This window comes from Heptranchias perlo, unplaced genomic scaffold (genome assembly GCF_035084215.1).
Source record: "Heptranchias perlo isolate sHepPer1 unplaced genomic scaffold, sHepPer1.hap1 HAP1_SCAFFOLD_163, whole genome shotgun sequence".
Taxonomy (NCBI): Eukaryota; Metazoa; Chordata; class Chondrichthyes; order Hexanchiformes; family Hexanchidae; genus Heptranchias; species Heptranchias perlo.
Genome location: NW_027138892.1, coordinates 194,679 through 264,316, shown reverse-complemented (window position 1 = coordinate 264,316; position 69,638 = coordinate 194,679). Strand labels below are relative to the sequence as shown.

The 69,638-nt window shown below is 45.7% G+C and overlaps 5 protein-coding genes, 1 long non-coding RNA gene and 1 other non-coding gene across 7 annotated transcripts; 4 read left to right on the top strand and 3 right to left on the bottom strand.

Moving 5' to 3' along the window:
- The first annotated feature begins 18,907 nt into the window (after positions 1–18,907).
- trnad-guc (transfer RNA aspartic acid (anticodon GUC)) lies at positions 18,908–18,979 on the top strand. Its single transcript has one exon. It is a non-coding gene; the product is annotated as a tRNA-Asp (tRNA).
- Positions 18,980–29,669: 10,690 nt separating this feature from the next.
- On the bottom strand, positions 29,670–32,059 carry LOC137309365 (zona pellucida sperm-binding protein 3-like). The gene is made up of 6 exons (XM_067977615.1): positions 31,916–32,059; positions 30,902–31,017; positions 30,711–30,814; positions 30,442–30,619; positions 30,230–30,356; positions 29,670–30,149 (listed from the first exon to the last, which is right to left on the bottom strand). Exons 1-6 carry the CDS (start codon positions 32,057–32,059, stop codon positions 30,066–30,068), a joined length of 753 nt encoding a protein of 250 aa, XP_067833716.1. The 3' UTR covers positions 29,670–30,065.
- Positions 32,060–37,097: 5,038 nt separating this feature from the next.
- LOC137309354 (ferritin heavy chain B-like) lies at positions 37,098–39,846 on the bottom strand. The gene is made up of 4 exons (XM_067977605.1): positions 39,714–39,846; positions 38,301–38,447; positions 37,763–37,888; positions 37,098–37,409 (listed from the first exon to the last, which is right to left on the bottom strand). The coding sequence occupies exons 1-4, from the start codon at positions 39,813–39,815 to the stop codon at positions 37,254–37,256; spliced, it is 531 nt and encodes a 176-aa protein (XP_067833706.1). The 5' UTR covers positions 39,816–39,846; the 3' UTR covers positions 37,098–37,253.
- A 2,623-nt stretch (positions 39,847–42,469) lies between these two features.
- Positions 42,470–45,532, bottom strand: LOC137309364 (ferritin heavy chain B-like). Its single transcript, XM_067977614.1, has 6 exons — positions 45,382–45,532; positions 44,808–44,895; positions 44,468–44,576; positions 43,764–43,893; positions 43,204–43,355; positions 42,470–42,778 (listed from the first exon to the last, which is right to left on the bottom strand). Exons 1-6 carry the CDS (start codon positions 45,530–45,532, stop codon positions 42,626–42,628), a joined length of 783 nt encoding a protein of 260 aa, XP_067833715.1. The 3' UTR covers positions 42,470–42,625.
- Positions 45,533–46,557: 1,025 nt separating this feature from the next.
- On the top strand, positions 46,558–49,813 carry LOC137309388 (ferritin heavy chain, oocyte isoform-like). The gene is made up of 4 exons (XM_067977637.1): positions 46,558–46,708; positions 48,190–48,336; positions 48,949–49,074; positions 49,505–49,813. The coding sequence occupies exons 1-4, from the start codon at positions 46,607–46,609 to the stop codon at positions 49,655–49,657; spliced, it is 528 nt and encodes a 175-aa protein (XP_067833738.1). The 5' UTR covers positions 46,558–46,606; the 3' UTR covers positions 49,658–49,813.
- A 2,649-nt stretch (positions 49,814–52,462) lies between these two features.
- LOC137309387 (ferritin heavy chain, oocyte isoform-like) lies at positions 52,463–55,289 on the top strand. Its single transcript, XM_067977636.1, has 4 exons — positions 52,463–52,595; positions 53,863–54,009; positions 54,422–54,547; positions 54,901–55,289. The coding sequence occupies exons 1-4, from the start codon at positions 52,494–52,496 to the stop codon at positions 55,054–55,056; spliced, it is 531 nt and encodes a 176-aa protein (XP_067833737.1). The 5' UTR covers positions 52,463–52,493; the 3' UTR covers positions 55,057–55,289.
- Positions 55,290–61,977: 6,688 nt separating this feature from the next.
- LOC137309384 (uncharacterized) lies at positions 61,978–62,486 on the top strand. The gene is made up of 3 exons (XR_010959829.1): positions 61,978–62,035; positions 62,116–62,195; positions 62,278–62,486. It is a non-coding gene; the product is annotated as an uncharacterized lncRNA (long non-coding RNA).
- Positions 62,487–69,638: the final 7,152 nt, after the last annotated feature.

Genomic DNA, 69,638 nt, shown 5'->3' with positions numbered 1-69,638 from the left:
CTCCCCCTAACCTCTGTGGTGTTGCCGTGGATTTCTTCCAAACACACATTGGCCTCACCCCTTCCTGCTTTGTCAACATCTCTTCCTTTGAGCATTATTTCTGGACTCCACCTCTTCAATCACCTCCCTGTCGATCTCCATACCCCGCCCTCCCATTCCTCCATTTATCAGATCTCATAGGTAATATGTTGAGGGACAGGAAACAAATCAGTCCCTCCAAGGTTTGCCCTGTCCGACCTCTGCAAACGCCTCCATCTCCATGTCCCACACTCTTTGGCCCTCCAACACTGGCCTTCTGTGCATTCACTCGTTCCTCGGTTCCCCTTCTGCGGCAGTGCCTTCAGCTAACCCGGCTTTACTCTCTGTTAAACCCTTCCGCCTGGCGGCCTCTCTCCTCCCATTATAGAAAATAAATATACTGACTGATGGAAACTGCATCTCCTCCTGTGAAATTCCTCTATCGACTATTCTAACTGAGTCATCAGCCTGATAATTTTGTTTAAAAGACTTAACGGCCGTTTTAAAACAGCAACGGACCTTCTGCGACCTGGAGGAGTCTGTGTTTCATGTCTACAAGGAGTGTGAGAGGTTGCAGCCCCTGTTCCACTATTTAAAGGGGCTGCTCCACAACTTCTGGCTGCGCTTCAGTCCCACGCTCCTCGTCTTTGGCCACCGACTGAGGAGGAGGGCGGGTCAGTCGGAGGATCTCCTCCTGGGTCTGGCCAAGGTGGCCATCCACAGGTCCAGGTTAGACCTGGCCCGAGGGGGTGGTAGCTCCGACTGCCGGCCTCTCTTCCGTGGCGTTGTCCGCCCCAGGGGGCCCTGGAGAAGGAGCACTCGGTGTCCGCCGGTTGCTGGAGGCTTTCCGCGACCAGTGGGCACCGCAGGGGCTGGACCGTACAGTCGACATCAGCAACAACTTAATGATTCAATTAAATAAGTTTCTTTTGTCCTTCTTTGTACGATTTGGGTTTAATTAGTTGTGCCCCTTCAAAAAAACCGCGGCTGAATGTGGAAACATTCCTTCACTGTGATCAACACCAGTCATTCCCAGACTATTGAGGACCAACGGCTGTTAAAATATCAGACACGGAGTTACAGGAATGTTTTCAGGGGGCCCAGAAATAGTTAAAAGAGAGAATTAACCCCACAGATGCTGTAGGCGGGGCTCGATTATTAGTCCGGTCCGGTGGAAACTAATATCCAGTCGCTAATTCACAGCCCTTCCTCCGGACAATTACATTTCGGGTCAGACTCCCTGAGGACGTGTTTAAAAAATGATCTGAATACAGGAACATGTTTTGATAATGTTACTGTCTGTTGCTTTTGCTCATTTTATGTCGGGTGCTGTCAAATTTAACTTTGATCTAACTTTTGACAACAAATGTCTTTAAAGGAGATATCGATGGCCCTGATGCTGAGTCCCTTTGGTAAATTGAGGTGATAATTGTGATCTGGAATTGAGTTGTGATGTTGGGAGTCCATTCCTGCTTCATTCAACCGTTTTCCTCATTTGACCAATTTACCAATTAGAGTAAACGGATATTTAATCGCATTGAGCAGCTCCTCTCTGAACTTACTCTGGGTCACTGTGTAAATGGCCGTGTTCGTACAGGAACTCAGAAGCTGAAGCATAATTCCCGCTTGTTCGAAGTTTGCGAAAGGATTATGGAAAGATCTGCGATTAAAGATGCTTTTGATTCGATAATATAAAAAATATACGACCGTTGTCATCCAGAGCAGGATAAAACTGCCGGATATGGCAAAAAGTAAAACGATGGACCTTCTGCGGTTCTTCATCTCAGGGTCCTTGTCATTCTCACCATTGCTGAGGTCCCGGAGGCTCCTTCGGGCCCGACTGGCCACTAAAATGCGTCTGACGGTGAGAGCGTTAAACAATAAAATCAAACAGAATGGAAGCAACGGGGTTAACAGCTGTTCAATCCAAGAAAATGCGATCCATGTGGGTAGAATATAAAACTGTGATGATACACGACAACCCCACGGGAGATTGTGAATTGTTACATCCGGATACGTAACATACACGAAGGGCCGGGGAATATTCTTTAAACCGAACAGCGCGCTCAAAGTCACGATAATCACAAGTGAAGTTTTCTCGGTGCAATATTTTGTTTTCAGCTTCTGACAACTAATGGCTACAAAACGATCAAAGGTAAAAGCGACCGTTAACCAAACAGAACTGTCTGTGGCAGTAGGAGCCAAGAAGAGAATGAATCTGCAAACAGGAGTGTAGAGCAGGAAAGTGTCCCCCCAATAAAGATGAGCAATCCGATATAAGATCACATTACAGACAATCACCAGGAGATCCGCCGTCGCCATGGCCACCAGGTAGCGAGTGATACATTTGGAGAGACCGCACTTTCCACGGGACAGGATCACAATCGCCAGCAAGTTCACTGAGAGAAAGAGAGAAACAGAAACAGTGAAATCACCAACCGGGCTGATCAATGAGCTCTCAGTTTAACCGATGTACATGGGCTATGATTGTGTTTATTTATTGGTTTTGCCCCTTGGCTTCTGCCTTCTCTTCCGAAGGAGCAGCTCATTCTGGGAGGTTCCTTTCGGGTGACGGTGGCCCCGGGATCCCTCACCCGACAGCTGAGTCCTCACTTGTGATCCTTGAGATGAAGTTTATTCAGTCGATTCCGACACTGGGAGGTCCACGGGACAGGACGTCAACAAATTTGAAAGCAAATGCGACAAGATAATTTCCCGTAAATTAGGCAGACAGGCAGGTGGAATGGGCGGGACATGGCAGATGAAATTTAATGCAGAGAATTGCGAAGTGATACATTTTGGCAGGAAGCATAAGGAGAGGAAATATAAGCTCAATGGTACAATTCTAAAGGTGGTGCAGGAACGGAGAGATCTGGGGATATATGTGCACAATTCTTTCAAAAAGGAATTGGATAAATACTTGAAAGGAAAGAAAATTGCAGGGCTGCGGGGAAATGGGACTAACTGGATTGCTCTGACAAAGAGCCGGCACCGGCTCGATGGGCCGAATGGCCGCCTCTGTGCTGTAACAACTCTATGATTCTCAGAGATGGATCCCAGAAGCCGCGCTATATAAGAACAAATGACCGCCAACTCTCATTCATGTTCTCCAGCTAAACCCGTCTTGAATTAATGCCAAGTCTGGTTTCCCCCACTCTCCACAATAACATACATGGGCAGCAGCATGCAGTCATTAGTACATAAGTACATAAGAACATAAGCAATAGAAGCAGGAGTAGGCCATCCAGCCCCTCGATCCTGCTCCGACATTCAATAAGATCATGGCTGATCTTCGACCTCAACTCCACTTTCCCGCCCGGTTCATTCTCTTGGAATCTCAAAATCTATCGATCTCAGTTTTGAATATATTCAATGACTCAGCATCCACATCCGACTGGGGTGGAGAATTCCAAAGATTCACAACCCTTGGAGTGAAGAAATTCCTCCTCATCTCAGTCTTAAATATCTGACTCCTTATCCTGAGACAATGCTCTCTAGTTCTGGACTCTTCAGCCTGGGGAAACAGCCTCTCAGCCTCGACCCTGTCAAGCCCTCTCAGAATCTTACATATTTCAATGAGATCACTTCTCAATCTCCCAAACTCCAGAGAGTATAGGTCCATTCTACTCAATCGCTCCTCACAACCCTCTCATCCCAGGAATTAATCGAGCGAACCTTCTATTTATAAGCTATAGTTCAATTGGGAGCACTCTCGCCTCTGAGTCAAATGGTGGTGGGTTCAAAGCCCCACTCCACGAAAGTTGCACCAACAATCTCGGCCGATCTTCCAGTGTCGGACTGAGGGTGTTGCTCTGTCAGTAGATACTGTCTTTCAACCAACATCACTAAAAAATCAAATCATTTGGTGATTATCACATGGCTATTTGTGGGATTGTGCTATGAGCAAATTAGCTGCTGTGTTTCCTACATTACAACAGCAGCTACACTTCAAAAGTACTTTATTGGTTGTAAAGCGCTTTGGCAGGTCGGGAAAGGCGTTAGGTAAATGCAAGACTTTCTTTCTTTTCTTCATTGCATCCCCTCGAAGACAAGTATATCCTTCCTTCGGTAAGGAGACCAAAACTGTACACAGTATCCAGGTGTGGTCTCACCAAAGCCCTGCACAATTGCAGCAAGACTTCCTTACTCTTGAACTCCAACCCCTTGCAATAAAGACCAACATTCCATTTGCCTTCCCAATTGCTTGCTGTAACTGCATGTTAACTTTCTGTGTTTTGTGTACAAGGACACACAAATCCCTCCGAACATCTACATTTAATAGTTTTTTATCATTTAAAAAAAAATCTGTTTTTCTATTCTTCCTACCAAAGTGAATAACCTCACATTTCCCCACATTATACTCCATCTGCCACCTTCTTGCCCACTCACTTAACCTATCCATCTCCCTTTGCTCACTCTTTGTGTCCTCCTCACAGCTTACTTTCCCACCGAGCTTTGTATCGACAGCAAACTTGGATACATTACACTCGGTCCCTTATCTAAGTCATTCATATAGATTGAAAATAGCTGTGGCCCAAGCACTGATCCTTGTGACACCCTACAAGTTACAGCCTGCTAACCTGAGAATGATCCGTTTATTCCTACAGTCACCTTTTTTCAACTAGCCCTTACAATACTTTAAACATCAAATGCATAAAAATCCTGTAAAGTCATTGCAGGAATATAATTACGATCTGAGAGGAACATTTGATGGGAATACAAGATTGTACCTTCAACTCAGGAGGACAGTTTCTGTCACATGTTTTATTTATCTGATGCGTATTCCGTTTGTTCCCTGTCCTTCTATCCTGAAGACACTGACTCATGCCGGGATACACAGCCGCAATCTGCTCTCCGGAACCCCAGGCGATCGGTCCTCGGGAAACACGACAATCTCACCCGGTCCTTCCTCACCCGATCTCCACAACAGGCGCGCTTTCACCAGGAGGCAGTGGATTACACTCAGGACTGTGCGCCCTGCCTGTTTTACCCCTGCCTGGCCAGGGAGCACCAAGGACATATTTAGACCCCAGACTCGACAGTTCAGCACAGAGCGAGGGTGAGTTACTCGGTGCATTGACCAATGGGATAAGAATGAAAGTTTTCGCTGTATCACAAAACTTTGCAAAATAACATTCCATGTTTACCAGACTCAGCGTTGAAATAGTTCAATGTTCTGTAACTTACACCATACGTGCTGATAATGACCTACCAGGTAACCCAATTGCTGCGAGAATAGGGTAATAAACTGCTTCTGTCTCCGCAATTGCAGGCACATGCATTTCTCTGTGGAGACAATTAATTTCGATGCTGTAAAGAGGTATGCGGACTTCAATGTCAGGTAACGAAGTTAAAGCAGCGAGATACTTATAGTTTAAGTAAACCTCTCATGAGACAATTAAATCGCATATCTGCTGATATTACTTACAGACTCTTGAACAAACAGGTTTTGGTCCCATCTGACCTTTGACTATCACACTCATTAAGGTGACGGAACATTACACATCGACCAGCTGAGTAACCTTTTGGAACAGTGAATTGTACAAAGGCAGAGCCACAATTTCGAAGTTAAATATATTAAATGAAGATTGAAACCACAAGCACACCGTGCAAAAAATATCGAAACTCAGTTCACCAATGTGAAAGTTCTCCTTGAATTTTCTGTTCTCCCATTGCCAGCCTGGTCCGACTATTCCCTCTATCGCCACTGGTAGTTTGTGAATTGTAATTCAGTTTAAATGGAAAAAAACAAAATTAACCTGGAACAAAAAGTGACTACGAAGCTGTCAGGTTATCCTAAGTGGTTCACTATTGTCGTTTAGGGCAGGAAACCTGCCGTGCTTACCGGTCTGGCCTACACGTGATGATGAACTGCCCTCTGAAATGGCCAAGCAAGACACTCAGTTGAATCAAACCGCTACAAAAAAAGGCTGAGAAGAATAAAATCGGACGGACCACTTGGCTGCCTCCCAAGCATCGAATTCGGACATGACAAAGGCACACCCAGCGCAGTCGAGCATGAAAACTCTTCCAACATCTGGGGACTGGCGCCAAAGTTGGGACAGCAGTCCCACATTCTAGTCAATCTTACAGAATCAAAGCTATCAGCAAAAGTCCCATCATCATCCTTGGGTACATCCTCTCCCACCGGCAGGTCTGACCCACCAGAAGTGGATATACAGTGTGGTGCGAGTGACCCTGGAATTCTTCAACATTGAGTCTGGACCACATGAAGTCTCAAGGCCTCATGTCAAACATGGGCAAGAAAACCTCTTGCTGACTATCACCTATCACCTCGCCTCAACTGATGAATCAGTTCTCCTCCATGTTGAACACCACTTGGAGGAAGCACAGAATATACTTTGGGTGGGGATTTCAATGTCAGTCAACAAAAGTGGCTCAGGAAAACCACCATTGACAGAGCTGGCAGAATCCTGAAGGATATAGCTACTAGACTGGGCTTGTGACAGTTAGTGACAGAAACAACATAAGGTAACAATCTACTTGACACCGTCCTCACCAATCCACCTGTCACCAATGCATCTGTTCATGACAGTATTGGTGGGAGTGACCACCGCACAGTCCTTGTGGAGACCAGGTCCCAACGAGGAAGCCCTCCATCGTGTCATGTGACATTCTCAACTTGCTAAATAGGAAAGATTAAGAACAGATCTAGCAGCTCATAACTGGGCATTCACGAGGCACTGTTTTGCCATTGGCAGCAGCAGAATTTTAATCCACCACAATCCGTAACCTCATGTCCCGGCATATCTCTCACTCCTCCATCACCATCAAGCCAACCCTGGTTCAATGAGTAGTGTAGAAGTGCATCTCTGGATCAGCATCAGGTGTAGCTGAAAATGAGATGTCAACCTGGTGAAGCTTCAACACAGGACTACATGCTAAACAGCGGAATCAGTAGGCGATAGACAGAGCTAAATGATCCCATAACCAACGTATCTGGTCCAAATTCTGCAGTCCTGCCATATCCAGTCAAAAATGGTGGCGGAGAATTAAGAAATTAACGGGACGCAGAGGCTCCCTGAACATCCCCATCCTCAAAGGTGGTGGAGCGCAGTATGTGAGTGCAAAAGACAAGGCTGAAGTGTTCGCAGCCATCTTCAGCAAGAAGCACCAAAGGGATGATCCTTCTCAGCCTCCTCCTGAGGTCCCCACCATCACAAATGCCAGTCTTCAGCCAATTCGATTCACTCAACAAGATATCAAGTCACGGATGAACGCACTGGACACAGTAAAACTATGTGCCCCAACAACATCCCAGCTGAAAACGTGTTGCAGAACCAGCCAAGCTGTTCCACTACGTCGACAACACTGGCATCTACCAGTAGGAAGAATAAGGAGGCCTCACACTACTTGGATAATAAAAGTCCAAATTGGATGGAGGACCAAATGGTCTAGGGGTACAGATACACAAATGACTAAAAGTAGTGACGCAGATTAATAAGGCCATAAAAAGGCAAATCAAGCACTGGGGTTCATCTCTAGAGGGAAAGAATTCAAAAGCTGAGAAGTTATGTTAAACGCTTATAGAACACATGGAGTACTGGTCACAGTTCTGGTCTCCATATTATAGAAAGGATATAGAGGCATTGGAGAGGATGCAAAAAAGATTCACAAGTATGATACCAGAACTGAAAGAATATATGATGTGGAGATGCCGGTGATGGACTGGGGTGGATAAATGTCAGGAATCTTACAACACCAGGTTATAGTCCAACAGTTTTAATTGAAAATCACAAGCTTTCGGAGCTTTCCTCCTTCGTCAGGTGTGTGAAGGTTTCCATAAAAGCTCCGCATGTATAGTAACAGAACAATGCCTGGCGATTACAGATAATCTTTCCAACTGCCTGTTATCACACCTCTGCATGGATGGTGTTCAGACAGGGGAACATTACACCCAAGACCACTGAATACGCAAGCGGTCAGATTACAAAGACATAAGAACATAAGAACATAAGAAATAGGAGCAGGAGTAGGCCAATCGGCCCCTCGAGCCTGCTCCACCATTCAATAAGATCATGGCTGATCTGATCCTAACCTCAAATCTGAATTCATATCCAATTTCCTGTCCGCTCCCCATAACCCCTAATTCCCTTTACTTCTGGGAAACTCTCTATTTCTGTTTTAAATTTATTTAATGATGTAGCTTCCACAGCTTCCTGGGGCAGCAAATTCCACAGACCTACTACCCTCTGAGTGAAGAAGTTTCTCCTCATCTCAGTTTTGAAAGAGCAGCCCCTGATGCTAAGATTGTGCCCCCTCGTTCTAGTTTCACCCATCCTTGGGAACATCCCTACCGCATCCACCCGATCAAGCCCCTTCACAATCTTATATGTTTCAATAAGATCGCCTCTCATTCTTCTGAGCTCCAATGAGTAGAGTCCCAATCTACTCAACCTCTCCTCATATGTCCGCCCCCTCATCCCCGGGAAAAAAAGAGACAGAGAGAGAGACAAAGAATGGCCAGTTGTATTAAAAACAGATAAGTTTTTTTTTTCTCTCCCCCCCCCCCCGCCCGCGGTGGGGTTACATGTAGCGCGACATGAACCCAAGATCCCGGTTGAGGCCGTCCTCATGGGTGCGGAACTTGGCTATCAATTTCTGCTCGACGATTTTGCGTTGTCGTGTGTCTCGAAGGCCGCCTTGGAGAACGCTTACCCGAAGATCGGAGGCTGAATGTCCTTGACTGCTGAAGTGTTCCCCGACTGGGAGGGAACCCTCCTGTCTGGCGATTGTTGTGCGGTGTCCGTTCATCCGTTGTCGCAGTGTCTGCACGGTCTCGCCAATGTACCATGCTCCGGGGCATCCTTTCCTGCAACGTATGAGGTAGACAGGCACCTTAGCCAGTGCGTGCAGTTTCTCCTTATTTACTCTATCAAAACCCCTCTTAATTTTGAACACGTGGATTACTTCTACCCTTAACCTTCATTGCTCGAAGCAGAACAATCCCAGGTTCTCGATTCTCTCCACACAACTAAACCCCATCCCTGGTATAATTCTGAAAATCTCCTCTCCATCCTCTCCAAGACCTTGACCTCCTTAATAAATTATAGTGAGATGAACTAACATATCACAGGACGGGGATCCAACTTGCCCTGTGGGGCTCAGTACCACACGGGTGAATCCCGGTAACTTAGCTCAGGCCGAGGACTGAGCCTCGGCTTTTCTTGCTCCGGGGCTCAGTAGCACACCTCGTGAGATCAGTTAACTCAGTACAGGCTGGAGATTGAACATGTGCCCATCCTGCTCTGTGTGGGACTCAGTACCACACCAGTTGAGATCAGCTCACTCAGCACAGGCCGGGATGGTGGAGAGAGACAGAGACACGGGTTGTGATCTGTAACTTTTTATAAACACTTCAGTTTATTTCACTCCGTGTCCAACACCGTGCGATCTCCCCTGGTGTGTCAGCTTTCTGTGTTTATACAGAGTGTAATGTATTGAATTGTCTCTTGGATCACACGGGGTGGTAGACGGGGGTCTGTGTGCGGAGGGTTCGGGGGGTGAGCTCTGATTCCCGCCCTCTTCTGGATTGAAAGGAGAAAAGAATGAATGAGAGAGAGAAGCGATGTGGGAGAAGGGATGATGGAAGAATTTGTCCGTGAACCTGATTAAAGTGGCCCAAAAACAAGATAATATTAAGATATCATCAGCAGAACATTAATACAAGCTGTAAAACAAAAGCAAAATACTGCAGATGCTGGAAATCTGAAGTAAAAACAGAAAATGCTGGAAATACTCAGCAGGTCAGGCAGCATGTGTGGAGAGAGTTCTGATGAAAGGTCATCGGCCTGAAAGGATGTTTCTCTCTCCACAGATGCTGCCTGACCTGCTGAGTGTTTCCCGCATTTTCTGTTTTTATTATTAATATAACCTGAGCTCTCTCGAGCGTTTGTTGGTCGATTCACTGATAAAGCTGGGAATTGAGGGGAAGCTGGTTCATGGCGAACCCCAGCTCTGAATCCCCCCGGCAGACAGTTCAAGGAATGTTTAATATAAATGAGATTCAACGACAGGATCAGAAAATCTCTCCTTGATGGTCGGTCTCATTCTCCCGAAGTGAGGAATGAGCGGGAGGGGCAATTCCACCCGGGGTTATATTTTATTCCAAGAGAATGACCCAAAGTCTAGCTTTCTGGGGGGCCGAAATAGTTCAGTTGGGAGAGCGAATCTAAAGGTTCCTGGTTCGATCCCGGGTTTCAGTAGTTTTGGGTTATTTTGTTTCTTCTTCTTTGGGCCGATTCTCGAACATTTATTTGCACTGACATTTTTACCCGACACTGAACGGTTGGGGATGGAATAGAGAGACATCAAGGATGTCTGTATTTAGCTTTTATTTCTCTATTTCCTTCTGCCTTTCTCTCTGGTTTTTTCTCTCTCGGTGCTCGATGAGCATTTGATTTGATGCCTTTGTCCTAAACTGATGCCTTTTCCACATCTCAGGGCGGTCAGACACGCTCTGTCTGTCTGTTACTGCTTGTGACCATTAACGGGACCAGGCCGCGAGTTAAACATTTATCAGCAAACCGCCAGAGAGATAACACAGCGGGAATAAAACACATTGCCTCACATTGTTAGACACCGAGTGACACAGATTGTAATGTGTGTCAGTAAACAGACCCGGAAAACAGAGTCCGAGAAAGGAAAGAAATAGAGAGATAGAAAAGAGTCATAAAAAGAAAGAAAACCCTTTCTCCACCCCAACAACAACAACAACTTGCATTTATATCGCGCCTTTAACGGAGTAAAACGTCCCAAGGCGCTTCACAGGAGCGATTATCAAACAAAATGTGACAGGGAGCCACATAAGGAGATATTGGGACAGGTGAGGTAGGTTTTAAGTGTCTTAAGGGAGGAGAGAGAGGTAGAGAGGCGGGAGGTTTAGGGAGGGAAATCCAGAGCTTTGGGCCCAGTCGGTTGAAGTCACGGCCGCCAATGGTGGAGCGATGAAAATCGTGGATGCGCAAGAGGCCTGAATTGGAGGAGCTCAGAGATCTCGGAGGGTTGTAGGGGTGGAGGAGGTTACAGAGATAGGGAGGGGCGAGGTCATGGAGGGATTTGAACACGAGGATGAGAATTTAAAATTTGAGATGTTGGTGAACTGGGAGCCAATGTCGGTCAGCGAGCAGAGGGGTTCTCCTCCTGAACGGTGGTTTGAATGTTTGGGGGGCGGGGCTGTGATAAATATCTCGATTTAATATAATGATCCCACTTTTCATCTACCCCGAATTATTACAATGCTGACCTGGAACAATCTAGAACATACCGCAAAACAAGACATTAAGATCAATGGTCACTTTAGCAAGGAGTTTAGAAGATTCTTCGAAGAAGGAGAAGGCTCAAGAAATGGACTGTGACCATTTCATGACGGCCTATTTATTTGTGTCCAGGGACAGGGATGAGGCACATGAAATGTTTCACACATTTCAAATCTCCTCGGTCAGACTGCCGATTGTTTATTGATCAGGAAGATGGCTGGTAATAATCTGAGACCCAGTGAAGAGGTGAGAACAGAGCAGCAGGGAATGATCCCAGAATAATAGGAGCCAGCAGCTCACCGTCTGGTCCCTGTGTCAGGGACAATACACAACACCTCAGCTCCAGACCAGGAACAGAGAGCTGCTGTTAACGTGGCCCAGCCCTCGCTAACTGCTGGAACTGTGGGATGGAAATCAGACTTTGGGTCTCGGAGGCTGCTTTCGGGGCTCAGTGGCTCATCGAAAGAATGATTTCTATTAAAGAGCAGGGCTCTGCTCCATCACAGACTGATACTGTACAGTACATGGCAGAGTAAAGCTCCCTCTACACTGTGCCATCAAACACTCCGGGGGTAGGTGCATCAAGGGTTAGATCAAGATTAAATCTCCGTCCACACAGTCACAGAGGATGTCATTTGTGACTTTGACAAGGGCCGTTTCAGTACAGTGGCAGGAGTGGAAACCTGATTGGAGGGATTCAAACATGGTGTTGTGGGAAAGATGGACATGGATTTGGGAGGCGACAACACTTTGGAGAGGAAAGGGAGGTGGGAGATGGGGTGGTAGTTTGCAAGGACACAGGGGTCAAGGGTGGGTCTTTTATGAAAGGAGGGTGATAATGGATGATTTGATGGGGAGGGGGACAGTACCTGAGGAGAGGAGACCATTAACAATGTCAGCTAACATGCGGCCAGGAAGGGAGGTTGTGTGGTCAGCAGTTTGGTGGGAATAGGGTCGAGGGAGCAGGAGTTGGGTCTCATGGTCAAGAGAGCTCAGAGAGGGCATGAGGGGAGATAGGAGAGAAACTTGGTGGGCTAGGGGAATGGAGGGAGAGCGGCAGAGGCAGCTGAATGGATGGTCTCAATCTTAGTCACATCCCCCCATGTCTGTCTTTCAATTGATCTGAAATCTTTCTCTTCTGGTTATTAACCCTTCCATCACTGGAAACAATTTCTCCTTACATACTCTGTCAAAACCTTTCATAATTGTGAATACCTCCTTTGAATCGTCTGTTAACTTTCCGGTTGTCGTCTCAGTGCCCTTCCTGCTAGTTTGTTTTTCAGTTCCCATATGGTTTTGCGATGAGGATTCCTGGTTTTCACCCAGGTGGCCCGGGTTTGACTCCCGGTGTGGGAATAGTAAACTTCTCGTCCCAGCCTCCCAATTTGCTTGCAGTCCGGGCTGTGGCTGCTCCTTCTGAGTTTGCACCACAGCCACACTGAGAAACCACAGCACTTAAAGGGACAGTGCACCAAAAACCCAGTCCCACAAGCTGAAGGGAAACAAGCAAAAATGTCCCGACAGGTCACTCAGCAGCTCATGGCCAAGTGTTTGACTACAATCAATTTATCGTTTACTGCAAAACCCGAGTCTGAATGAAACACTCACAGAACATTCTGGAAATACTCAGCGGGTCGGGCCCCATCTGTGGAGAGAACGGACCAATTAACTGAGAGTCTCAATGAGACGAGGAAAGAGACACGGCCCACTGTTTTGCACCTTGCACATCCTCAGGACATCCCAACGCACTTCACTAGAAGTTCAGTCACGATCGTTTTATAAGAGAACGTAGCAGCCAAGTTGTGCACAGCAAGATCCCACAAACAGTGATGATATATTGAGCAGACCTCCTGTTTGTTGGGTGCTGATGGTTGTGGAAAGAATATTGGCCAGGACACCGGGAGAACTCCCTGCTCTTCACAAATTACCACGGGACATTAAAAACCTCGGAGCAGAAAGAAGGGACCCCCATTAAACACCTCATTCAAAGGACAGCACCTCTCACGATGCAGCTCCCTCTCAGAACGACACAGTCAGTCTGGATCATGTGTCCCAGTCCTGGAACGGGAGCTGGAACCCACACCCTTCTAAACACCAGCCTGACTCCCTGGGGTTACTCTCACCCTTGGCTAGTCATGAACCAGACTGTGCCACTCCCAGAGTAACTGATGACCACAGCCTCAGCCCTGGGTCCCGGTCTGCACCATAACCGCAGCCTGTTACCGCTCATAGAAAGTGGCGTGGGATTCCTGAGTTCATTCTGTGATGTGCATTGTGGGAGTGGGTCAACATGGATTGCTCTTGCATAGAGCTGGTATGGACTCGATGGGCCGAATGGCCTCCTTCCGTGCTGTACCTTTCTATGATTCCAGGATTCCATGTGGGTGGAGAGGGATACAAGGAAGTGATCAGAGATGGCCTTATCCATGATTGACACAATCGGGAGTAGAGAGGCCACGTGAGATGGCAAGGTCGAGGGGGTGGCCGTGAATATGGGTCGGGGAGTTTTTATGCAGGGAGAGATTAAGGGAGGATAAAGTATCACACAATAGACTTGTTGGCAAAATTGAAGCCCATTGGATTAAATGGACAATGGCAGCGTGGATCCAAATTTGGCTCAGGGGCAGAAAACAGAAGTGAACGATTGTTTTTCAGACTGGAGGCAAGTTTTTTTTAATTTGTTCACGGGATGTGGGCATCACTGGCAAGGCTGGCATTTATTGCCCATCCCTCAGAGGGCAATTAAGAATCAACCACATTGCTGTGGGTCTGGAGTCACATTTGAGCCAGACCGGGTGAGGACAGCAGGTTTCCTTCCTGAAAGGGCATTAGTGAACCAGATGGGTTTTTATAACAATCTGGTAGTTTCATGGTTATCATTACTGATACTGGTATTTTAATTCCAGATTTTTTATTTGATGAATTGAATTGTTAAATTCACCAGCTGCTGTGGTGGGATTTGAACTTGTGACTCTGGATTTTAGTCCAGGCCTCTGGATTATTAGCCGAGTAACATAACCACTACGCTACCGTACCCTGTATACAGGGGTGCCCCCCAGGGCTCGGTATTAGGACCACTGCTCTTTTTGATATATATTAATGATTGGGACTTCGGAGTACAGGGTATAATTTCAAAGTTTGCACATGACACGAAACTCGAAAATGTAATTAACAATGTGGAGGATAGTAACAGACTTCAGGAGGACATAGACAGACTGGTGAAATGGGCAGAAACATGGCAGATAAAATTTAATGCAGAGAATTGTGAAGTGATACATTTGGTAGGAAGATTGAGGAGAGACAATATAAACTAAATGGTGCAATTTTAAAGGGAGTGCAGGAATAGAGAGACCTGGGGGTGTAGTTACACAAATCTTTGAAGGTGCAGGATAAGTTGAGAAGGATGTTTAAAAAAGCAAATGGGGCCCTTGGCTTTATTAATTGAGGCACAGAATACAAAAGCAAGGAATTGATACGAAACCTTTATAAAACACTGGTTGGGCCTCAGCTGGAGTATTGTGTTCAATTCTGGACACCAAACATTGGGAAGGATGTCAAGGCCTTCGAGAGGGTGCAGAGGAGATTTATTAGAATGGTGCCAGGGATGAGGGACTTCAGTTATGTGGAGAGACTTATTAAAGTTCACTCTGAACTGCCCCATCAAACACTCCCAAGACAGGTACAGCACGGGTTATATGCAGAATGAAGCTCCCTCTTCACTGTCAAATCAAACATTCCCAGGGCAGGTACAACACGGGTTAGATACACAGTAATGCTTCCTCTACTCTGTTGTAAACAATTTTACAACACCAAGTTATAGTCCAGCAATTTTATTTTAAATTCACAAGCTTTCGGAGATTTTCTCCTTCCTCAGGCAAATGTTTCAAGATCTCCTTGAAGCCTACGCATTTATACATATTGAACAATAATACATGGTGTTTACAGACTGCCCCTGCAACTGCCCGTTGCCAAGGCAATCACCGTGTTCAGACAGAGAGGTGTTACCTGCAGAACCTCCGAATACACATTCAACAAAAAAACAAACAGGGAAAAAAAACAGAGAAAAAAAAACACAGAGAGAGGCAGAAACATCCGGAAGGCAGAGAGAGCCAGCAAATGACCCATTATATTAAAAACAGATAACATTTGTTCGCTGGTGGGGTAACGTGTAGCGTGACATGAACCCAAGATCCCGGTTGAGGCCGTCCTCATGGGTGCGGAACTTGGCTATCAATTTCTGCTCGACGATTTTGCGTTGTCGTGTGTCTCGAAGGCCGCCTTGGAGTACGCTTACCCGAAGGTCGGTGGATGAATGTCCATGACTGCTGAAGTGTTCCCCGACTGGGAGGGAACCCTCCTGTTTGGCGATTGTTGCGCGGTGTCCGTTCATCCGTTGTCGCAGCGTCTGCATGGTCTCGCCAATGTACCATGCTCTGGGGCATCCTTTCCTGCAACGTATGAGGTAGACAACGTTGGCTGAGTCACAGGAGTATGAACCATGCACCTGGTGGGTGGTGTCATCTCGTGTGATGGTGGTATCTGTGTCGATGATCTGGCATGTCTTGCAGAGGTTACCGTGGCAGGGTTGTGTGGCGTCGTGGACGCTGTTCTCTTGAAAGCTAGGTAGTTTGCTGCGAACGATGGTCTGTTTGAGGTTGGGTGGCTGTTTAAAGGCGAGTAGTGGAGGTGTGGGGATGGCCATAGCGAGGTGTTTGTCCTCATTGATGACATGTTGAAGGCTGCGGAGAACATGGCGTAGTTTCTCCGCTCCGGGGAAGTACTGGACGACAAAGGGGACTCTGTTGGTTGCGTCCCGTGTTAGTCTCCTGAGGAGGTCTATGCGATTTTTTGCTGTGGCCCGTCGGAACTGTCGATCGATGAGTCGAGCGTCATATCCCGTTCTTACTAGGGCGTCTTTCAGCGTCTGTAGGTGTCCATCGCGTTCCTCCTCGTCTGAGCAGACCCTGTGTATTCGCAGGGCCTGTCCATAGGGGATGGCCTCTTTGACGTGGTTAGGGTGGAAGCTGGAAAAGTGGAGCATCGTGAGGTTGTCCGTGGGCTTGCTCTGTGCAGTTTAGATCTCGCCTCAGATTTCAGATAAAAGGTTGCTTTGCTGCGCAGTCTGCTGGTGTCTCTCTCTTTGCACTCAGTTACACCGCTCTCTACCTCCCTCTGCTGGTGTCTCTCTGTTTCTCTGTACTCAGTTACACCGCTCTCTACCTCCCTCTGCTGGTGTCTCTCTGTATCTCTATACTAAGTTACACCACTCTCTACCTCCCTCTGCTGGTGTCTCTCTGTATCTCTGAATTCAGTTACATCGCTCTCTACCTCCCTCTGCTGGTGTCTCTCTGTATCTCTGTACTCAGTTACACCGCTCTCTACCTCCCTCTGCTGGTGTCTCTCTGTATCTCTGTACTCAGTTGCACCGTTCAGTCTGTCCCCGCAGCTCCTTCGGGAGTTTCATGATTTTGGAATGAAGACTTTTTCCTGTGTGACTTGTGAAGTTTTGATCAGTGAAATGTTTGTGAAAGAGAAGGATTGTGAGCTTGTAGTGTGGGACAGATGTTGTTTAACAGAGAAGCCACACGATGCCATAAATTGAGCAATGGTTTCTGTCGTGCAGCGATTGTCACATTTATCTCACACGCGAAAAGTCCCCGGTTCGATCCTGGGTGGGAACGTTATTTGGGAATTTGCTCCGCTTGAATCTCCAGGGTGAGCTTTTTCTCCTGTGGAAAGCGGGCGATAATTGGCTTTTCCTATTCAATTTGGCCACGGCTGCACCACATTCCTTCGGGGAAGAAGCGATTTGGGAGAAGGGATGAGGGAAGAAAGTGCCCATGAACCTGATTAAATGAGGCCAAACACAAGATAATATTAAGATGTCATCAGCAGAACATCAACATAACCTGAGCTCCGGGATCTGACCGGGTCCCATTCCCCCAGAGGGAGGAATGAGCGGGAGGGGAAATTCCACCCGGTTTATATTTTTGTCCAAGGTGATGTCACAAAATCCAATTTCCAGTGGAGCCGAAAAAGTTGAGTTTGGAGAGCGTGAGATTGAAGATCTAAAGGTCTCTGGGTTTGATTCTGTGTTCGGCAATTTTTGTTGCTTTGTTCTCGTTCTTTGAGTCGATTCTCGCATTTATTTACACTGAAATTTTAACCGGCACAGAAAGGTTAGGGAAGAAATAGACAGGCATCAAGAATGGGAAATATTGATAGTGTCTTTGTTGAGCTTTTATTTCTCTTTTTTCTTCTGCCTTTTTCTCTGGAATTTGTCTCTCTCGGTGCCGGGAGACCATTTGATTTGAGGCATTTGTCCTGAACTGATGTCTTTTCCACATCTCGGGGCGGTCAGACCCGCTCTGTCTGTTACTACTTGTGACCATTGACGGGAACAGGCCGCGAGTTAAACGTTTATTAGCAAACCGACAGAGAGAAAACACAACGGGAATCAAACTCATTGGGCATGATTCTATCGGAGGGTCATGGGAGGTCGTCAGGGGTCATGGGTGGGTCAATCATCGGAGGGAGGGCTCAGTCATCGGGGGTCGGGGGTCGGTGGTCATCGCGGGGGTCGGATATCATGGGGTTCGTAGCTCGTGCAGGGGTGTCGGAGATTTGGAGGGGGTCGGCCGATCACCTGTGTGGGATCACGGCAGGTTGGCTTGTTGGGCCTGCGGAAAGCACTCCTGCTCCTTCGGGCCCACAAGCTGTGCAATAAAGGCACTTAACTGCTGTTTCGGGCCTTCTCGCCTCCTCTCATGTGGTGTGAAGGAGAAGGCCCAGGAATCCTGACCCCAAGAGTTTAAAATAAAATAGCTGTAAAAATGGAGGCCCACATGCCAGCTACATAAACACTCACACACAGACATATACACACAAACATACACACACCAATAACATAAAGTACTTGACAAACAGTGGAAGCAGCATGCTGCAGATGGAGCTCAGCGATCCTACAAAAAACGGACCCGATCAAAGCTCTGCAGTCCTGCCGCACCCATTTGTGAATGATGGTGGATAATTAAGAGACAATTTGAGGACTGGATGCAGAGCAATTGTGATTTTTACTAACTGGTGGTTAAGGTGACAGATTAGAAATTCATTCATTTCTCCCGCGCAGGTTCAAATCTGACAGACTTCAGATCCCGTCATTCATCAACCTGTTTCATCACTGCGTTTCAAAATTCAAATTCAAATTCCCCAGCATTGAGTACCTCGAGTTTTATGCTTATTTTAATTGATCTGCAAGATTTCACGAAATCTACGACAGAAATGGAACAAAAATCAGCCAAATTATCCATATTCTGACTCTCAGTATTTCTGAGTCAATCCATGTGTATGTGTGTCTGTGTCTGTCCGTCTCTCTGTGTATGTGCCTCATATTTTCTATATTTTCCTGAGAAGATCTGTCTCTTTCTGTCTCACTCTCTCCCGCGTTACCCACATCATTATCCAACATGAGATGGAAAAGAGGTCGGTAATTTTTCGTTCAACAGTGGTCCATGGAAAGTCAAACAAACTGTCATCAAATGAACAGTTCAAACAGATTCACTGAAAAGTGAAGCATCTTTGGTGAATATACGGTAAATGTCTGTACCAATTCCTCGTTAGTATAGTGGTGAGTATCCCCGCCTGTCACGCGGGAGACCGGGGTTCAATTCCCCGACGAGGAGGTTATTGCTGCTTTCGAAGCTTCACTTTCATTTCTCTGCAATATTGGATGTTGAAAATACAATGAAAAACTGACTCGGCCTTTCCCACTTCTGCAAATTGATTTCACAGCGATTTTAAATATCTGCTCTCTGCCTCACGCTTCAGCTCGATGTGAGAACCACAATGATGGGCAAGAAATAAAACGCAGAATCGCGCTGTCACCAGCCTGAAACAGAGAGAGACAGGTCTCGGAACAGGCGCAGACATGAAAGATCTCACATACAGCAATGAAAAGGATGCACGTTTCAGTGAATCTATTTTAACTACTTCTTTGATGACAATTTGTTTAACTTTCCACATGCCACTGTTGAAAGAAGACTTACTTTCTATCTCTTTATTAGTCAAGATCCAGACAAAAATTATTTGGGGAGCAGGGAAAAAGTGACAGATAGAAAGAAAGAGAGAGACACTCAGAAACGCATATAACAAGTGAGACAGACATAGTCATATTCACACATACACAAACATTCCTAGCTACATAAAGACATACACACACCAATAACCTGAAAGTAACACAGGACTACTTGACAAACAGTGGAAGCAGCATGCTGTGGATAGAGCTTAGCGATCCCACAAACAACGGATCAGATCAAAGCTCTGCAGTCCTGCCACACCCATTTGTGAATGATGGTGGATAATTAAACAACTAACGGGAAGAGGCTCTATGAACATCCCCATCCTCAATGATGGTAAAGCCCAGCACGAGAGTGCAAAGTTTTAGAAACCATCTTCAGCCAGAAGTGCCGAGTGGATGATCCATCTCGGCCTCCTCCCGAAATCCCCACCATCACAGAAGCCAGTCGAACATCGAGGTGAAGAGTGACGCTGAGAGCAGATTTTAAAACCGCTGGAATATCAGTGAAATTAAATTGGGGAAAGTGGGAAACTCCGAGTCAGTTTTTTACTGTATATTCCGCATCCAATATTGGAGATAAAAGCTTTTGAAGGCGGCGAAAGTTTAATCTCCTCGTCGGGGAATTGAACCCCGGTCTCCCGCGTGACAGACGGGGATACTCACCACTATACTAACGAGGAACTGCTGCATTGACTGTGCACTCATCACAAATGGCGTTCGACATGCTTCATGTATCAGTGCATTTCTTTTAACTATTTATTTGATGACAGTTTGTTTCATTTTCCACGGGCCACTCTTGAAGGAACCTTTTACATTTCCTTCTCTTTGTTAGACAACCACAACTGACTCTGTCTTTCTTTCGTTCTTTCTGTCTCTCTTATCGTGGTGAGTTGCCCCGCCTTAGTCCGGGGTTTAATTCCCCGACGGGGAGGAAGCATTTATCAGACGCCAACTTTTAATTTTATGTCTTCGCCGAGCTTCTTCCTGAACAAAAACTGCAGAGCAAAAAAACAGGTGATTGTCACTTTCAGAATATTATTGTACGGAGACTATTTGAGGACTGGATGCAGAGCAATTGTGATTTTTGCTAACTGGTGATGAAGGTGACAGATTCGAAATTCATTCATTTCCCCCGCGCAGGTTCAAATCTGACAGACTTCAGACCCCGTCATTCATCAACCTGTTTCATCTCTGCGTTTGAAAATTCAACAAGTTTCTTGTAGAATTAATAATTCTTAAGTGAATTGAAATTCCACGATGTTGAACACCGCGAGTTTTATGCTCATTTTAATTGATCTGCAAGATTTCACGAAATCTACGACAGAAATCGAACAAAAATCAGCCAAATTATCCATGTTCTGTATCTCTGTATTTCTGAGTCACTCCATGTGTATGTGTGTCTGTTTCTGTGTGTCTGTGTCTGTTTGTCTGTGTATGTGCCTCATAGTTTCTATGTTTTCCTGCGTAGGTCTCAGTCTCTTTCTCTCTGAACAGAGTGAGACAGAAAACTGCTCACTATTCCAGGATCATCCTGGAATCCAAAGATATCCCCTGTATCTCTTCTCGACCACAAACCGTCTTCTTGCACCCCCTTCCCCCTCCACACTCACCAAAAAAATTGCGAGGAGCTCCTGGACTATTCTGTCACAAAGATTGAGACCATCCGTTCAGCTGCCGCTCCGGTGGAAAGCTCTCCACTGGATCGGCATACCGAGCGCAAAAGAAGATGGAGTGGTTGTTGGAGGCCAATCATCTCAGCCCCAGGACATTGCTGCTGGAGTTCCTCAGGGCAGTGTCTTTGGCCCAACCATCTTCAGCTGCTTCATCAATGACCTTTCCCCCATCATAAGGTCAGAAATGGGGATCTTTGCTGACGATTGCGCAGTGTTCAGTTCCATTCGCAACCCCACAGATAAGATGCAGTCCGTGCCCACATGCAGCAAGACCTGGACAACATCCAGGCTTGGGCTGATAAGTGGCAAGTAACATTCACGCCAGACAATTGCCAGGCAATGACCATCTCCAACAAGAGAGAGTCTGACCACCTCCCCTTGACATTCAACGGCATTACCATCGCCGAATCCCCCACCATCAACATCCTGGGGGTCACCATTGACCAGAAACTTAACTGGACCAGCCATATAAATACTGTGGCTACAAGAGTAGGCCAGAAGCTGGGTATTCTGTGGTGAGTGACCCACCTCTGGACTCCCCAAAGCCTTTCCACCATCTGCGAGGCACAAGTCAGGAGTGTGATGGAATACTCTCCACTTGCCTGGATGAGTGCAGCTCCAACAACATTCAAGAATCTCGACACCATCCAGGACAAAGTAGCCCACTTGATTGGCATCCGATCCACCACCCAAAACAGTCACTCCCTTCACCACCGGCGCATCGTGGCTGCAGTGTGTACCATCCACAGGATGAACTGCAGCCACTCGCCAAGGCTTCTTCGACAGCACCTCCCAAACCCACGACCTCTAACAGCTAGAAGGACAAAGGCAGCAGGCGCATGGGAACAACACCATCTGCACGTTCCCCTCCTCGTCACACACCATCCCGACTTGGAAATATATCACAGTTCCTTCAGCGTTGCTCAGACAAAAACCTGGAACTCCCTACCTAACAGCACATTGGGAGAACCTTCACCATACGGACTGCAACGGTTCAAGAAGGCCGCTCACCACCACCTTCTCAAGGGCAATTAGGGATGGGCAATAAATGGTGGCCTCGCCAGCGACGCCCACATCCCACGAACGATTAAAAAATACAATAATGGCGCGGGTGGGATACAAAACCATGGGTGCAGAGCACAGTGGATTAGCAGTCCGTTCCCGTAACCACTCGGCCACCTTGTCGCATGAACAGTGCAAAGAAAGCCCTTTTATTTTGTAAAAGCAAAAGTCTTGGACTGAAAGGTCAGTGTAAGAAAGCCGCTTTTCAATCACCAGTTCCCAGATTCTGAGGGCAGCAGAGGTGACATGGTAGTGTGGCTGAGCGGTCGAAGGTGCTGGATTGAGGTCCCAGTTTCTGTGGGCCGTGGGTTTAAATCCCACCGCTGCTCCAATTTGAGGTGCTGGTTGTTTTGGTCTCATCGCTCAGAATCCTTCTTTTCGAAGCAGCGCCATTGCTGTTGTTCGGGCACAACTGCCACACCTGATGTCCCTCGTCGTGATCGTTTTGTGGTTAATATTCTGCGTTGTGGTCGCAGTCACCTCCGTGCGAATCCGAGTCTCCACAGAGTGTCATTTACCGATTTTCTCCTTTGCCACATATGCTAAGAGAATGCAGCAAGAAATCAATCTTTCGCACAAGAAATAATATTATTTTGGTGAAACCTTTTAATTCCGTCAAATCCCAGCACTCTCACATGCCTGTACTTGATGTTCCACAGTTCAAACCCGCCTCTTCTCCCAGCTTTTTCTTCCTTCCACAGTCAATAGGCCGCCTTGACTTTCCTCCTTCTATTTCATGGACACTTTCCTGCTCCATTGCCGACTCTAACATTCACTTTCGCGATCGCACGCCTTTCAGTTTGTTCTGCTCCGACCGCTGTTTCTATTGGGCACATGTCCCATTCGCACCAATGTTCATTTGTGCCTTGAAACCAGTCGACACATTTCGATCTGCGTGATCGCTCGACAGACAAACACGACGAAAGCAGGGCTGGTCTCTGGAAAGACAGCCGCCCGAATGTTCACGAAATTTACTTGGGGAATCTTGTGATCCAGGGGATGGTAACTGAAGAACTGGTTTTTGTTTTGATGCTTGTTGGCTCTTTTCTCTCAGCAGTTGAGTTGCGTGAGTGACGGGCAGCGCAACAGAGCTGCGAATGGCGGTTGAAAGGTGCACATTTGGCAAGTTGGGGCGGTGCAGTAAGATCGGAAGTGTTCCGCCTTGATCTTAATAGTTCTGTTGAAATTTGTGATTGAATCGAGTAGAGGATAAATGTAAAGAGCGCCTGTGGGGAAAAAGGAGCGATTACAGGCCATGAGAGAAAGGTCTTTCAAATTCTCGTGCCGCAGGACGCTGTGTGCGGAAACGGCAGATTTTAAAGCGCGTGTGTCGGAAAGTAAAGTGCGATCTTGTGTGTGAGAAGAGCACAAGAAAGTTGTGCTTGAAGCTGCGCCCTTGAGGCAAGTTGCAGGTTGTCAGGAAAACTGCTATCGTGAAAGCTCAAAAATAAACCCAGAAACTGCTGGCAACACTCAGCAGGTCAGGTAGTATCTGTGGAGAGATACTCGCTTTACCGGGGGCGTCATTGTGCACTTTGATTAATACTAAAGACCTGTACACGATGGACGGGTTGCACCTCAACAAGGCTGGGACCAATGTCCTCGTAGGGATTTTACCCTTGACTTATCAGCGAGCGATACCGGCCTTTACTGGGCCTCAGCTATTTACAATGTATATGAGTGTAAAAAGATCTCTGACGCTAGCTACGTGGGAAAGTGAGCTGTGAGGAGGACACAAAGTGTCTGCAAAGGGATACAGTCAGGTTACGTGAGTGGACAAGGTGGCAGGTGGAGTATAATGTGGGGAAATGTGAGGTTATTCACTTTGATAGGAAGAATAGAAAAACAAAATGTTTTAAAATGGTCAGCAACTATTGAATATTCATGTTCAGAGAGACTTGGGTGTCCTGGTGCAAGAAACACAGAAAGTTAACATGTTGGTACAGCAAGCAATTAGGAAGGCAAATGGCATGTTGGCCTTTATTGCAAGGGGGTTGTAATACAAGAGTAAGGAAGTCTTGTTGCAATTGTACGGGGCTTTGGTGAGACCACACCTGGATACTGTGTACAGTTTTGGTCTCCTTATCTAAGCAAGGATAAACTTGCCTGAGAGGCGATGTAAGAAAGTTTCACTTGGAGATGAGGGTGATGATGCCTTTCCTCGTGGACTCTGCCATGCTGTCTGCCAGAAGCATATCCCCGTACACTTCCAGTCGGTCTGGGTCTATCCAGTCCCACAGAGCCAACGGCAGTTTCATGCCAGAGCGCCAGTACCGAATCTGCCCCGGTGACGAGGAGGTGTCGACATATGTCTTCACCGCCTGGAGGTCATTTGGTGGGCGGATCGCCCGCCGTTTATACAAACCGCGGGAATTTCCCTGCCGTTCATTTCAATGGGAATCAGAATGGTCTTGGGCTGTAGCACAAAGTGGGTGATAGCGGATAGGCCTCCCATCACACATCCCACCTGATATTCAGTTCCCTTGACTTCAGTGGGACTTGACTGAATATCAGGAGGAAGCTTCAGCGAGCGATACCGGCCGTCAGGCGGTACCGTCCAGGAAGAATTCCTGCCCCAGGTGGTTTTAATAACGAGCGGTCAATCTGCAAGGCCAGTTTTACACCAGATCACCAAGCGGAAAATGTACCCCAGAGAGTCTGTAATTATTCGTTCTGGGAACTGAAGTATATAGAAATTTAAGACAAGAAATTTTCTGAATTTGTACATTTCCTGTGACCAGAACCACGACCATCTCCTGTGGAACAAACGGATTTGTGTTAACATTGCAGAGAATCCATTGGAAATCCACATTGTGAATTGAAACATTCAGCATTGTACAAATTCCGGATTGGTGTCGGTCATTCAAACATTACCACAGACACTCGTTTTATTTCATCTTATTCATCTCTTTCCCACCGTGAGATAAATATCTAACCCTCTGACACCAAAATCAACGAGCGACTTATGTTTTCATCACGTTCATCGCGAAGAACTAATGGATCATCTTTAGTACAGCTGATTCAGACACTCTGAGAGGTCTCTTTGGGCCTCTGTGAATGATCAATGAATGGATTGAAAAGGGCAGGTCAGTTAAAATCTGATTTTTTATCGTATTAACAAACAGCCAAGTGATGAGGAGATTCTAATTGCCAGTTTAGTGCAGACACCATGTGATGAGTTCAGCACTCACTCGAAAGCAAACTGAGAGCTGGTCTGTTTCTGGCTCTGTGATATTGGAAGGAGTGACTGGTTGTGTTTCAGGGGTCTGTGTTGTGCTGATGACTGGAGCAGAAAAAACATCTTTGGGCTGAAATCTACACCTGATTCTTTGATGCCTCGTGTGTTTGGACCTTTTGAACATCTGCTTTGCTCAGACAGCCTGCCATTGTCCTTCTTACAGAAACAAATATATGGAAAATATACAATCCTAGAATCTCACAGCACAGGAGGCCATTCGACCCATCGTGCAGTGGCCAGCTCTTTGAAGGATGTAACCGATTACTCCCATTCTCGTGCTCTTTACCCATAAACTTTGTAATTTTTACCTTTTCAAGTATTTATCCAATTTTCCTTTTAAAGTTACGATTGAATCGAGCTCCACCATCCTTTGAGGCAGTGCGTTCCAGATCATAACAATTCGCTGTGTAAAAAATCTCCTTATCTCCCTTCTCGTTCTTTTGCCAATCATCTTAAATCTGCGTCCGTTGGTTGCCGACCCTCCCGCCAGTGGGTGAAGTTTCTCCTTATTCACTCGATCAAAACCCCTCTTAATTTTGAACACGTGGATTACTTCTACCCTTAACCTTCATTGCTCGAAGCAGAACAATCCCAGGTTCTCGAGTCTCTCCACACAACTAAACCCCATCCCTGGTATAATTCTGGGAAATCTCCTCTCCATCCTCTCCAAGACCTTGACCTCCTTAATAAATTATAGTGCCCAGAATTGGACACAATACTTCAGATGAGGCCTGAACAATGATTTTTAACGTTTCACATAACTTCCTTGCCTTTGTACTCTATTTCTCTATTATTAAGCCAAGGAACCGGATGCTGTTTTAACGGTTTCACCAACTTGTGCTGCCGCCCTCCGCTCTAATCCCATTGCCCGTCTCTCGGTCCTGTCCCCGGGCTCGGGGACTCTCGGCCGGTCCAGGGCCCTTTAAGAGGGACGCGCCACACTGCGCATGTGCGCCGTTTATTTAAATCAAACCGCGCGATTCAAAGGAAAAGTGACGTCAGTTTCCGTCACAATAAAAACCGCTCGTTCTCAACCGAAAAAACGGAAAGTTTGTCTCGCGACACAACAGGAAGCGGTCGCTGATCCGGCGGGTGATGTGCGCATGTGCGAACATTCTCCCAGAGTGCAGCGCGGCCTGTCTCACAGATGGGGCCTTTTCTCTGCCGCTCTGCATTGTGGGAGATTCGGCCGCCATGACGGGCCCGGGTCACCGAGTTCATCCAATCACAGGTGAAGCTTCCCGGATTGGTGGAACCGACAGAGTGCAGGTGGTCTGTGGAGCGAGAGAATCTCTGAGAAGAGGGGCAGCCAATTGGGGAAATCACAGGAGGTGGTGACCGGTCATAAACCCAATCGGTGAATGACGGATTGAACCAAGGAAAGGAATGAAGAAACTCGACTGGGACCTGTGGGAACAGGCGGACTAATAAATTTAACCCGTGTCCAGTTCAGGTCACCACATTACAGGAAAGATGGGATTGCACCAGAGAGGGTACAGAGGAGATTTACAAGGATGGTCCAGGAGTGGAGACTTTTAGCTATGAGGAAGGATTGGATCGGCTGGAGTTGTTTTCATTGAAACAGAGGATGCTGATGGGGGATTTAATTGAGGTGTATAAAATTATTGGGGGCCACGCGGACTGCGTCACTTCAAGGCGGCAACTCACCCCCACCTTCTCAAAGGCAAATGGGATGGGCAATAAATGCTGCCCTTGCCAGTAACACCCACATCCCATGAACAAATAAAAAAAGAATATGAAGGTCCTATATCCCTTAGCAGAGAGGACAATAACCAGGGGGCATATATTTCAAATAATTGGAAGAATTCGAGGGGATCTGGGGATATTTTTTTTCACCCAGAGGGTGGTGTGGGTTTGAACCTGACTCGCTGAAAGGGTGGTAGAGGCAGAAACCGACATCGCTTTTTATAAGTACTTGGATGCGCACTTGAAGTCCCGTCACCTGAAAAGGCTGCGGACCAAGACCAAGAGTGCGATTCGGCTGGATAGCTTTTTCAGCTGGCACAGACAATGGGCCGAATAGCCTCCTTCTGTGCTGTAAATTTCTATGATTCTATAACCCCTAGGTTCAAATGTAACATGGCAAAAGATACATGTCTACGGTTCAAAAAAATATCTTTATAGGGAGGGGACAATGTAGAGTTCTGCCCGAAAATGTTGTTCACACAGACTCCATGAATTATTTTAAATGGGAATAATAGTGGAGGCACCTTGGAACAGAGGAACATTAAATTGGATGAGGGGGCGAGAGGAAAGTCACCTGTTTCTGTCCTGTAAGATCCTAAGCTTCATTCAGAATGAATTCATGAAGCATTTCTACATGGTATTTTGTTGCAACATTTTAAAAATACCCCAAAGTAGTTCTCCTGGTGTCCTGGTCAGTATATCCAGTTTGTAAAGCCTCCCTGAAATGTTTACATGTAAATCAGACAAGAGTCAGAAGAGGGTAGGATGGCCCTACACTACACTACAATGTATTGTCATCTATTGGGTTTAATGTTTCCTAACATTATTTATCAATAGTGTGAGGAAGCTGAGAGTGAAAGTGAGGAGGGGCCGTCTGACTGCAGTTTCCACTGGAAGAAAAATCACCTTGTGTGTAGTGAGCAGAAATGAATTGCTATTGTTAAAAGTTCCCACTAACTTATTATGATTCTACTGCAACAGAACGAGCCTGGATCTCCTGCTATGTTTAAACACTAAACTTCAGTGATTATAGCTCAAGTAAAATATTACCATGATTTGATTTAAATGGAGGAGTGGTTTCCACCCGCCAAAGAATGTTGTCTGAAGCGAGGATGTTTACTGCTAACAGCTCCCATCCTGTTTAATAAACCCCCTGAATGTCTGATTTACCAAAAAGAAAAACCCAGCTCAGTAAAGATAAACAAATATGCTCTTATTAAATCTGAAGAACATTTTATGAACAAATTTCAGTATTTCAAAGGCAAGGTTGTCCCAGACATGGATTGTACCCAATTCACTGTAAAGTTATAAAGACACAGCCAGTTTAACGGCCAGGGGACATAACCTCGAAGTTCGAATTAGGACTTTCAGGAATGAAGTTAAGAGACACTTCTACACACAACGAGTGGGAGAAGTTAGGAACACTCTTCCACAAATGGCAGTTGATGCTAGCTCAATTGTTAAATCTATTATCTCAGGTTAAAATTTTGTTAATCAAAAAGGTAAGGGATATGACTAAGGCAGGTATATGGAGTTATGTCACAGATCAACCATGATCTCATTGAATGGTGGACCAGGCGAGAGGGGCTAAATGGCCAACTCCTGTTCCTATTGCCACCCCTCAAATATAGTGAATGATAAACAATAACGTAATCTGAAAAATAGCACTAACTACTTACAATACAATCCTGAGGGCCTGCCGTGAGGGGAAGCTGAGGATAACGAAACTTCAGTCTGTGCTCACGAGAAGACAGGTGAAATTCAAATCCAACAGAGGTAAATCACAACCGCTGGGCTCCCCGTCCCTCGCACTCTGCCTGTACCCAATGAGCACAACATTGCCCCCTGTGAACATTAATCTTTACACTGGGCATTGGAAATTTACTTGGAGCCCCAGCCCAACAAAACAAAGATCTTCACACCAGGGACAGAGATCTTCAATCTTGGAAGAGAGTTCAAGTCCACCCACTTTCAATCCTATTGGTATTTGGACAATGAGCTCCAAATGGGAAAGTTTAGGAGTTTGGAGCCCATGTGCGGATTCGAGTGATCAATGGCCACAGAGCACCAAGGGAATGATTGTGCAGTCAACCACCCGGCACCAGTACTTCAGGCCAGTCCCACTGTCCCTTCAGAGCTCATTGACCTGCACAATGAGGGCCTGGCAAGCCTTCACCCATTGCTGCAGCCATCCCTGGACTGGGCCTGGATACACTATTACCAGCCATTCTGCCACTAGTTACATGGACCCATTTCAACCCATTTCACTAACAGGAGGAACTGACGGAGGAGTGCAGTGTGTTACTAACACGGTATTGAGCACTCATTGTGTCGTTCACTGGAGACAGTGAGAAATGAGCAACCAGCCATGAGAAGATACAAGTGGTCACTGCTTTATTGGTCATTTGATAACTAGTTAAACTGGGTTTGCTTGTGTTTCCTGTTCAGGAACAAGGCAATCCAAGAAGCAGAGATCAGAGAGACAGCGCTCACAGTCAGGGCCAAGATCAGGACCACCTCAGACGCCACACGTATAAAGCAACAAGAAACCAATGGTTAGTGAAGGAAATACTGAGGGGAAAATGGAAACTAGCAGTCGGCCAACTCACCACCTGGAGACCTCTCCTGCATCCTTTGCTCAACATCATTAAGGGGCTCAGTTGCCAGGTCTGTCACATGAGGATCCAGAATGACCAAGGGTCCAAGTGAGGCCTCACCCTCCCACTTCAACTCAGCATCACTCTCTGCAATATCAAACATTCCAGTTAGAGGGTAAAGGGTGACCTCCAACAATCAAGAGGATCAATGTCCTACCAGGTCCAGATACAAGATCCCTCCTTCCTCTGGAATCAACGAGGAAATCCCTTGTGGCACTGCAGTTGCCCAGATGACAACAGGCACACACGTCATTGGTCGATTCTTCCAATGGGGTCCAGCTCAACCAGAGAATCAGTTCATCAACCAGGTTGTCAATCACCCTTTAATCAACACATCCCTGAACGAGAGGGAACTTACATATTCTGGAAAGTACAAGCCTTGTTCATGGAATCTCTCCGATCCACTGCAGCAACTTTCAGGTGACAGGTGATGAAAATCTGAGGGACACATTCAATACAAGTTGTTATTTAGTGACCTCCTCCCAACATGGGGAACCCAATGTTTGGCTTCCTCTTACCAAGGAACGGTCATCTCCAAAGAAGCGGAACGCATCCAGATCAAACTGGAGTTTGTCCAGCTCACGTTCACCTCTTGGCAACACAAAGGTTGAAAAGGAGTCCTCAGCTTTGCTGTCCAGGAGGCAACTGAAGAAAGATTTAAAAAGGGACAAAGTGAATTAAGTGAACCGATTGAGACAGAAACAGCTGGAGAAAGCAGAGAGCTCCTTACCCATGGGAGTCAATGATGTTGTATCTTGGGGTGGAATCCTTGTCTGGGCTCAATGTAGCTGCACAGCTGTCAATGTAGAGCTTAAAGGGCATGTGGTTGGTCATCGAAACAGAGGCCTCAATGTGAATGAGGTCACCCAGGTAGTAGACAGTCGAGGTGCGCTCTGTAAGCCAGTCATCTGAAGTACAAGAGGACAAGGGTTGGAGACAGTGGGTGTAACTCCCAGTGGGAAACGACAGAAAAGCACTCCCCATCCACCCATCACATACCGTTCATAAGACGCAGTGAGAATGACAGAAGCCCTTCTCCAGACTTGGTCGAGCTGAATGGGATCCAGGTGGGCTTGATAGGGTCACTGCTCACATTGCCCTTCCTGAAAGGACAGTGCAGTAATTTCAGGACAACTTCACAGAACTGCACCTGCTGTAGACCTTATTTGCAATAGAGTAAAGATTCTTACCTAAAATAGTGGCACTCAATGGGAATGACTGCTCTATTTGTTCTCACAATAACAGATCCACGAGCATTTGGGGTGTGGTTCAGGTGGGTGGTGTCGACCAGGAAATCGCCAGCCATCTGAAAGACATCAGGTTAAGGAATGAAAAGCTGGTCTCATTGAACAAAAGCTATTTCTGGTCATTTTCCTGCCCTGTTAAGCAGCAGTTTGAGGGGTTTCAGCTGCTCCTCAATGACACATGATTGAAGCAGCTCCACCATTGGCAGAAGTTGCCTGCAGCAGCCTCTGTTACTCTGCTCAGTCCACCTTCTATTACAGGGGACTTCAGGCCTGCAGTCAGAAACCCCTGAAATGATTGGCACTGCCAGATTTGATGAGCATTCTTTCCCATATAGATTAGAGTTTTCACCTTAAGGGGCTCAAGTTACCCCTGATATGGAGCACAAAACACAACATCACTTTTAAATCTCATCTGTGTCCGTGGAATCAATGGTATTGGCAGGTGTAACAACCAAAAGTGGAGTTCCCCTTTAATACATTGTATCCCAATTATTGTTCCACTTGTTTCATCTTTCAAGGCAAGTCTCAACAGGAACTTCCACACTGAACATTCATTGACCACAAGTTGAGGCAACAGGCCTGAATATCCACAGGAAGGAAAGGAAAAGATAAATCAATTGAGGCACAAAAGAACAGAGTGGTTTGGAGAAATGCAGGAGAAGGTTCAAGGTCAATAGAATTGAATCTCAGAGTTAGAGAGTCGCAATGACCCATTTAAGAAAGATGCAGTCCCTCAGTGACAAGTTGAAGTTCTTTTTAAATATAAAGCGAAGATTGACATGTCAACATAAAGAAGTAGTTTCACACAGGGTGATACTTCACAGTGGGCAAAAATTTATACACAGATTTCATTCAGGGATCTCCTCAGTGGCTGGAGTTTCACCCGATGTTAATGAGTTCAGAGTGGGCAGTAATCTTCACAGTGAAATTGGAACAAGAGTTGAGGAATCACATTACCTGCAATCTGCTGCCACATTCATGGAGCCCAGAGTCAAAGAGGACAGTGTGGTTCTGAGAGTAGATCCCAGTTGGCCGACAACCTGCTGTCCCCAGGGTCAGGTCAGTAGCTTTAATCAGTTGCCTGGTTCTAAATAAATCCATGTCTACCCTCACCAGCAGGTTCTGCTCTCCACACTGCACCATCACAGTCTGCAGTGGAGACAGACTTCTCCCCTCAGACACACTGAAATGGGAACCAAAGGGAGGGACAGGGAGAGGGACTCTCTGAGGTACAGGGGTGGGTTTTACTCTTCTCCATGGAAATCTCTGGCCTCCAAACTGTTGCCAAATATCAGAGCAACAAACGGCTCCAACTAACACCAGCACCGAGAACAAACCTCTCACAACAAAATCCCCCATGATACCAAATAACTCAACTATCACTTTACCCACCAACCAGCACCTTCTTTTTTTCTCTTTTTTTTTCCTTTTTTTCTTTTTCTTTTATCACTTTACCCACCAACCAGCACCTTTTTTTTTTCTCTTTTTTTTCCCTTTTTTTCTTTTTCTTTTATCACTTTACCCACCAACCAGCACACTTTTTTTTTCTTTTTTTTGTGTTTTTTAGGCCCCCCTTTTATAAGAAGGGGGGGGGGTGTAGGGTGTGCTTAAGTACTAAAAATCAAATAAAACAAAACCAGGCATCAAATTAAAATTTTATTTTCCTCGTCCAGGATGCACTCCAGCCCCTGCAGTGCCCACTGGTCGCGGAAAGCCTCAAGCGTACCGGCAGACACCGCGTGCTCCATCTCCAGGGCCACCCGGGCGCGGAGCAACCCGCGAAAGAGAGGCAGACAGGCCGAGCACCCGCCCCCACGGACCGCGAGCATCCTGGACCTGTGGATATCCAGGATGCACTCCAGTTTCGTCTAGTTTTCTGGTAAGTCAGTGGCGGGTGGACTCCCTGCCGGAGGAGCTCAGGCCTTTCGCCTGGAGTACCACGCACCTCCGGTACCTGGGATCTACCTCGGCCCTGCCGAGGAAGCCTGGCCGGCGAACTGGGAAGAGCTGGAGGCCAAGGTCGCCGCTCGCCTGGCGCGCTGGACAGGACTGCTCTGAGTGTTATCCTACAGGGGTCGAGTGCTGGTCATAAACCAGCTGGTGGCAGCCATGTTGTGGTACAGATTGGTCACTTTGACCCCACCCCCCGAGTTTGTCGCCAAGATTCAGAGGAAGTTCGTCGACTTCTTCTGGGCCAGAGGGATACACTGGGTCGCTGCCGTGGTCCTGAGTCTCCCGCTTAGGGAGGGCGGTCAGGGGCTGGTGTGCGTCCGCACCCAGGTGGCAACTTTTCACCTTCGGACGCTGCCGCGATACCTGTACGTTGAGCGTCCTCTTAGATGGCGTGCGCTGGCGACGTATTTTTTCCGCCAGCTGCACGGCCTGAACTACGACACGCAGCTCCTGTTCGTCTCGCTGGTGGGCGGCCGCATGTCTTTGCAGGAGCTGCCTGTCTTTTACCAGGATCTGCTCAGGGTCTGGAACATGGTCGCCTCCGGTCGGAGCTCTCGCCCGTCAGGGGTAGCGGCCGTCCTGCAGGAGCCGCTGCTCGGGAATCCGTTCCTCCGCGATATCGGCTTCGGCCACTCGCGGCTGTCGGTGCGGAGGGCCGTGGCCGGTCGGGTGACCAGAGTCAGGGACGTCCTGGATGGCGGAGGGTCGGGTTGCCGCACGGATGTCCTCGTGGCGTGCCGGGGACGCGGCCATCGCCATCCGGGCGTTGAAATCGGCGCTCGGCCCTGACTCCACTCGGGATGTGGAGGCGGCTCAGGCGTGCGGAGCCATCCCGTCCGACCTGACCCCCGTTCGGACGGAGTTCCTCCTCGGCGCCAAACCCCGGAACCTCCCTCGGGGGGCCGCGCCTCACAACTTGAGTCGTCTCTCGGAAATTCCCTCCGTGCCGTTTCACACCGCGCGGAGGGATTTCCTGTACGGGCTGCTCCTGCACACCATCCACTTCCTCGCCCTCGTCTCTCGGCCGGACACGCCCTGGCGTACCATCCTGCCGTCCGGCGGAGACGGGTGTTCCCAGTGGGGGGCTCTCTACTCAGGGATCCTCCCGTGTTCCATCGGGGATCTGGGGTGGAGAGTGTTGCACGGAGCAGTCGCCTGCAACCAGCGGTTACGCCATTTCACGTACACCCAGGCCGCTTGTGATTTCTGCGGCCTGGAGGAGTCCGTGTTCCATCTGTACACTGGGTGTGCGAGACTGCAGCACCTGTTTGATTATTTGAAGGGGCTGCTCCTCATGTTCTGGCTGCATTTCAATCCCACGCTCCTGATCTTTGGCCGCACGGTGAGGAGGGGAGCGGGCAGGTCGGTGGACGTCCTCGTGGGCCTGCTCCTGGGCCTGTCCAAGGTGGCCATCCACAGGTCTAGGATGATCGTGGTCAGTGGGGGCGGTCACTCGGCCTGTCTGCCTCTCTTCCGCGGAATGCTCCGCGCCCGGGTGGCCCTGGAGATGGAGCACGCGGTGTCTGCCGGTACGCTCGAGGCTTTCCACGACCGGTGGGCACCGCAGGGGCTGGAGTGTATCCTGGACGAGGAGAATAAAATTTTAATTTGAACACTTGGTTTTGGTTTGTTTGGTTTTAGTATTTAAGCACACCCCACCCCCCCTTCTTATAAAAGGGGGGCCTAACAAAATAAAAAAAGAAAAAAGAAAAAAAAAAAATCTGAAAGTGAAAAAAAAAGAAAAAAAAAAATCTGAAAGTTTCTCTTTGTTTCAATCTCTTGGAATCATAACTTTGAATTATTTGATAATAATTTGATATTTTCACTGAAGTGGCTTTTCATAATCTGGTCAAGTTTATTACTTGTTAGTGATTGTGATGTTGAGACAATATTCAAAGCAATCAAGTTGTCTTGAGTGAATTTGCAAACCATCCACTGGTCAGAGAAATGGAAATTCCATCCCATGGATGGTGTGAATCGTCCCCAGTTCTAATATCGAGAATGGGTGTGTCTGAGGATTGGCAGCATGGGGGCATCAACTGGGCAAAGCATTGTGGGATGCATCATTTTTAGTTTTGATTCTCATGAAATGTTGTTTGGTAAAATTCAGGATATTCAGCGAGAATGAGAGGCAGTGAAGATTACTGAATGCAATGTCACCCACACAAACATCTCCATTTGTGTCAGCTGTGGCTCAGTGGCAGCACTCTCACCTCAGAGTCAGAAGGTTGTGGGTTCAAGTCATCATCTCGAGATTTGAGCACATCATCTAGGCTGACTAAGGGAGTGCTGGACTGTCGGAGGTGCCGTCTTTTGGATGTGATATTAAATCGAGGCCTCATCTGCTCTCTCAGGTGGACGTAAAATATCCCACAGCACTATTTCGAGGAAGAGCAGCGGAGTTCTCCCCAATATCTGGACCAATATTTATCCCTCAACTAACATCACTAAAACAGATTATCAGGTCAATATTTCATTCCTGTTTTTGGGTCCTTGCTGGAGGCAAATTGACTGCCGCATTTCTTACCTTACAACAGTGACGACACCTCAAAGGTGCGAACTATGCAGCAGTCAAAGCTACCAGATAATCCACACTGACTCGTAAAATTATGGCTCAACAACGTATGAAATGTGGTGACATTGATATCCCAAAAGTGCCTTTAGAGATCATAATATCCTACTATTACAGCACAGAAAGAAGCCATTCAGCCCATTGTGCCTATGCTGCCTCTTTGAAAGAGCTATCCAATTAGTCCCACTCCCCTGCTCTTTCCCCCTTCAAGTATTTATCCAATTTCCTTTTGAAAGTTATTAAATCTGCTTCCACCACCCGATGAGGCAATGCATTCCAGATCAGAACACTGAAAAAAGTTTCGTGTCACTTCTGGTTCTTTTACCAATCACCTTAAATCTGTGTTTGCTGGTTACGAACCGGTCTGCTACTGGAATCAGTTTCCCCTTATTTACTCCATCAATATAAAGATATTAACATGGACTGACTGAAGACGGCAATTCTATCACACCCAGTGCAAGTCACAAGTTCCTAAACTTCACTTGGAAACACTGGATAATTACAGCTACAGCATCAACATTTGAATCCATTCATAGGGGTGAAGGAGATGAATGGAGAACCCATAGGATTTGGAAAGGTTGGTTACAATTTGGTATGGAACACACAATAGGACTATAGGCAAATCGACACATTTATGGAGGAGCTAATTGTATTGGGTTTATGAATTGATGGCATTGGGATGTGGAGTTTCAGGCAAAATATCTATTTAACTTGGTTTAAATGAAATGGTGATCCAGTAGAATTTAGAATTGTAATCTAGTATTAACTGCACAATGGGATAAATACAAATTGATAGATTTATGGATGAGCTGCTTATATTGGGTTTATGAATTGATGGAACAGTAGTGGTATGGAAGAGTTTAGGAGCCTTATCTATTCAACTTAATGGTTCAAGTTAGTTGTTTAGTGCATTTACTACGTCTCCCAGAAGGAAGATTTTGTTTGCTGGAGTTTAGTTCGAGGTATTTTTTCTGTACCATACCCAATTTATTATTCATGGGGGAGATTAACAGGGGGTTGGGGGGCAGAAGATGAAAATGAAGGGAAATAGACAAACAGGGAACCTGCACTCCCCCATATGAGACCTATTTGACTCCAAACAAACAGTTTATTAGGAGTAATAGTGAGTGATTTCATAAGCTACCCCAACTACCTACTGAGGTCTGTAGCATCTTTGGAAAAAAAAGCATCTGGATTGTTCTTCCCCAGGCAGATACTATTCTTAAAAAATTGCCTGATGGACTGAAATTACTAGTTCACTTTCCTTGTGTTTTATTGGAACAAAATGTTACAGCAGCTGATTTTGCATCATTAATGAGTTAAACAGTTGATAATATGCAGTACTAATAGGAACAGTAACTCATTACTGTATTGTTCTTTGCATTGAAATCAGCAGTAATCATTTTGCTGCATAAATACAATTCACACTCAAGGCAGACACATTGGCCCTCAACACCCAAGTCACGACATTGATATGACCCCAGAAGAAAAAATGTCATAGGGCAGAATCTCACCCTAAAGCCAATACATAGCCCAATGTAATTTGTTACAACAGCTGAATTATGTTAATCTGAAAAATAAGCATTCACTCAATTTACAAGGAGCCAAAACCCAGTCTTCTGTAACAGTTTATTTCCAGTTACTATTACATTTCACATCAAGAGCCCAGGTCTCACAGCTTTTAGTACAAAGTCACCATTGCTACAGGATAGGGGTTCTTCAGACTATAAACAGGAGTACTGAACAATAAGCTTTATCCCTGCAGTCAGTTCAATCACTCTCCCCCAGGGTGAGCTTGTCAAACAGGTACACTCCCATGCCATTCTCAGGGGCTCCCAGTCTCTTCAGGTTGGTGATGTGATCTCCAAGCTTCTTGATCATCTTCACTTGTTCATCCAAGTAGTGGGTCTCCAGGAAGTCACACAACTGGAAGAAAAGATGGAAAATAGTTATGTCCAGCAAGAGATGGAGGAAGATCTGAGCTTCTCCAAGGGTTTGGATTTTAATCTTCTTGGTCTGGAGGATAGTCAAGTGGTGCACTTTAGATTGATGCATTTTATACAGTAACTTTGCTCTATTAAGTGCTTAGATCCTGGGATCAGATACATTTACTTCTAATGCAGACAGTAGGGCAATCTCCCTTTCCTGTCTCCCCTCCCCAATAAAATTTGAGCATGACACCAACAAAGCTATTGGGTATGAAGATCTTTTGAATAGGCTCAAGGACAGTAAATTTCCACCACCTCGAACTTACCCAAAGGCCCACATTAAAAACTTACATGAGGGTCTGTCCTCTCAGTGGAGAGTTTGTGCAGATCCAGCAGACTCTGGTTCACATTCTTCTCCATCTGCAGAGCTCTCTGCATCGCCTCCAGACCATTGCTCCACTCATCCTGCTCTGGCTTCTGAAAAGGGAATCAGGTCTCAGCCAGTTCACTTAATGGATTAAACAAAATACACAAGAAAGTACTGAAGAAAAATAGGGGTGAAAAGCAATCAGATGTCCATGTTGCCATGAACCAATTGTCCCAAGAATATAGAATTACACCACCACAACCACGAGTCAAATAGTATAAATGTCTTTAAGGAGAAGTACTGAGGGAGACAGTAATAGATGGATGTGATGATAGGGCAAGATGAAGGTGGGAGGCAGCTCATGTGGAGCATAAACACCAGCATAGACCAGTTGGGCTAAATGTCCTGTTTCTGTGCTGGACATTCTAAGTAATTATGTGCATTAGAACAAATTGCTTTAGAAATATTTAAAATTGTCCATTTAAGGGGAGCCATTCAGAAGGCCACTCCATTAAATCTAACCTTGATATCCTCCAAGATGACTCGGCCCCCACGCTGATTCTGGAATTTCAGCAGTTTCTCAGCGTGCTCCCATTCCTCATGCGACTGCTCCTTGAAGAACTCAGCAAAGTGACGCAGGGCAACATCATCCCGGTCAAAGTAATAGGACTGGTGAGATCAAAAGTAGTTGGGTATCAGAATTATCATCATGGGTATTGTACATAAAGCCAACCTCAATATTTTGCTTTCTGTCAAGGGTTCAAGTCTCACTGAGCTTGTAGGCAGATGGTTCTGAAAACTAGCACAGGCTGACTTGCTTCACTAACCTGGTAGTGAGATAATCTCACTCCTAGCAATAGGGAAGCTGGCCAATGGAAAATTACCAATTCAGCTTTGAACATGCTCAACACAATATTTCACTTTAATCTTCACACCCAAGACTGAATTATATGTCTAGAAATTAGTGAAGGAACATAAAAGCTTACATCCTTTTCATGACTGAAATTTGAAACAAACCCCTTTCTACAACTACCACAAACAGCATTAACTTAGCACCTTCAACATTAAACATCAAGGCATTTCAGAGGAGAAACAGATACCAAGCAGTAAGAGTTGCATGACTAGAAACTGTTAGCATTTGAATGCTTTGAGAGACAGACAGAGGTAGGAAGGCAAAGGGATTAACAGTTACACTGAGTAGGACCAAAATGGCTGAAGGCCCTACCACCAATAGAGCAAAGGCAGAGAGAGAAGACAGACAGGGACAAGCTGGTACTTAAAAAGTGAAGGTTCAGAGCATAGAAACAGAAGTGGGACATACAGCCATTTGAGCCAACTCAATGATTTAATTAGAACATGGATCTGTACATCAACTCATCCTTCAATACCCTGACCCAACAAAAGATTTCAGTCTTGAAAGCACCAATTAATCCCCAACATCCACAGACTTTCAAGGGAGAGAGTTCTAGATTTCCAGTACCTTTGAGGGGAAAAGTGCTTCCTCACTTACCTCCGAAATGGACTAGCTCTAATTTAAGATTATGACCCCCCCCCCCCGCCATTGCAAGGAGAATGTGGGGAAAGACTGTGGAGAGATGTAGAATAGAGGGTAAGAAATATGAATCCCAGGCATTGAATGCAGAGTGCATTGCAAAACACAACTTCAATAGAAAGCTCAGACACCAGGAAAGTGAACAATTGAGATTTAAGATATAGAATGTGGTGCAACTACTGCAAGGAAGAGGGAGACATTTTGATAATGACTGTACAATAAATCACATTATATTACAGCTTTAAAAAGACACTCACCATCCATCAATTGGGGGGAGGGGGGTGCAGATTAGAGAAAAGGCAATAGATGAGTTGGAGAAAACAGAATTTTGTAATGTCACATTAGAATCTCCAATGTGAAGGGGTCAAAGAAACAAAACTCACCATAGAAAGATAAACATAGGAGGAATAGAGCTCCATATTGATCTGCTTGTTGACACCATCCTCACACTCCTTGTGATAGTTCTGACACACTTGGGAAGCCATCTTTAAATTAACTTTAACAAAACTAAACAACTCTATTGAAGCAAGAAACTGAAAAACAGCCACCCAAAGCTCCATATTTATACTGCTGGTTAATCCTGGGCGTGGCAGCCTAGATGATGCGTGACAGTTGGCAATACCCAATCAGAAATTACATCCTCTCTCAGAACACCAATCAAGAAAAGGGAGGAGGGGAGATGACACCCAGAGCCAGTCAGAACTTTGAAGGAGGAGCATCATTGGCTGACAATTCAATAAAGATCCAATTGCTTTGACTTTCCTCAAACTGTAAAATCTGTTTCCGTGACCGGTGGGCACCGCAGGGACTGGAGTGCATCCTGGATCGATGTAATAAAATTATAATTTGACACTTATTTTGGGTTTATTGATTTACTGCACAGAAACACAACCAACCCCCCCTCCCCTTCTAATAAAAGGGGGGCCTAAAACACAAAAAAAGGAAAAGCAAAAAAACCATGGCTGCTCTTCCATCCCACACTCCAAAGAAAAAAAAATCTGATCGCGACCATATTCTTGACCATAATCGACCTTTCTTTGATGGACCAATAAGGGAGACTCTGGGTTGCCCCAGGGTCACCAAACATAAACCATCACAAGTGGCCCTCTCAGGGCACCACTAATATTGGATGGTCCAATCAAACTGAAAAGATACCAAAATAAGCATCAAGTGCCACCAAAAACAACAGGATACTTTCCCAATTAAATCAGGATTCTATTATTGATGTCTGAAAGACAGTCTATACCCTGCGGTGCCCAGCGGTCGCGGAAGGCATCAAGCATAACGGTGGACACCACATGCTCCCTCTCCGGGGCCACCCGGGCACTTGACCATAATGGACCAAATTGTCAATTGGTGGATCTGCCCCCATCCCATCGGTTATGGTCACTGATCGTGACGGTTCAAAGATCCAGAACCACAGGTTTAATTGTTGTTTGCGGGTCAGTGTCTTTGAATAATTCTGGATGGATCCGTGAGTTGGTTATTTGGCAAGTAGCTGCGGGTTTGAGGCAACATCCAAACAGATCAGAGCCTGTGAACAGCAACCAACAGCGAGTCAGGCGAATGGAAAGTGGGTGTGATGAACGTGTTAAACACAAGTCCTTCAATACTCCATCAATTCTAGGGTCAGTGAGCATCTGTACACACATCGGCTGGAAAGTGAAGGGGGCCACGGCATGTTGAGTTCTTGTTTTGTCATCATGACATTTTACAAACAATAAAATGCAGAGCACTCCACGGGGAAGAGACTGTGGACCATTGACTGAAGGGATTTGGGGCGGGGGGTGGTTTGGTGTTGGGAGGGATTGCGGTGAGAGGCAAACACTGTGTGTAGTGTTGGTTGTATATACAGTGAGCGACAGTGGTGAACAGACTATCTGGTATTTCCTGGGTTTGGTAATCCCTTGTTTCAATGATTAATCTCTTGTACTTTTTGGACAGTCAAACACCAAGTGGAAAGAGTCGAGTGGTGAATTTTCTCATTAGAAAGGGGAGTTACTGATATTTCCCTAAATCCGGTCAGGGAAGGATGGGGCCCCGTGGATATTTTGTGTTCCAGATCACATCAGAATACTGTCGGATCAACAACAAACAGCAGGCTAAAAAAAAATCAAAGGTAGAACCTAGTGAAGGAAAGATGAAGCAACGAAAAGTGGGGTCGATGGACTGATCTGATCATATGATCCCTGTGTGAGAATAACCTGAACATCACTGGTGCAAACTCAGTTAAAGCTTTAAACAGACCAAGTAGTTGGTGGTTTAGCCTTTAATTAGATGGCTCTATTCTCCAACTCTTCAGTAGACTTATAAGTGTTATTTGGTTCCAGGCCACATAAGATTACACAAAGATTGTATTCGCAAGGAGAGGGGAATGGGGCAAGAACTGTTTAATGAAACAGAATCCAGCAAGGGAAACTTAGAGGGGCTCTTAGATTTGCAACAGCAAATGGAAGTATTTTAGAGGCTATGGGGTCCAGGATATAAAAGGTGCATGAGGTGAACAGAGACTGGAAAATAAAAATTGAGATTGAAACAAATAGCAGGAGCTGGACCAAAGTTCTGCACAGGAAGAAAAAGATGGGCTGAAGAGAAGGAGGAAAGAGCCAGGTAACCCTAGCAGGAACAATTGGAGATTTGGTCTTACTTTGCTCCAGGATTTTTGTAACTACTTAAATTTGAATACCTGCTTCAGGGAACACTTCCCTCATGTCCTACAATGGACAAGTCAGCAGCAATGTGTGGGGTTGTTTATTCAGAAGGTTAACTACTGTAATCACCATTGATGCCCACATCCCATGAACGAATAGTAATAAAAAAATGCACACTCTCCAAAAGGGATTCAAGCCTATGTGGAGGAAGAGGTCTTACTGTAATCAGATTACACTTTAATCTCTACTACAGAACACCAAATATTGAAAGCTGTTAGGTACAAATCTAATTTTGGCCTGATGGCCATCCTAGGCTGCTACAAAACCAAATTAAGCCTTCTGGAGGGGAAGGGGTTAAAACATCCATGTGCCCAAACAAATCAGATTTTATCACGGTGACAACCTATTTCTTCGAATTTTTTTTGTTTGACGCAAGGCCACGTGCATTGGTGTTAGAATGTGCTCAATTACTGAAGAAAAGGAACCAGTTCAACATCAAAATGTTTTATTTCAGCTGCAAGAACACTCAACTACAATGTTTGGAAGTTAATCTTAGACTTTGAATTCCATTCCCAGTTCAGAGAGATGGCAACATAAAACTTCAATACACAAGTTGAATATCTGCAACATGGACAACAGTCCAGTCACTCCTCCCCCAGGGTGTGCTTGTCAAACAGGTACACTCCCATGCCATTCTCAGGGGCTCCCAGTCTCTTCAGGTTGGTGATGTGATCTCCAAGCTTCTTGATCATCTTCACTTGTTCATCCAAGTAGTGGGTCTCCAGGAAGTCACACAACTGGAAAGGGAAAAATCAAAATCAAGCTAGCTACTTGAATCATTAGGTTCCTTTAATCTCACTTCCCTACTGGGGAATACTCAAGGTCTCATTACAAAATATGGCCAAGAGACTACGAGATCTAACTCCTTGCCCTCCCAGCCACTGGTATTGAAAATAAATGCTGCCCTGCCCCTCACCTAAAGTCAGTATCCATTTGAAGGTTCCCTTCAAGCCCAAGATATCTCAACCCTTGAAACAGGATTGATTTCAAGGACAGATTTTAATGCTCACCTTCAGTAGATTTTAAAAACCTCAGATTTAGAAATGGAAAGTATTGAGCTGCATTCAGTCTGATGTGATTTTAAAGGACAGTGCTAAATTACACAATCCCAAATTAAAAATAAACCCAAAAGCTAAATGCCACTGATGCATTAAGGACTTACATGAGGGTCTGTCCTCTCAGTGGACAGTTTGTGCAGATCCAGCAGACTCTGGCTCACATCCTTCTCCATCTGCAGAGCTCTCTGCATCGCCTCCAGACCATTGCCCCACTCATCCTGCTCTGGCTTCTGAAAAGGAAGTCTCAGCCAGTTCACTTAATGGATTAAACAAACGAACAATACACCAGAAAGCATTGAAGGAAAATAGGGTGGAAAAAGTAAAAGTCCATGTTACCATGAACCAATTGTGTTAAGAATATAGAATTACTGAATTAAGTCATCACAACCACAAGAGTCAAATTAATGACAATTAGTATTGATGCATTTAAAGGGGAGCTCGACATGTACATGAGTGCAAAAGAAATAGAAAGATATGCTGATCACATTCGATCAAGTAAAGTGGGAGGAGGCTTTTCTGGAGCATGGACATAAACATAGACCAGTTGGACCAAATGACCTGTTTCTGTGAAGCAAATTCCATATAAATTGGAACTAATTGCTATGGAAATTTGAAACAAGCAAAGTGGTGCCATGTAAAAGACCACTTGTTTGCTGAACCCAACCTGGATATCCTCCAAGATGATTCTGGAATTTCAGCAATTTCTCAGCATCCTCATGTTTCTCCTGTGACTGCTCCTTGAAGAACTTGACAAAGTGATGCAGGGCAACATCATCCCGGTCAAAGTAATAGGACTGTGGAGAGATCAAAAGTAGTTGGATATCTCAAAGACCAATCATGGGGATTGTACATGAAGCCAACTTCAATATTTTGCTTTCTGGCTCACTCAACTGGTCTGCAGATTGTTATGAAAACTAGCACAGGCCAACTTGCTTCACTAATCTGGTAAAGATGGTGGATAATTTCATTCCCAGCAATTGGGAAGCTCGCCAATGGAAAATAATCACCAATTCAGCTTTAATTAAAATTTTACTTGAATATGCTCACAAATCAATACTTGCTTAACTTGAAATTATGACACTCAATAGTATATCTGGAAATTAGTGAAGGACCAATAATAACATTCCTTTCACCAGGATCATGCCCCCATTGAATGCAGTGTATTCCAAAAGTAAATTTGAAGAAGCTCAGAGCCCAGGAACGTGAGTCAGAGATTGAAGAAACTCAGCCTATAGTACAATTACTGTAAGGAACAGGGAGACAGTTTGTTTATAACAATTCAATTTAACTTGCACAATTACAGGTTTCAAAAATACACCCACTGTACATAGATTGAGGGATTGAATAGGGTCCAAAAAAAAGACTCACTATGGAGAGATAAACATAGGAGGAATAGAGCTCCATATTGATCTGCTTGTTGACACCATCCTCACTCCTTGTGATAGTTCTAACACACCTGGGAATCCATTCTAACTGTCTAAGAAGGTATTTTAACTAGCTGAACCAGGCTAACGTCTTCCCAAACTCTTTTTTTTTCTTTTTCCTATTAGGCCCCCCTTTTATAAGAAGGGGGGGTTTGGGGTGTGCTTAAATACTAAAAACCCAAACAAACCAAAACCAAGTGTTCAAATTAAAACTTTATTATCCTCGTCCAGGATGCACTCCAGCCCCTGCGGTGCCCCCCGGTCGCGGAAAGCCTCGAGCGTACCGGCAGACACCGCGTGCTCCATCTCCAGGGCCACCCGGGCGCAGAGCATTCCCAAACTCTTCTATTGATATGTCTGGGGACAGCCTGCCTGTAATACAAGGCGTGGCATTCCCGATGATGAGTAAAAACTCACACTAGCCATTCAGAGCTCTACGCCCACTGAGGACACCAATCAAGAAAGAGGCGTAGTCGAGATTGTATTTAAGGCCAATCAGAACATTTTTTTTTCAATTAAGTAGATTTCTTTTGAATCAGGTTGACTTTTTTTGTATGTTTCGATCCCCTTTTATGAGATTGAGGGAGGGAGGTTCAGGATGTAACTTTATTTTTTTTTTAAAAATCCAAAAACTAAATGATAACAGAGTCAAATAATAATTTAAATTTTTTTTTTATGGGCAGTCAGCTTTTTTTGTGTGTTTTAGGCCCCCCTTTTATAAGAAGGGGGGGTTAGGGTGTGTTCATGTGCAGTAAATCCAAAAAAAAAATAAGTGTCAAATTATAATTTTATTATCTCGGTCCAGGATGCACTCCAATCCCTGCGGTGCCCATCCGTTGCGGAAAGCCTCAAACGTACCGGCAGACACCGCGTGCTCCCTCTCCAGGGCCATCGCGGTGCGAAGAATGCTGCGGAAGAGAGGCAGACGGTCGGAGCGACCGTCCCCATGGGGCGGGTCGAGCCTGGACCTGTAGATGACCACTTTGGACAGGCCTAGGGCCAGACCCATGAGAATGTCCTCCGACTTGCCTGCGCCCCCCCCCCCAAACTCCCCACTCCCCTCAACGGGTGGCCAAAGATCAGGAGCGTGGGACTGAAGTCCTCGTGGGTCTGGTCCTGGGCCTGTCCAAGGTGGCCATCTACAGGTCCAGGCTAGACATGGCCTATGGGGGGGCGGTCGCTCCGACTGTCTGTCTCTCTTCCGCAGCATTCTCCGTGCCCGGGCGGCCCTGGAGAAGGAGCACGGAGTGTCTGCCGTTATGTTTGAGACCGGGGACTGGAGTGGATAGTTGATTACGACAGTGACATTTTGGTTTAATTCGGTTTCATTGCTATGATTGGGTGTGGCACAAGAAAAAATTCTTACAGCACTTGAATAGGTTTTCGGGGTTCCTGACACTGGGGCTCAAAGACCCATTAGAAAAAAAGAGAAACTCAGTGTCTCCTTCTTGTTCAATTAAAAGAGTAACATTGAGACAATGGCACCGAGGGACTGGATAGCATGCTCGTAGTGGAAGGAATATTTTTTATTGAAGAGAGTGACTCAGGCTGACTGAAGCACAGGGACATGGACACACAGGCTGCAGACTGCACAGTGTTACAAGGGGACATGGGAATGGGTGGGATTCTGGGGAATGGGGGAGATGGGGAGAAAAGAACAGAACAAATGAGGAGCAGGGGGAGAAATCATGAGAAAGAGAGGTTAAAAAACAGACAGGTCACAGAATAAAAACAAACAGCAGGTTAAAATGAAGTGAAGAAACTTATGAAATAGAACAAGAGAAGTGATTGAATGAAAGGAGGATCCTGAAGATATTGGGGTTTTGTGTGTTTTTCCTTTTTTCTGGTGTTTTTAGGCCCCCCCCACTTTTTTCAGGGGGAGGGGTTAGGGTTTTTTTCCGTTCGTGTGATGAGAAAGCAGCTATTTGATTGGCTGCCAAACATTTATCATCAGTGATGTCACATCCTGTAGTTAAAGATGGGTTGGGTCTGAAAGAATAAATATAGCAGCTTAGGTTTGAGGTCCTTATGTTCATATTGTTTATAGTCAGTTGCTGGTCTATTTAAAAAAAAAGTAGTTTGGATGGCTTCTCAAGTGTGTCAGAATTACCACAAGGAGTGTGAGGATGGTGTCAACAAGCAGATAAATATGGAGCTCTATTCCTCCTATGTTTATCTTTCTATGGTGAGCTTTGGGTATTTTGTCTTATTAACTAATGTAGACTTACTGAATTCTAGTGAATTAACCTTTTAAATTCAGTAAAATAATTGAATTTGCTGTTCTAATATTTCTTTTAAGTATCTTTATAGTTGTGATGTTTCATTATCCTTTCAAATGGATTGTCTGGGTCCTTTTTTATATAGTTTCCATGTTGGAGTTTACATTGAGACTGTGAAATGCATTCCCCAACCCCCCCAAAAATAAAGCCTATTCAGTACATTGGCCAGTGAGTGTCTTTTGAGTTACAGGTGACTTGCCCATAGTTGGGGTCTTTGAAACACCTGTGGTGCAATCTTTAGTCAAAACACAAATCCATGGGCATTCTTAGCCATAGCTACATACTCTTGATCTTGTAACCTGTCTTTTCCAGCCAAAAGCTTAATTGAACTTCTCAAAGTTTCTAAAATCAAATTGGGAATTTTCAAAATGGGTGGAGTTTCTTGCTTAATGAAGGGAGTTTTGTTCAGGTTTGGGATGGAGTGTAACCCTTGTCTGTACAATAGCAAGAAACTTGTAATTGATGGAATGTATAGAACACAGTGGAGAAATGTGTGCCTTTTTTAATCAAGTAAGGCTGACATTGGGTTGCTCTCTGTTGTTATCAGGAAAGTGCCCAATTGCTACAAAGCAATGAACATAAAGCCTAATTTGAGCAAAAGGAAATTTATATCTCACTCTTCACTGGTGCCTAAAGGTCATGGCCTCAAATGAGTGTACTGGTGGACACTGCATGCTCCCTCTCCTGGACCACATGGGACTGGGCAAGACCATGAACGAAGCAGGTCAGCCCTCCTTGGGCTGTGCTGATCCTTGACATGTGAATAGGGGGTGGGGGTTTGTGGTGAGTTCAGATTATTGATTTGGACAAGTTTTTCAGATGTCAAATGTACATCTAAATTTTCCCTAATTTAGTGATCTGAACTAATTTGAGTTTTATCCTCTCACATTGTTTGTCTCTGTTACAACTTATTTTCTTGGAATGTCACAAGTTCTGATCTAGTACACAGACCCTCTAAAAGGAGGAGACTCATTGCATGAGTTAATTGACTAATTGTGCACCCTGGTCTTTCTGAATCACTTGTGGTGGAACAGGTGGCTTTTGGCACCTTGGTCACAGTATCCAACACTGAAGGAGGACCTGTCATGTGACTTCCTGGTTAATGCTTTGTATAAATTGAGATGTGGGCAGGAGGTACCTGAATGGCCAAGTAGCTCAAGCTTGGGTTTAAGTTGAGTTGCTCAGTGTGGTCAAAGACTGAGGTGATTCCATTCTCCACTGGCCACCTGTTGTCGACTTTCACCAGGTGAACTGAGTTAGGAAATATGAGTACTCTTTAAAAATGATCAAACTCCTTGGTTCCCTGATCCATGGTGAAATCACTGTACTGATGTTTGTTCTCTATCTTAATTTGGTATGATTGTTTAATTGACTCTTGTGCCTACAGTCCTATTACTTTGACCGGGATGTTGTTGCCCTGCGTCACTTTGCTGAATTCTTCAAGGAGCAGTCACATGAGGAACGGGAGCACGCTGAGAAACTGCTGAAATTCCAGAATCAGCGTGGAGGCCGAATCATCTTAGAGGACATCAAGGTTTGTTCATAGAATCAGGCCATTTGGCTCATAGTGTCTGTGCTGGCTCTTTGAAAGAATATCCAATTAGTCCCTCGTGCCCTGCTCTTTCCCCATAGAGCTGTAAATTATTCCTTTTCATGATTCTATACATAAAAATCTGTTCTGACAGTTGCTATTGAATCAGCTTCCCTTTCAGGCATTTCATTCCAGATTGTAACAATTCACTGTTTATATATGAAATCTCTATCTTCCCTCTGGTTCTTTTGCCCATTATCTTCAATGTGTGTCCTCTGGTTAATGACCCACCTGCCAGTTGTTGAGTTAATGACTGGGCCAAATGTAATTTATTGAGGCTTATTTTCATATTGAATGATTGGTCTCCAGTGCAGCCTCTATCCAGCTTTCAGAATGTGGAAAATTTCTCCACAGCAGAGAAGATGTTTTCTCATTAATGAGCCACATGTTCTACATTATAACTGAACAGAGTACTTGTTGCTAACATCAGGGCAAAAATCAATTTTCTTCCACTCTCCAGTCATCCTCTTGTTTCAGGCTAGTTTGAGATTAATACTGCATGGGATGCAGATGGGAGCTTGAGCATTTTGTGACTTGAAAGACTTTCCTTTTCAGAAGCCAGAGCAGGATGAGTGGGGCAATGGTCTGGAGGCGATGCAGAGAGCTCTGCAGATGGAGAAGGATGTGAACCAGAGTCTGCTGGATCTGCACAAACTGTCCACTGAGAGGACAGACCCTCATGTAAGTCCTTAATGCATCAGTGGCATTTAGCTTTTGGGTTTATTTTAAATTTGGGATTGTGTAATTTAGCACTGTCCTTTAAAATCACATCAGACTGAATGCAGCTCAATACTTTCCATTTCTGAATCTGAGGTTTTTTAAATCTACTGAAGGTGAGCATTAAAATCTGTCCTTGAAATCAATCTGTTTCAAGGGTTGAGATATCTTGGGCTTGAAGGGAACCTTCAAATGGATACTGACTTTAGGTGAGGGACTGGGGCAGGGCAGCATTTATTTTCAATACCAGTGGCTGGGAGGGCAAGGAGTTAGATCTAGTAGTCTCTTGGCCATATTTTGTAATGAGACCTTGAGTATTCCCCAGAAGGGAAGTGAGATTAAAGGGACCTAATGATTCAAGTAGCTAGCTTGATTTTTATTTTTCCCTTTCCAGTTGTGTGACTTCCTGGAGACCCACTACTTGGATGAACAAGTGAAGATGATCAAGAAGCTTGGAGATCACATCACCAACCTGAAGAGACTGGGAGCCCCTGAGAATGGCATGGGAGTGTACCTGTTTGACAAGCACACCCTGGGGGAGGAGTGACTGGACTGTTGTCCATGTTGCAGATATTCAACTTGTGTATTGAAGTTTTATGTTGCCATCTCTCTGAACTGGGAATGGAATTCAAAGTCTAAGATTAACTTCCAAACATTGTAGTTGAGTGTTCTTGCAGCTGAAATAAAACATTTTGATGTTGAACTGGTTCCTTTTCTTCAGTAATTGAGCACATTCTAACACCAATGCACGTGGCCTTGCGTCAAACAAAAAAAATTCTAAGAAATAAGTTGTCACCGTGATAAAATCTGATTTGTTTGGGCACATGGATGTTTTAACCCCTTCCCCTCCAGAAGGCTTAATTTGGTTTTGTAGCAGCCTGGGATGGCCATCAGGCCAAATTTAGATTTGTACCTAACAGATTTCAATATTTGGTGTTGTGTAGTAGAGATTAAAGTGTAATCTGATTACAGTAAGGCCTCTTCCTCCACATAGGCTTGAATCCCTTTTGGAGAGTGTGCATTTTTTAAATTACTATTCGTTCATGGGATGTGGGCATCAATGGTGATTACAGTAGTTAACCTTCTGAATAAACAACCCCACACATTGCTGCTGACTTGTCCATTGTAGGACATGAGGGAAGTGTTCCCTGAAGCAGGTATTCAAATTTAAGTAGTTACAAAAATCCTGGAGCAAAGTAAGACCAAATCTCCAATTGTTCCTGCTAGGGTTACCTGGCTCTTTCCTCCTTCTCTTCAGCCCATCTTTTTCTTCCTGTGCAGAACTTTGGTCCAGCTCCTGCTATTTGTTTCAATCTCAATTTTTATTTTCCAGTCTCTGTTCACCTCATGCACCTTTTATATCCTGGACCCCTTAGCCTCTAAAATACTTCCATTTGCTGTTGCAAATCTAAGGGCCCCTCTAAGTTTCCCTTGCTGGATTCTGCAATTAAACAGTTCTTGCCCCATTCCCCTCTCCTTGCGAATACAATCTTTGTGTAATCTTATTTGGCCTGGAACCAAATAACACTAGATCCCAATTGCCAAAACTGCCACTTACAAGTCTACTGAAGAGTTGGAGAATAGAGCCATCTAATTAAAGGCTAAACCACCAACTACTTGGTCTGTTTAAAGCTTTAACTGAGTTTGCACCAGTGATGTTCAGGTTATTCTCACACAGGGATCATATGATCAGATCAGTCCATCGACCCCACTTTTCGTTGCTTCATCTTTCCTTCACTAGGTTCCACCTTTGATTTTTTTTTAGCCTGCTGTTTGTTGTTGATCCGACAGTATTCTGATGTGATCTGGAACACAAAATATCCACGGAGCCCCATCCTTCCCTGACCGGATTTAGGGAAATATCAGTAACTCCCCTTTCTAATGAGAAAATTCACCACTCGACTCTTTCCACTTGGTGTTTGACTGTCCAAAAAGTACAAGAGATTAATCATTGAAACAAGGGATTACCAAACCCAGGAAATACCAGATAGTCTGTTCACCACTGTCGCTCACTGTATATACAACCAACACTACACACAGTGTTTGCCTCTCACCGCAATCCCTCCCAACACCAAACCCCACCCCCCCCCAAATCCCTTCAGTCAATGGTCCACAGTCTCTTCCCCGTGGAGTGCTCTGCATTTTATTGTTTGTAAAATGTCATGATGACAAAACAAGAACTCAACATGCCGTGGCCCCCTTCACTTTCCAGCCGATGTGTGTACAGATGCTCACTGACCCGAGAATTGATGGAGTATTGAAGGACTTGTGTTTAACACGTTCATCACACCCACTTTCCATTCGCCTGACTCGCTGTTGGTTGCTGTTCACAGGCTCTGATCTGTTTGGATGTTGCCTCAAACCCGCAGCTACTTGCCAAATAACCAACTCACGGATCCATCCAGAATTATTCAAAGACACTGACCCGCAAACAACAATTAAACCTGTGGTTCTGGATCTTTGAACCGTCACGATCAGTGACCATAACCGATGGGATGGGGGCCGATCCACCAATTGACAATTTGGTCCATTATGGTCAAGTGCCCGGGTGGCCCCGGAGAGGGAGCATGTGGTGTCCACCGTTACGCTTGATGCCTTCCGCGACCGCTGGGCACCGCAGGGTATAGACTGTCTTTCAGACATCAATAATAGAATCCTGATTTAATTGGGAAAGTATCCTGTTGTTTTTGGTGGCACTTGATGCTTATTTTGGTATCTTTTCAGTTTGATTGGACCATCCAATATTAGTGGTGCCCTGAGAGGGCCACTTGTGATGGTTTATGTTTGGTGACCCTGGGGCAACCCAGAGTCTCCCTTATTGGTCCATCAAAGAAAGGTCGATTATGGTCAAGAATATGGTCACGATCAGATTTTTTATTCTTTGGAGTGTGGGATGGAAGAGCAGCCATGGTTTTTTTGCTTTTCCTTTTTTTGTGTTTTAGGCCCCCCTTTTATAAGAAGGGGAGGGGGGGGTTGGTTGTGATTATGTGCAGTAAATCAATAAACCCAAAATAAGTGTCAAATTGTAATTTTATTACATCGATCCAGGATGCACTCCAGTCCCTGCGGTGCCCACCGGTCACGGAAACAGATTTTACAGTTTGAGGAAAGTCAAAGCAATTGGATCTTTATTGAATTGTCAGCCAATGATGCTCCTCCTTCAAAGTTCTGACTGGCTCTGGGTGTCATCTCCCCTCCTCCCTTTTCTTGATTGGTGTTCTGAGAGAGGATGTAATTTCTGATTGGGTATTGCCAACTGTCACTCATCATCTAGGCTGCCACGCCCAGGATTAACCAGCAGTATAAATATGGAGCTTTGGGTGGCTGTTTTTCAGTTTCTTGCTTCAATAGAGTTGTTTAGTTTTGTTAAAGTTAATTTAAAGATGGCTTCCCAAGTGTGTCAGAACTATCACAAGGAGTGTGAGGATGGTGTCAACAAGCAGATCAATATGGAGCTCTATTCCTCCTATGTTTATCTTTCTATGGTGAGTTTTGTTTCTTTGACCCCTTCACATTGGAGATTCTAATGTGACATTACAAAATTCTGTTTTCTCCAACTCATCTATTGCCTTTTCTCTAATCTGCACCCCCTCCCCCCAATTGATGGATGGTGAGTGTCTTTTTAAAGCTGTAATATAATGTGATTTATTGTACAGTCATTATCAAAATGTCTCCCTCTTCCTTGCAGTAGTTGCACCACATTCTATATCTTAAATCTCAATTGTTCACTTTCCTGGTGTCTGAGCTTTCTATTGAAGTTGTGTTTTGCAATACACTCTGCATTCAATGCCTGGGATTCATATTTCTTACCCTCTATTCTACATCTCTCCACAGTCTTTCCCCACATTCTCCTTGCAATGGGTGGGGGGTGGGGGGTCATAATCTTAAATTAGAGCTAGTCCATTTAGGAGGTAAGTGAGGAAGCACTTTTCCCCTCAAAGGTACTGGAAATCTTGAACTCTCTCCCTTGAAAGTCTGTGGATGTTGGGGATTAATTGGTGCTTTCAAGACTGAAATCTTTTGTTGGGTCAGGGTATTGAAGGATGAGTTGATGTACAGATCCATGTTCTAATTAAATCATTGAGTTGGCTCAAATGGCTGTATGTCCCACTTCTGTTTCCATGCTCTGAACCTTCACTTTTTAAGTACCAGCTTGTCCCTGTCTGTCTTCTCTCTCTGCCTTTGCTCTATTGGTGGTAGGGCCTTCAGCCATTTTGGTCCTACTCAGTGTAACTGTTAATCCCTTTGCCTTCCTACCTCTGTCTGTCTCTCAAAGCATTCAAATGCTAACAGTTTCTAGTCATGCAACTCTTACTGCTTGGTATCTGTTTCTCCTCTGAAATGCCTTGATGTTTAGTGTTGAAGGTGCTAAGTTAATGCTGTTTGTGGTAGTTGTAGAAAGGGGTTTGTTTCAAATTTCAGTCATGAAAAGGATGTAAGCTTTTATGTTCCTTCACTAATTTCTAGACATATAATTCAGTCTTGGGTGTGAAGATTAAAGTGAAATATTGTGTTGAGCATGTTCAAAGCTGAATTGGTAATTTTCCATTGGCCAGCTTCCCTATTGCTAGGAGTGAGATTATCTCACTACCAGGTTAGTGAAGCAAGTCAGCCTGTGCTAGTTTTCAGAACCATCTGCCTACAAGCTCAGTGAGACTTGAACCCTTGACAGAAAGCAAAATATTGAGGTTGGCTTTATGTACAATACCCATGATGATAATTCTGATACCCAACTACTTTTGATCTCACCAGTCCTATTACTTTGACCGGGATGATGTTGCCCTGCGTCACTTTGCTGAGTTCTTCAAGGAGCAGTCACATGAGGAATGGGAGCACGCTGAGAAACTGCTGAAATTCCAGAATCAGCGTGGGGGCCGAGTCATCTTGGAGGATATCAAGGTTCGATTTAATGGAGTGGCCTTCTGAATGGCTCCCCTTAAATGGACAATTTTAAATATTTCTAAAGCAATTTGTTCTAATGCACATAATTACATAGAATGTCCAGCACAGAAACAGGACATTTAGCCCAACTGGTCTATGCTGGTGTTTATGCTCCACATGAGCTGCCTCCCACCTTCATCTTGCCCTATCATCACATCCATCTATTACTGTCTCCCTCAGTACTTCTCCTTAAAGACATTTATACTATTTGACTCGTGGTTGTGGTGGTGTAATTCTATATTCTTGGGACAATTGGTTCATGGCAACATTGACATCTGATTGCTTTTCACCCCTATTTTCCTTCAGTACTTTCTTGTGTATTTTGTTTAATCCATTAAGTGAACTGGCTGAGACCTGATTCCCTTTTCAGAAGCCAGAGCAGGATGAGTGGAGCAATGGTCTGGAGGCGATGCAGAGAGCTCTGCAGATGGAGAAGAATGTGAACCAGAGTCTGCTGGATCTGCACAAACTCTCCACTGAGAGGACAGACCCTCATGTAAGTTTTTAATGTGGGCCTTTGGGTTAGTTCGAGGTGGTGGAAATTTACTGTCCTTGAGCCTATTCAAACGATCTTCATACCCAATAGCTTTGTTGGTGTCATGCTCAAATTTTATTGGGGAGGGGAGACAGGAAAGGGAGATTGCCCTACTGTCTGCATTAGAAGTAAATGTATCTGATCCCAGGATCTAAGCTCTTAATAGAGCAAAGTTACTGTATAAAATGCATCAATCTAAAGTGCACCACTTGACTATCCTCCAGACCAAGAAGATTAAAATCCAAACCCTTGGAGAAGCTCAGATCTTCCTCCATCTCTTGCTGGACATAACTATTTTCCATCTTTTCTTCCAGTTGTCTGACTTCCTGGAGACCCACTACTTGGATGAACAAGTGAAGATGATCAAGAAGCTTGGAGATCACATCACCAACCTGAAGAGACTGGGAGCCCCTGAGAATGGCATGGGAGTGTACCTGTTTGACAAGCTCACCCTGGGGGAGAGTGATTGAACTGACTGCAGGGATAAAGCTTATTGTTCAGTACTCTTGTTTATAGTCTGAAGAACCCCTATCCTGTAGCAATGGTGACTTTGTACTAAGAGCTGTGAGACCTGGGCTCTTGATGTGAAATGTAATAGTAACTGGAAATAAACTGTTACAGAAGACTGGGTTTTGGCTCCTTGTAAATTGAGTGATTGCTTATTTTTCAGATTAACATAATTCAGCTGTTGTAACAAATTACATTGGGCTATGTATTGGCTTTCGGGTGAGATTCTGCCCTATGACATTTTTTCTTCTGGGGTCATATCAATGTAGTGACTTGGGTGTTGAGGGCCAATGTGTCTGCCTTGAGTGTAAATTTGTATTTATGCAGTAAAATGATTACTGCTGATTTCAATGCAAAGAACAATACAGTAATGAGTTACTGTTCCTATTAGTACTGCATATTATCAACTGTTTAACTCATTAATGATGCAAAATCAGCTGCTGTAACATTTTGTTCCAATAAAACACAAGGAAAGTGAACTAGTAATTTCAGTCCAATAGGCAATTTTTTAAAGAATAGTATCTGCCTGGGGAAGAACAATCCAGATGCTTTTTTTTCCAAAGATGCTACAGACCTCAGTAGGTAGTTGGGGTAGCTTATGAAATCACTCACTATTACTCCTAATAAACTGTTTGTTTGGAGTCAAATAGGTCTCATATGGGGGAGTGCAGGTTCCCTGTTTGTCTATTTCCCTTCATTTTCATCTTCTGCCCCCCCAACCCCCTGTTAATCTCCCCCATGAATAATAAATTGGGTATGGTACAGAAAAAATACTTCGAACTAAACTCCAGCAAACAAAATCTTCCTTCTGGGAGACGTAGTAAATGCACTAAACAACTAACTTGAACCATTAAGTTGAATAGATAAGGCTCCTAAACTCTTCCATACCACTACTGTTCCATCAATTCATAAACCCAATATAAGCAGCTCATCCATAAATCTATCAATTTGTATTTATCCCATTGTGCAGTTAATACTAGATTACAATTCTAAATTCTACTGGATCACCATTTCATTTAAACCAAGTTAAATAGATATTTTGCCTGAAACTCCACATCCCAATGCCATCAATTCATAAACACAATACAATCAGCTCCTCCATAAATGTGTCGATTTGCCTATAGTCCTATTGTGTGTTCCATACCAAATTGTAATCAACCTTTCCAAATCCTATGGGTTCTCCATTCATCTCCTTCACCCCTATGAATGGATTCAAATGTTGATGCTGTAGCTGTAATTATCCAGTGTTTCCAAGTGAAGTTTAGGAACTTGTGACTTGCACTGGGTGTGATAGAATTGCCATCTTCAGTCAGTCCATGTTAATATCTTTATATTGATGGAGTAAATAAGGGGAAACTGATTCCAGTAGCAGACCGGTTAGGAACCAGCAAACACAGATTTAAGGTGATTGGTAAAAGAACCAGAAGTGACACGAAACTTTTTTCAGTGTTCTGATCTGGAATGAATTGCCTCATCGGGTGGTGGAAGCAGATTTAATAACTTTCAAAAGGAAATTGGATAAATACTTGAAGGGGGAAAGAGCAGGGGAGTGGGACTAATTGGATAGCTCTTTCAAAGAGACAGCATAGGCACAATGGGCTGAATGGCTTCTTTCTGTGCTGTAATAGTTGGATATTATGATCTCTAAAGGCACTTTTGGGATATCAATGTCACCACATTTCATACGTTGTTGAGCCATAATTTTAGGAGTCAGTGTGGATTATCTGGTAGCTTTGACTGCTGCATAGTTCGCACCTTTGAGGTGTAGTCACTGTTGTAAGGTAAGAAATGCGGCAGTCAATTTGCCTCCAGCAAGGACCCAAAAACAGCAATGAAATATTGACCTGATAATCTGTTTTAGTGATGTTAGTTGAGGGATAAATATTGGTCCAGATATTGGGGAGAACTCCGCTGCTCTTCCTCGAAATAGTGCTGTGGGATATTTTACGTCCACCTGAGAGAGCAGATGAGGCCTCGATTTAATATCACATCCAAAAGACGGCACCTCCGACAGTACAGCACTCCCTTAGTCAGCCTAGATTATGTGCTCAAGTCTCGAGATGATGACTTGAACCCACAACCTTCTGACTCTGAGGTGAGAGTGCTGCCACTGAGCCACAGCTGACACAAATGGAGATGTTTGTGTGGGTGACATTGCATTCAGTAATCTTCACTGCCTCTCATTCTCGCTGAATATCCTGAATTTTACCAAACAACATTTCATGAGAATCAAAACTAAAAATGATGCATCCCACAATGCTTTGCCCAGTTGATGCCCCCATGCTGCCAATCCTCAGACACACCCATTCTCTATATTAGAACTGGGGACGATTCACACCATCCATGGGATGGAATTTCCATTTCTCTGACCAATGGATGGTTTGCAAATTCACTCAAGACAACTTGATTGCTTTGAATATTGTCTCAACATCACAATCACTAACAAGTAATAAACTTGACCAGATTATGAAAAGCCACTTCAGTGAAAATATCAAATTATTATCAAATAATTCAAAGTTATGATTCCAAGAGATTGAAACAAAGAGAAACTTTCAGATTTTTTTTTTCACTTTCAGATTTTTTTTTTTCCTTTTTTCTTTTTTTTTATTTTGTTAGGCCCCCCTTTTATAAGAGGGGGGTGTGGGGTGTGCTTAAATACTAAAACCAAACAAACCAAAACCAAGTGTTCAAATTAAAATTTTATTCTCCTCGTCCAGGATACACTCCAGCCCCTGTGGTGCCCACCGGTCGCGGAAAGCCTCGAGCGTACCGGCAGACACCGCGTGCTCCATCTCCAGGGCCACCCGGGCGCGGAGCATTCCGCGGAAGAGAGGCAGACAGGCCGAGCGACCGCCCCCACGGACCACGATCATCCTGGACCTGTGGATGGCCACCTTGGACAGGCCCAGGAGCAGGCCCACGAGAACGTCCACCGACCTGCCCGCTCCCCTCCTCACCGGGCGGCCAAAGATCAGGAGCGTGGGACTGAAATGCAGCCAGAACTTGAGGAGCAGCCCCTTCAAATAATCAAACAGGGGCTGCAGTCTCGCACACCCAGTGTACAGATGGAACACGGACTCCTCCAGGCCGCAGAAATCACAAGCGGCCTGGGTGTCCGTGAAATGGCGTAACCGCCGGTTGCACTCGACTGCTCCGTGCGCCACCCTCCACCCCAGATCCCCGATGGAACACGGGAGGATCCCTGAGTAGAGAGTCCCCCACTGGGAACCCCCGTCTCCGCCGGACGGCAGGATGGTACGCCAGGGCGTGTCCGGCCGAGAGACGAGGGCGAGGAAGTGGATGGTGTGCAGGAGCAGCCCGTACAGGAAATCCCTCCGCGCGGTGTGAAACGGCACGGAGGGAATTTCCGAGAGACGGCTCAAGTTGTGAGGCGCGGCCCCCCGAGGGAGGTTCCGGGGTTTGGCGCCGAGGAGGAACTCCGTCCGAACGGGGGTCAGGTCGGACGGGATGGCTCCGCACGCCTGAGCCGCCTCCACATCCCGAGTGGAGTCAGGGCCGAGCGCCGATTTCAACGCCCGGATGGCGATGGCCGCGTCCCCGGCACGCCACGAGGACATCCGTGCGGCGAGCGCCCACGGCTCCAACCAACCCGACCCACCGCCATCCAGGACGTCCCTGACTCTGGTCACCCGACCGGCCACGGCCCTCCGCACCGACAGCCGCGAGTGGCCGAAGCCGATATCGCGGAGGAACGGATTCCCGAGCAGCGGCTCCTGCAGGACAGCCGCTACCCCTGACGGGCGAGAGCTCCGACCGGAGGCGACCATGTTCCAGACCCTGAGCAGATCCTGGTAAAAGACAGGCAGCTCCTGCAAAGACATGCGGCCGCCCACCAGCGAGACGAACAGGAGCTGCGTGTCGTAGTTCAGGCCGTGCAGCTGGCGGAAAAAATACGTCGCCAGCGCACGCCATCTAAGAGGACGCTCAACGTACAGGTATGGCCGCAGCGTCCGAAGGCGGAAAGTTACCACCTGGGTGCGGACGCACACCAGCCCCTGACCGCCCTCCCTAAGCGGGAGACTCAGGACCGCGGCAGCGACCCAGTGTATCCCTCTGGCCCAGAAGAAGTCGACGAACTTCCTCTGAATTTTGGCGACAAACTCGGGGGGTTGGGTCAAAGTGACCAACCGGTACCACAACATGGCGGCCACCAGCTGGTTTATGACCAGCACTCGACCCCTGTAGGATAACACTCGGAGCAGTCCTGTCCAGCGCGCCAGGCGAGCGGCGACCTTGGCCTCCAGCTCTTCCCAGTTCGCCGGCCAGGCTTCCTCGGCAGGGCCGAGGTAGACTCCCAGGTACCGGAGGTGCGTGGTACTCCAGGCGAAAGGCCTGAGCTCCTCCGGCAGAGAGTCCACCCGCCACTGACCCACCAGAAAACTAGACGAAACTGGAGTGCATCCTGGATATCCACAGGTCCATGATGCTCGCGGTCCGTGGGGGCGGTCGCTCGGCCTGTCTGCCTCTCTTTCGCGGGTTGCTCCTCGCCCGGGTGGCCCTGGAGATGGAGCACGCGGTGTCTGCCGGTACGCTTGAGGCTTTCCGCGACCGGTGGGCACTGCAGGGGCTGGAGTGCATCCTGGACGAGGAAAATAAAATTTTAATTTGATGCCTGGTTTCGTTTTATTTGGTTTTTAGCACTTAAGCACACCCGACACCCCCCCCCCCCCCGCTTCTTGTAAAAGGGGGGCCTAAAAAACACAAAAGAAAAAGGAAAAAAAAGGGTGCTGGTTGGTGGGTAAAGTGATAAAAGAAAAAGAAAAAAAGGAAAAAAAAAAGAGAAAAAAAAAAGGTGCTGGTTGGTGGGTAAAGTGATAGTTGAGTTATTTGGGAACATGGGGGATTTTGTAGTGAGAGGTTTGTTCTCGGTGCTGGTGTTAGTTGGAGTGGTTTGTTGCTCTGATATTTGGCAACAGTTTAGAGGGCAGAGATTTCCATGGAGAAGAGTAAAACCCACCCCTGTACCCCAGAGAGTCCCTCCCCCTGTCCCTCCCTTTGGTTCCCATTTCAGTGTGTCTGAGGGGAGAAGTCTGTCTCCACTGCAGACTGTGATGGTGCAGTGTGGAGAGCAGAACCTGCTGGTGAGGATAGACATGGATTTATTTGGAACCAGGCACCTGATTAAAGCTACTGACCTGACCCTGGGGACAGCAGGTTATCGGCCAACTGGGATCTACTCTCAGAACCACACTGTCCTCTTTGACTATGGGCTCCATGAATGTGGCAGCAGATTGCAGGTAATGTGATTCCTCAACTCTTGCTCCAATTTCACTGTGTAGATTACTGCCCACTCTGAACTCATTAACATCGGGTGAAACTCCAGCCACTGAGGAGACCCCTGAATGAAATCTGTGTATAAATTTTTGCCCACTGTGAAGTATCACCCTGTGTGAAACTACTTCTTTATGTTGACATGTCAATCTTCGCTTTATATTTAAAAAGAACTTCAACTTGTCACTGAGGGACTGCATCTTTCTTAAATGGGTCATTGCTACTCTCTAACTCTGAGATTCAATTCTATTGACCTTGAACCTTCACCTGCATTTCTCCAAACCACTCTGTTCTTTTGTGCCTCAATTGATTTATCTTTTCCGTTCCTTCCTGTGGATATTCAGGCCTGTTGCCTCAACTTGTGGTCAATGAATGTTCAGTGTGGAAGTTCCTGTTGAGACTTCTCTTGAAAGATGAAACAATTGGAATAATAATTGGGATACAGTGTATTAAAGGGGAACTCCACTTTTGGTTATTACACCTGCCAATCCCCTTGATTCCATGGGCACAGATGAGGTTTCAAAGTGATGTGTTTTGTGCTCCATATCAGGGGTCACTTGAAGCCCCTTAAGGTGAAAGCTCTATTCTGTATGGGAAAGAATACTCATCAAATCTGGCTGTGCCGATCATTTCAGGGTTTCTGACTGCAGGCCTGAAGTCCCCTGGAATAGAAGGTGGACTGAGCAGAGTAACAGAGGCTGCTCAATGGCAACATCCACCAATGGTGGAGCTGCTTCAATCATGTGTCATTGAGGAGCAGCTGAAACCCCTCAAACTGCTGCTTAACAGGGCAGGAAAATGACCAGAAATAGCTTTTGTTCAATGAGACCAGCTCTTCATTCCTTCACCTGATGTATTTCAGATGGCTGGAGATTTCCTGGTCGACACCACCCACCTGAACCACACCCCAAATGCTCGTGGATCTGTCATTGTGAGAACTAATGGAGCAGTCATTCCCATTGAGTGCCACTATTTTAGGTAAGAATCTTTACTCCATTGCAAATAAGGTCTACAGCAGGTGCAGTTCTGTGAAGTTGTCCTGAAATTACTGTACTGTCGTTTCAGGAAGGGCAATGTGAGCAGTGACCCTATCAAGCCCACCTGGATCCCATTCAGCTCGACCAAGTCTGGAGAAGGGCTTCTGTCATTCTCACTGCGTCTTATGAACGGTATGTGATTGGTGGATGGGGAGTGCTTTTCTGTTGTCTCCCACTGGGAGTTACACCCACTGTCTCCAACCCTTTTCCTCTTGTACTTCAGATGACTGGCTTACAGAGCGCACCTCGACTGTCGACTACCTGGGTGACCTCATTCACATTGAGGCCTCTGTTTCAATGACCAACCACATGCCCTTGAAGCTCTACATTGACAGCTGTGCAGCTACATTGAGCCCAGACAAGGATTCCACCCCAAGATACAACATCATTGACTCCCATGGGTAAGGAGCTCTCTGCTTTCTCCAGCTGGTTTTGTCTCAATCTGTTCACTTAATTCACTTTGTCCCTTTTTAAATCTTTCTTCAGTTGCCTCCTGGACAGCAAAGCTGAGGACTCCTTTTCAACCTTTGTGTTGCCAAGAGGTGAACGTGAGCTGGACAAACTCCAGTTTGATCTGGATGCGTTCCGCTTCTTTGGGGATGACCGTTCCTTGGTAAGAGGAAGCCAAACATTGGGTTCCCCATGTTGGGAGGAGGTCACTCAATAACAACTTGTATTGAATGTGTCCCTCAGATTTTCATCACCTGTCACCTGAAAGTTGCTGCAGTGGATCGGAGAGATTCCATGAACAAAGCTTGTACTTTCCAGAATATGTAAGTTCCCTCTCTCGCTCAGGGATGTGTTGTATTAAAGGGTGATGGACAACCTGGTTGATAAACTGATTCTCTGGTTGAGCTGGACCCCATTGGAAGAATCGACCAATGACGTGTGTGCCTGTTGTCATCTGGGCAGCTGCAGTGCCACAAGGGAATTCCGACCTGATTCCAGAGGAAGGAGGGATCTTGTATCTGGACCTGGTAGGACATTGATCCTCTATGTTGGAGGTCACCCTTTACCCTCTAACTGGAATGTTTGATATTGCAGAGAGTGATGCTGAGTTGAAGTGGGAGGGTGAGGCCTCACTTGGACCCTTGGTCATTCTGGATCCTCATGTGTCAGACCTGGCAACTGAGCCCCTTAATGATGTTGAGCAAAGGATGCAGGAGAGGTGTCCAGGTGGTGAGTTGGCCGACTGCTAGTTTCCATTTTCCCCTCAGTATTTCCTTCACTAACCATTGGTTTCTTGTTGCTTTATAGGTGTGGCGTCTCAGGTGGTCCTGATCTTGGCCCTGACTGTGAGCGCTGTCTCTCTGATCTCTGCTTCTTGGATTGCCTTGTTCCTGAACAGGAAACACAAGCAAACCCAGTTTAACTAGTTATCAAATGACCAATAAAGCAGTGACCACTGGTATCTTCTAATGGCTGGTTGCTCATTTCTCATTGTCTCCAGTCAACGACACAATGAGTGCTCAATACCGTGTTAGTAACACACTGCACTCCTCCGTCAGTTCCTCCTGTTAGTGAAATGGGTTGAAATGGGTCCATGTAACTCGTGGCAGAATGGCTGGTAATAGTGTATCCAGGCCCAGTCCAGGGATGGCTGCAGCAATGGGTGAAGGATTGCCAGGCCCTCATTGTGCAGGTCAATGAGCTCTGAAGGGACAGTGGGACTGGCCTGAAGTACTGGTGCCGGGTGGTTGACTGCCCAATCATTCCCTTGGTGCTCTGTGGCCATTGATCACTCGAATCCGCACATGGGCTCCAAACTCCTAAACTTTCCCATTTGGAGCTAATTGTCCAAACACCAATAGGATTGAAAGTGGGTGGACTTGAACTCTCTTCCAAGATTGAAGATCTCTGCCCCTGGTGTGAAGATCTTTGTTTTGTTGGGCTGGGGCTCCAAGTAAATTTCCAATTCCCAGTGTAAAGATTAATGTTCACAGGGGGCAATGTTGTGCTCATTGGGTACAGGCACAGAGTGCGAGGGACGGGGAGCCCAGCGGTTGTGATTTACCTCTGTTGGATTTGAATTTCACCTGTCTTCTCGTGAGCACAGACTGAAGTTTCGTTATCCTCAGCTTCCCCTCACGGCAGGCCCTCAGGATTGTATTGTAAGTAGTTAGTGCTATTTTTCAGATTACGTTATTGTTTATCATTCACTATATTTGAGGGGTGGCAATAGGAACAGGAGTTGGCCATTTAGCCCCTCTCGCCTGGTCCACCATTCAATGAGATCATGGTTGATCTGTGACATAACTCCATATACCTGCCTTAGTCATATCCCTTAACTTTTTGATTAACAAAATTTTAACCTGAGATAATAGATTTAACAATTGAGCTAGCATCAACTGCCATTTGTGGAAGAGTGTTCTTAACTTCTCCCACTCGTTGTGTGTAGAAGTGTCTCTTAACTTCATTCCTGAAAGTCCTAATTCGAACTTCGAGGTTATGTCCCCTGGCCGTTAAACTGGCTGTGTCTTTATAACTTTACAGTGAATTGGGTACAATCCATGTCTGGGACAACCTTGCCTTTGAAATACTGAAATTTGTTCATAAAATGGTCTTCAGATTTAATAAGAGCATATTTGTTTATCTTTACTGAGCTGGGTTTTTCTTTTTGGTAAATCAGACATTCAGGGGGTCTATTAAACAGGATGGGAGCTGTTAGCAGTAAACACCCTCTTCAGACAACATTCTTTGGCAGGTGGAAACCACTCCTCCATTTAAATCAAATCATAGTAATATTTAACTTGAGCTATAATCACTGAAGTTTAGTGTTTAAACATAGCAGGAGATCCAGGCTCGTTCTGTTGCAGTAGAATCATAATAAGTTAGTGGGAACTTTTAACAATAGCAATTCATTTCTGCTCACTACACACAAGGTGATTTTTCTTCCAGTGGAAACTGCAGTCAGACGGCCCCTCCTCACTTTCACTCTCAGCTTCCTCACACTATTGATAAATAATGTTAGGAAACATTAAACCCAATAGATGACAATACATTGTAGTGTAGTGTAGGGCCATCCTACCCTCTTCTGACTCTTGTCTGATTTACATGTAAACATTTCAGGGAGGCTTTACAAACTGGATATACTGACCAGGACACCAGGAGAACTACTTTGGGGTATTTTTAAAATGTTGCAACAAAATACCATGTAGAAATGCTTCATGAATTCATTCTCAATGAAGCTTAGGATCTTACAGGACAGAAACAGGTGACTTTCCTCTCGCCCCCTCATCCAATTTAATGTTCCTCTGTTCCAAGGTGCCTCCACTATTATTCCCATTTAAAATAATTCATGGAGTCTGTGTGAACAACATTTTCGGGCAGAACTCTACATTGTCCCCTCCCTATAAAGATATTTTTTTGAACCGTAGACATGTATCTTTTGCCATGTTACATTTGAACCTAGGGGTTATAGAATCATAGAAATTTACAGCACAGAAGGAGGCTATTCGGCCCATTGTCTGTGCCAGCTGAAAAAGCTATCCAGCCGAATCGCACTCTTGGTCTTGGTCCGCAGCCTTTTCAGGTGACGGGACTTGAAGTGCGCATCCAAGTACTTATAAAAAGCGATGTTGGTTTCTGCCTCTACCACCCTTTCAGCGAGTCAGGTTCAAACCCACACCACCCTCTGGGTGAAAAAAATTATCCCCAGATCCCCTCGAATTCTTCCAATTATTTGAAATATATGCCCCCTGGTTATTGGCCTCTCTGCTAAGGGATATAGGACCTTCATATTCTTTTTTTATTTGTTGATGGGATGTGGGTGTTACTGGCAAGGGCAGCATTTATTGCCCATCCCATTTGCCTTTGAGAAGGTGGGGGTGAGTTGCCGCCTTGAAGTGACGCAGTCCGCGTGGCCCCCAATAATTTTAAACACCTCAATTAAATCCCCCATCAGCATCCTCTGTTTCAATGAAAACAACTCCAGCCGATCCAATCCTTCCTCATTGCTAAAATTCTCCAGTCCTGGACCATCCTTGTAAATCTCCTCTGCACCCTCTCTGGTCCAATCCCATCTTTCCTGTAATGTGGTGACCTGAACTGGACACGGGTTAAATTTATTAGTCCGCCTGTTCCCACAGGTCCCAGTCGAGTTTCTTCATTCCTTTCCTTGGTTCAATCCGTCATTCACCGATTGGGTTTATGACCGGTCACCACCTCCTGTGATTTCCCCAATTGGCTGCCCCTCTTCTCAGAGATTCTCTCGCTCCACAGACCACCTGCACTCTGTCGGTTCCACCAATCCGGGAAGCTTCACCTGTGATTGGATGAACTCGGTGACCCGGGCCCGTCATGGCGGCCGAATCTCCCACAATGCAGAGCGGCGGAGAAAAGGCCCCATCTGTGAGACGGGCCGCGCTGCACTCTGGGAGAATGTTCGCACATGCGCACATCACCCGCCGGATCAGCGACCGCTTCCTGTTGTGTCGCGAGACAAACTTTCCGTTTTTTCGGTTGAGAACGAGCGGTTTTTATTGTGACGGAAACTGACGTCACTTTTCCTTTGAATCGCGCGGTTTGATTTAAATAAACGGCGCACATGCGCAGTGTGGCGCGTCCCTCTTAAAGGGCCCTGGACCGGCCGAGAGTCCCCGAGCCCGGGGACAGGACCGAGAGACGGGCAATGGGATTAGAGCGGAGGGCGGCAGCACAAGTTGGTGAAACCGTTAAAACAGCATCCGGTTCCTTGGCTTAATAATAGAGAAATAGAACACAAAAGCAAGGAAGTTATGTTAAACGTTTATAAATCATTGTTCAGGCCTCATCTGAAGTATTTTGTCCAATTCTGGGCACTATAATTTATTAAGGATGTCAAGGTCTTGGAGAGGATGGAGAGGAGATTTCCCAGAATTATACCAGGGATGGGGTTTAGTTGTGTGGAGAGACTCGAGAACCTGGGATTGTTCTGCTTCGAGCAATGAAGGTTAAGGGTAGAAGTAATCCACGTGTTCAAAATTAAGAGGGGTTTTGATCGGGTAAATAAGGAGAAACTTCACCCACTGGCGGGAGGGTCGGCAACCAACGGACGCAGATTTAAGATAATTGGCAAAAGAACTAGAAGGGAAATAAGGAGATTTTTTACACAGCGAATTGTTATGATCTGGAACGCACTGCCTTAAAGGATGGTGGAGCTCGATTCAATCGTAACTTTAAAAGGAAAATTGAATAAATACTTGAAAAGATAAAAATTACAAAGTTTATGGGTAAAGAGCACGGGAATGGGAGTAATCGGTTACATCCTTCAAAGAGCTGGCCACTGCACGATGGGTCGAATGGCCTCCTGTGCTGTGAGATTCTAGGATTGTATATTTTCCATATATTTGTTTCTGTAAGAAGGACAATGACAGGCTGTCTGAGCAAAGCAGATGTTCAAAAGGTCCAAACACACGAGGCATCAAAGAATCAGGTGTCGATTTCAGCCCAAAGATGTTTTTTCTGCTCCAGTCATCAGCACAGCACAGACCCCTGAAACACGACCAGTCACTCCTTCCAATATCACAGAGCCAGAAACAGACCAGCTCTCAGTTTGCTTTCGAGTGAGTGCTGAACTCATCACATGGTGTCTGCACTAAACTGGCAATTAGAATCTCCTAATCACTTGGCTGTTTGTTAATACGGTAAAAAATCAGATTTTAACTGACCTGCCCTTTTCAATCCATTCATTGATCATTCACAGAGGCCCAAAGAGACCTCTCAGAGTGTCTGAATCAGCTGTACTAAAGATGATCCATTAGTTCTTCGCGATGAACGTGATGAAAACATATGTCGCTCGTTGATTTTGGTGTCAGAGGGTTAGATATTTATCTCACGGTGGGAGAGAGATGAATAAGATGAAATAAAGCGAGTGTCTGTGATAATGTTTGAAAGACCGACACCAATCCGGAATTTGTACAATGCTGAATGTTTCAATTCACAATGTGGATTTCCAATGGATTCTCTGCAATGTTAACACAAATCCGTTTGTTCCACAGGAGATGGTCGTGGTTCTGGTCACAGGAAATGTACAAATTCAGAAAATTTATTGTCTTGAATTTCTATATACTTCAGTTCCCAGAACGAATAATTACAGACTCTCTGGGGTACATTTTCCGCTTGGTGATCTGGTGTAAAACTGGCCTTGCAGATTGACCGCTCGTTATTAAAACCACCTGGGGCAGGAATTCTTCCTGGACGGTACCGCCTGACGGCCGGTATCGCTCGATGAAGCTCCCTCCTGATATTCAGTCAAGTCCCACTGAAGTCAAGGGAACTGAATATCAGGTGGGATGTGTGATGGGCGGCCTATCCGCTATCACCCACTTTGTGCTACGGCCCAAGACCATTCTGATTCCCATTGAAATGAACGGCAGGGAAATTCCCGCGGTTTGTATAAACGGCGGGCGATCCGCCCACCAAATGACCTCCAGGCGGTGAAGACATATGTCGACATCTCCTCGTCACCGGGGCAGATTCGGTACTGGCGCTCTGGCATGAAACTGCCGTTGGCTCTGTGGGACTGGATAGACCCAGACCGACTGGAAGTGTACGGGGATATGCTTCTGGCAGACAGCATGGCAGAGTCCACGAGGAAAGGCATCATCACCCTCATCTCCAAGTGAAGCTTTCTTACATCGCCTCTCAGGCAAGTTTATCCTTGCTTAGATAAGGAGACCAAAACTGTACACATTACTCCAGGTGTGGTCTCACCAAAGACCCGTACAATTGCAACAAGACTTCCTTACTCTTGTATTCCAGCCCCCTTGCAATAAAGGCCAACATGCCATTTGCCTTCCTAATTGCTTGCTGTACCAACATGTTAACTTTCTGTGTTTCTTGCACCAGGACACCCAAGTCTCTCTGAACATGAATATTCAAGAGTTGCTCACCATTTTAAAACATTTTGTTTTTCTATTCTTCCTATCAAAGTGAATAACCTCACATTTCCCCACATTATACTCCACCTGCCACCTTGTCCACTCACGTAACCTGTCTGTATCCCTTTGCAGACACTTTGTGTCCTCCTCACAGCTTACTTTCCCACGGAGCGAGCGTCAGAGATCTTTTTACACTCATATACATTGTAAATAGCTGAGGCCCAGTAAAGGCCGGTATCGCTCGCTGATAAGTCAAGGGTAAAATCCCGACGAGGACATTGGTCCCAGCCTTGTTGAGGTGCAACCCGTCCATCTTGTCCAGGTCTTTAGTATTAATCAAAGTGCACAATGACGCCCCCGGTGAAGCGAGTATCTCTCCACAGATACTACCTGACCTGCTGAGTGTTGCCAGCAGTTTCTGGGTTTATTTTTGAGCTTTCACGATAGCAGTTTTCCTGACAACCTGCAACTTGCCTCAAGGGCGCAGCTTCAAGCACAACTTTCTTGTGCTCTTCTCACACACAAGATCACACTTTACTTTCCGACACATGCGTTTAAAATCTGCCGTTTCCGCACACAGCGTCCTGCGCCACGAGAATTTGAAAGACCTTCCGCTCATGGCCTGTAATCGCTCCTTTTTCCCCACAGGCGCTCTTTACATTTATCCTCTACTCGTTTCAATCACAGGTTTCAACAGAACTATTAAGATCAAGGCGGAACACTTCCGATCTCACTGCACCGCCCCAACTTGCCAAATGTGAACCTTTCAACCGCCATTCGCAGCTCTGCAGCGCTGCCCGTCACTCACGCAACTCAACTGCTGAGAGAAAAGAGCCAACAAGCATCAAAACAAAAAACCAATTCTTCAGTTACCATCCCCTGGATCACAAGATTCCCCAAGTAAATTTCGTGAACAATCGGGCGGCTGTCTTTCCAGAGACCAGCCCTGCTTTCGTCGTGTTTGTCTGTCGAGCGGTCACGCAGATCGAAATGTATCGACTGGTTTCAAGGCACAAATGAACATTGGTGCGAATGGGACATGTGCCCAAGAGAAACAGCGGTCGGAGCAGAACAAACTGAAAGGCGTGCGATCGCGAAAGTGAATGTTAGAGTCGGCAATGGAGCAGGAAAGTGTCCATGAAATAGAAGGAGGGAAGTAAAGGCGGCCCATTGACTGTGGAAGGAAGAAAAAGCTGGGAGAAGAGGCGGGTTTGAACTGTGGAACATCAAGGACAGGCATGTGAGAGTGCTGGGATTTGACGGAATTAAAAGGTTTCACCAAAATAATATTATTTCTTGTGCGAAAGATTGATTTCTTGCTGCATTCTCTTAGCATATGTGGCATAGTGGTTATGT

What these genes read in the sequence shown, in the direction of transcription:
- LOC137309387 (XM_067977636.1), top strand. Translation starts at nt 52,494, where the DNA reads ATGGCTTCCCAAGTGTGTCAGAACTATCACAAGGAGTGTGAGGATGGT. An exon ending in CCTATGTTTATCTTTCTATG is followed by an intron (nt 52,596 to 53,862) that starts GTGAGTTTTGTT and finishes TGATCTCACCAG; the next exon opens with TCCTATTACTTTGACCGGGA. An exon ending in CTGAGAGGACAGACCCTCAT is followed by an intron (nt 54,548 to 54,900) that starts GTAAGTTTTTAA and finishes CTTTTCTTCCAG; the next exon opens with TTGTCTGACTTCCTGGAGAC.
- LOC137309365 (XM_067977615.1), bottom strand. Translation starts at nt 32,059, where the DNA reads ATGGATTTATTTAGAACCAGGCAACTGATTAAAGCTACTGACCTGACC. An exon ending in AACATCATTGACTCCCATGG is followed by an intron (nt 30,357 to 30,441) that starts GTAAGGAGCTCT and finishes ATCTTTCTTCAG; the next exon opens with TTGCCTCCTGGACAGCAAAG. An exon ending in TTGGAGATGACCGTTCCTTG is followed by an intron (nt 30,150 to 30,229) that starts GTAAGAGGAAGC and finishes TGTGTCCCTCAG; the next exon opens with ATTTTCATCACCTGTCACCT.
- LOC137309388 (XM_067977637.1), top strand. Translation starts at nt 46,607, where the DNA reads ATGGCTTCTCAAGTGTGTCAGAATTACCACAAGGAGTGTGAGGATGGT. An exon ending in CCTATGTTTATCTTTCTATG is followed by an intron (nt 46,709 to 48,189) that starts GTGAGCTTTGGG and finishes TTGTGCCTACAG; the next exon opens with TCCTATTACTTTGACCGGGA. An exon ending in CTGAGAGGACAGACCCTCAT is followed by an intron (nt 49,075 to 49,504) that starts GTAAGTCCTTAA and finishes TTCCCTTTCCAG; the next exon opens with TTGTGTGACTTCCTGGAGAC.
- LOC137309364 (XM_067977614.1), bottom strand. Translation starts at nt 45,532, where the DNA reads ATGGGTCTGGCCCTAGGCCTGTCCAAAGTGGTCATCTACAGGTCCAGG. An exon ending in GGAGCACGCGGTGTCTGCCG is followed by an intron (nt 44,896 to 45,381) that starts GTACGTTTGAGG and finishes CTTGTATTACAG; the next exon opens with GCAGGCTGTCCCCAGACATA. An exon ending in CTGAGAGGACAGACCCTCAT is followed by an intron (nt 42,779 to 43,203) that starts GTAAGTCCTTAA and finishes TTCCCTTTCCAG; the next exon opens with TTGTGTGACTTCCTGGAGAC.
- LOC137309354 (XM_067977605.1), bottom strand. Translation starts at nt 39,815, where the DNA reads ATGGCTTCCCAAGTGTGTCAGAACTATCACAAGGAGTGTGAGGATGGT. An exon ending in CCTATGTTTATCTTTCTATG is followed by an intron (nt 38,448 to 39,713) that starts GTGAGTTTTGTT and finishes TGATCTCACCAG; the next exon opens with TCCTATTACTTTGACCGGGA. An exon ending in TCATCTTGGAGGATATCAAG is followed by an intron (nt 37,889 to 38,300) that starts GTTAGATTTAAT and finishes TTCCCTTTTCAG; the next exon opens with AAGCCAGAGCAGGATGAGTG.